This window comes from Neomonachus schauinslandi, chromosome 6 (assembly GCF_002201575.2).
Source record: "Neomonachus schauinslandi chromosome 6, ASM220157v2, whole genome shotgun sequence".
NCBI classification, from domain to species: Eukaryota; Metazoa; Chordata; class Mammalia; order Carnivora; family Phocidae; genus Neomonachus; species Neomonachus schauinslandi.
The window spans coordinates 48,698,467-48,765,973 of NC_058408.1; the positions used below are offsets into that span (position 1 = coordinate 48,698,467).

At 44.8% G+C, this 67,507-nt stretch overlaps 1 protein-coding gene across 1 annotated transcript; it reads left to right on the forward strand.

Annotated features, from left to right (window-relative positions):
* The first annotated feature begins 22,626 nt into the window (after nt 1-22,626).
* On the forward strand, nt 22,627-60,525 carry LOC110573986 (quinone oxidoreductase-like protein 2). The gene is made up of 10 exons (XM_021682605.2): nt 22,627-22,676; nt 22,756-22,864; nt 25,169-25,265; nt 26,823-26,881; nt 27,421-27,486; nt 28,200-28,309; nt 29,775-29,856; nt 33,697-33,878; nt 36,253-36,481; nt 60,338-60,525. Exons 1-10 carry the CDS (start codon nt 22,627-22,629, stop codon nt 60,410-60,412), a joined length of 1,059 nt encoding a protein of 352 aa, XP_021538280.1. The 3' UTR covers nt 60,413-60,525.
* Nucleotides 60,526-67,507: the final 6,982 nt, after the last annotated feature.

The window sequence follows — 67,507 nt, forward strand, 5'->3', positions numbered from 1 at the left end:
GACCTTAATCTCCTCATCTGAAAGGCGAGTCTATTTCATAGTTTCTGATAAATACACACCTGGTAAAATTAGCTATTATTATGAAATTGGAGTATGCTGGGTTTTTTTAAATTTATTTATTTGAGATAGAGAGAGAGAATGAGCGGGAGGGACAGAGGAAGAGGGAGGGAGAATCCCAAGCCGACTCCATGCTGAACATGGAACCCCACATGGGGATCGATCCTGAGACCACAACCTGAGCTGACCCTGAGACCCTGAGACCACAACCTGAGCCAAAACCAAGAGTTGGATGCTCAACCCACTGCACCACCCAGGCGCCCCCAAGTTAGAGTATGTTTAAGTATAATCCCAGAGAGGAAGGGAGTTTCCTGAGTACACCTGCCCGTGGATAAATCCAGGCTTCCTTCTTGGGGCTCATTGCAAGATGGGGGTCATGTACACAAGGTTAAGCAGGAACGAGTGAAGTCACAGAGCTTGGTGGCCATCACTTCTGCTGGAAAGCCCTGTGTGATGAGGGGAAGTCTGCTGTTAAAGAGAAGTCCTCAAACGATGCCAAAAGGAAGTTGAATTGGCAGAGCTGTAGATGCGGAACAAAATTCCAGGAAAGTCAGGGTGGTTTGCTCCCACTCATGTCTGGCTACTCCAGCAAACCCCTCACTGTGTCTCTGATAGCCAGGCTCCAAAATAACCCTCATTGATCCTCATCTGGTAGTCATGTTCTTGTACAGTCCCCGCCCACGTTGTACCAGGGACATAATACAGCAGAAGAATAGGGCAGAAGTGATGATATGACACAACCAAGATTAAGTAATAAAAGACCCTGTGACTTCTGTCTTGGTTTCTCTCCTCTTCTCTGTTTCAGATTCCTTACTCTGGAGGAAGCCAGCTGCCATTTCTTGAGTACCTACATGGAGAGATGCACATGCTGAGAACCAGGCTTCGTGCTAACAGCCACGTAAGTTAGCTCGGGAGTAGATTCTCCAGCTCCGTTCAAGTCTTCAGATGATGGCAGCCAAGCCAACGGCTTCACTGCAGTCTCATGAGAGATCTTAGCTAAAATCACTCAGCTAAGCCACTCTAGGTTCCTGGCACTCAGAAACTATGAAATAACTGTTTGCTTCCTTCAACTGCAAATTTTGGGGGTAAATTGTTACAGAGCATAGATCATTAGTAGAGTGTCCTCTTAGCTGAGTTAGCCCTCATTCCTATAGGCTTGGTTCTGATAAGTCTGGACTTCTCTCCAGTGACAACCTTCCCTCTTCCCCTACATCCTTCTCTCTCAGCTCCTTTTCCTTCTGTCCATGAAAGAGGGAATCTTTTCTACTTCTCAGAAAAAAATCACTTGCCCCAGAGACAACCTTTCTCTTGCTACTGGCTTCAGAAATATTGCCTGGAATAATCTTTTTTTTTTTTTAAAGATTTTATTTATTTATTTGTCAGGGAGAGAGACAGAGCACAAGCAGGGAGAGAGGCAGGCAGAGGGAAAAGCAGGCTCCCCGTCGAGCAAGGAGCCCGATGTGGGACTTGATCCCAGGACCCTGGGATCACGACCTGAGCTGAAGGCAGACGCCCAACCGACTAAGCCACCCAGGCATCCTTGCCTGGAATAATCCTATTAATGGTTTAAGGGATTTCCAAATTAGGAAAACACCCCTTTTCTCCTTTTTTTTTCTCTCTGGTCCTCCTTACCCTCCGGCCCCATCTCTATTTCATGGAATAGATCACAAGGAACAGTTCCAGGAAGGAAATTTGTTAATAACTTAAAAGTTAATATATCAATATATTATCGCACCAAATATATCATCTCCATTAACAACCTTATGAGGTAAGTTTTCTTATCATCCTCATTTTACAGACAAGAGATTGTCTTGCTTTAGGGCACATGGCTGATAGGTAGCCTAATCAGGATTGAACCCCAAGTTTGATTGACTCCCAAGTCTGTGCTCTTAACTATCAGTCAGTATCACCCCTTTATATCAGTTATTCCAATGTCATGATATTAAAATCTAATGAAAAGATGAGATTTGTGGAATCTGCATATCCACTATAAGCACAACACTTAGAATGAATCATTAATGAGTCATTAATGAATATTAATTCTAAGAAATATTTATTTGTTCCAAGACCGGTCAAGTACCTGACATGTCTATGCATGTTTCAAACGTATTTATGGAGCAGGATAAGGTACTTTCCCAGGCAAGCTCCTGAGTCTCATTCAAAGCAGGGAATTTGGCTGAAAGTGTACATCTCAGTCGGGGAGGCTCTCCGACTTTACTCTAGACCCAGTTGGGACCCTTGTAACATGTTCTCTTCCATTCTCCAAATCAGCCCTCTCACATGTCCTCTGCTCTCTGCAAATCTGCCACCATCCCTCCCATCCACACGTGTCACTTCCTCTTCACTCCTAGCAAATGACTCAACATCTGCTGATAGGGAAAGTATAAGCCACCCAATGATAACCGACTCAACTTCCCACCACCATTTCTTTTCTTTTTTTTTTTTAAGATTTTATTTATTTATTTGACAGAGAGACACAGCGAGAGAGGGAACACAAGCAGGGGGAGTGGGAGAGGGAGAAGCAGGCTTCCCGCTGAGCAGGGAGCCTGATGCGGGGCTCGATCCCAGGACTCTGGGATCACGACCTGAGCCGAAGGCAGACGCTTAACTGACTGAGCCACCCAGGTGCCACCCCCCCCCAAACATTTCTAAACCCTGGCCCCCACCAGGCATATCCCATCCTCCTGGGTAGAACCCAGGGTTTGGATTCCAAACCCTCCCACTTTCTCAGGAATCTTGCACTATTGATTGCTCCCTCCCTCTTCATTGTCTGCCTTTCCCTCACCTACTAAATACATTCATCAATATTGAAATGCTCAAATCTCTGCTTAATGAATAAAAACAAAAAAACCGGGGTGCCTGGGTGGCTCAGTCGGTTAAGCGTCTGCCTTCAGCTCAGGTCATGATCCTGGGGTCCTGGGATCCAGCCCGTATCAGGCTCCTTGCTCAGTGGAGAGCCTGCTTCTCCCTCTCCCTCTGCCTGCCTCTCTGCCTATCTGGGCTCACTCTCTATGTCTCTGTCAAACAAATAAATAAAATCTTAAAAAAAAAAAAACCTTTCCCATGGCCCCTGCCCCATTCTTCCTCTTCCCCTTCTCAGCCAGAAGTCTTAAGGAATTGTCTACATTTCGTGTCATGACTTTACCTCCCACTCTTCACCCCACCACATCTCAGTTTATACCACCAACACTTCTTTCAGTGCTGACACCAAGGATACCAAAGACCTCCTAATTGCAAAATCCTAGGGACACTGCTCACTCCATTCATTTCTTCACCTCTCAGTATTTGACACTATTGTTCGCTATCTCTTGAGTTGTTCTCTTTACTCAGCTGGATTTTCTTTTTACCTCTCTGGCTGTACCTTCTTCTTTTTAAGCTCCTCTTCCACTGGCTGTCCCTTTCTCTTGGGGTTCTGTACTGGGTCCTCTACCTTTCTCAATCTACACACTTGTCCTGGGTGGCCCCATCCTCTCCCTTGGCTTTAGTTACCATCTATTTGCCTGTGACTCCCAGATCTATAATTCTTCGACCTCCCTTCTGAGCTTCATACTTAAATCCATATCAATCTGTCTTCCAAACATTTCCACTTAGACGATTTCTAGGCACTTCATGCTCTTCAAACTCAACTGCTCCAAACTCACCTGCTTTCCCCTCCCAACCTGTTCTTCCTGGCAGGTTCCCTGTGCCAGCAAATGGTCCAACCATTCAACCAGTTGCCTAAGGCAGAAATGTGGGTGTCATTCTCAACTTCTCCCTTATTTGTACCCCATTTCCAATCAAGCCTGACAATTAAACCTTCAAATATCTCTGAAATCCATTCACTTATTTCCATTTCCTAGCCCCTGCCTCCTCTGACCAGGATGACTGCAAGTGTCTCCTGATAAGTCTGTCTGCCTCCATTTTGTCTTTCTCTAATCTCCTCTCCATCGTGCAGCCAAGAGTGATCCCTCTAAAGTGCAAATCCTTCAAGATAAAACCCTAACTTCTTGGCATGGCATGCATGGCCTCTTGTGACCTGTCACCAACTCCCTTTGTTTCCACGTCTCCCACACAGTCTTGTATCTGGCCTTGATGAACTGATACTGGATCCTCTGTTAGAACTCTGTCCTTGGTCTCAATCTAACTCCTCCTCTGGAACATCTTTCCTTCAACAACTTTTATGTCTGCATGTTTCTACCTAATGTGGATTAGGCTGAAGTACTTGCCAGGCATGGTTTTCAGACTCATACAAAGCTGGGAATTTGATTAAAAATGTATGTCATGGTCCCAAGTAGCATGGATCAATAGATAAATACTCTCTGATTTCTCACATTCCTTCAATCATAGTACATTTGTCTTTTTTCTCTCTTTAGACCCAAGGCACTTCCATGTCAATCAAGTACAATGGTTAAGAATTCAGGCTCTGGAGCAAGATCACCTGGATTCCAATTTAGACTCTGCAACATCCTAGTTCTATGACATTAGACAACTGCTCACCTGTGCCTCAGTTTTGCCATCTGCAAAGTGGAGGTCATAACAGTATCTATCTTATGAAACTGTTGTAAAGACTGAATGAGAAAAGCTACTAAAATATTTCAAATGGTGCCTGGCACATAGTAATCACTCAAAAACTGCTATTACTTTTGAAGGCAGGTACTGTATCATTTATCTCTATAGAGCTACTAAACATGTATGAAATGAATACATGAAGGAAATGTTTGTATCTAAATTTGTCACCAAAATTCTTAAGGTAAACACAAAAGTGAATATTAAATACATTACTCTAGGCATTATGCATAAAAATTACACAAGTATGGTTGCTGGTCTCTTGGAGCTTTTTGGAAATGAGGTCATTCTATTTCTACCCAAGCACTCAGGGAATTATACTCCCTTGAGAAGGGATGTTGGGATCGAACAGGACACCTCAAGGTTCCTGAAGGCGGCATGACTGACTCTGAGGTAATGTCTTCTTTACATAAATGTGACTGTTAACAGCAAGGAAACATGAAGGTAACTGTTTTAACTTGTTTTCCAGTAACTTAAGACTCCCAGGCACTCTGTTCTCCCAGTGTCACAGACACCTGTAATCTCCCTCATCCTGTTCAAGGAGAGGGCTGTGTTGTGCGGGCGCCTTTCCTTTGAGTCATAGAAGTAGGCTTTGGTTCTCAAGCTTCACAAGCTTGTGTGATTTAGAAGTCAATTTTTATTTTTATTTATTTTTTAAAGATTTTATTTATTTATTTGAGAGAGAGAGAGCACTAGCCAGGGCGGGGTGGGGGCAGAGGGAGAGGGAGAAGCAGACTCTCCACTGAGCAGGGAGCCCGATGCGGGACTCCTTCCCAGGACCCTGGGATAATGACCTGAACCGAAGGCAGATGCTTAACTGATTGAGCCACCCGGGTGCCCCTAAAAGTCCATTTTTATTTTTTATTTTTTTAAAAGATTTATTTATTTATTTATTTGACAGAGAGAGACACAGCGAGAGAGGGAACACAAGCAGGGGGAGTGGGAGAGGGAGAAGCAGGCTTCCCGAGGAGCAGGGAGCCCGATGCGGGGCTTGATCCCAGGACCCTGGGATCACGACCTGAACCAAAGGCAGACGCCCAATGACTGAGCCACCCAGGCGCCCCTAAAAGTCCATTTTTAAAAAGTAGTCCCACTAGATGCTTAGCTCGGTCAGGGGTGAGACAGAAACAGAATAAAATTCTTTAATGGGATGGATTTGTTTCCCCAAAAAATAGTTTAAGCGGGAACTGAGGTGACCTAAGAGAAGTTTCAGGGTAAGAAAAAGCTGGACCAGATATATGTGTGGCACCAAGCTGCTAAATATACATATTTATGTAAATAAATATGCATCCCACTCGTAACTGCTTGCCTTCCTCATTGGCCTCCCGCCTCTTCTAGGGATAGACAGACACTGACACAGTATTTCTGTCTTCATAAAGAAAGGCTAGCATCTAGGGAAATGACCTTGATAGACTGAACTATAAATATACTATTAATCAGAGCAATTTGCTCTTGAATTGTGCCCCCTTTCTCAATATCCCAAAGCAACTCTAGGAGAGAGGCAAAAAAGCACAATCACTAGCCACTTAATGAGTGTGCAAGTAAAGGTCAACTATTCCAACACAGTGGGGAAATCACTTGAATCCTGTCTCCAGAGAAAGTTTTTCCCAGGATCGGCTAAATCTGAATAGATCCCACAGGCAGTGCCCCTTTGCCACATGGTCTTAGCATCCTAGAGCAAGGTACGAAGGAAAACAAGGTTAGTTTAAGCCACACATAACAAGTCACCTTTGCTCTCTGCAAGAGTGACTGGCACAACGCTTACAAATAGGCTGTCCTCCAGAATGTCTGGGGCCGGGAGACTGGCTAAGCATAAGTACCAGCCTATTGGCATTAATGGGAAAACAAAGTAGCAATTCCCAATCAGAGCCTATTGGCAGTAAGAACAGCACATTACATTCATTTGTTTTATACTCCATTGGACGTGAACATTATTTTTCTGGTCAAATGAATGCTCCATGTCAACCAACCATGAGCAGTACTCTACATGTCCCCACAATAAATGTCATCAAATGGACATTCTCCCCAATGAAAAGAATATTTACAGCGTGAAGGTTGAACACAGAAAGGGGAGCCCCTTATTCCTCGTTGTCTAAGAAAGCGCCTCTATGGCCAATTTAGCTGCTGTTTTACAAGTCAAAAGGTGGCCTTTCAATTGCCAGCCCCGGTCCCTCCACGTGAGAGGAAGAATTGAGCTGCTCTCCTTCCGCCTCTAGTGACCTGCTGAGTAATAAAGGTTTGTGGAGTTGCTTTGTTCCTTTCTTTCTTTTTTCTTTTCCTTTTTTTTTTTTTTTTTTTTAAATCAGAACTAAGCTGACAGTCTTCCCGACGGCGGGGAGGGCAAGGGCAGGTTAAAATCCACCTCCAGCTCCGCGGGGAATGAAGACGCCAAGGCTCATTCCTGTCAGCAGGTGTGAGTCTGGCACACAGGGAGCAGCAAAATGGAGTAAGTAGGTGCCATTTTGTCCTCCATGTTCCCACCCCCACCACACAGAAATAAATAGTTTGAGAAAATGATCCAGGATGGCTGGGAGTCGGGCTGAATAGAAGGTCCCTGTTGAATGCTGCTTCATTATGCCACTTTTCCTTTCATTGAGGGATTCCAAGTCTTGGTGGAACCGATTATGACGAGGAACTGCTGACCGCCCTGGGAACCAGCAAACTGGCCTTTGATTTGTCGCTTTGAGGCCCAGTTTTATCACTGAATTGTTAATTGAGTGCAAGCGTGTGAACTTGGCCCGCCTGAGTCTCAGTTTTTAAATCTAGAGACTGGGATCCGTACCCTTTACCATTAACGTTTATAAACAGTGCCTGAGGTGACAGTATCAATGTACCCCTTTTTAATCATGCCCCAAACCTCCCTGGAGATACCTTTGTCTTCCGGTTTATTTTACTTTACTTTAAGATTATTCTTTTATTTATTTGACAAAGAGAGAGAGCACAAGCAGGGAGAGCGGCAGGCAGAGGGAGAAGCAGGCTTCCTGCTGAGCAGGGAGCCCGATTTGGGACTCGATCCCAGGACCCTGTGATCATGACCTAAGCCCAAGGCAGACGCTTAACCGACTGAGCCACCCAGGCGTCCCATCTTCCGGCTTATTTTACACCGAAGGCTTACCTTTCCATCTCTCCTCTCTCGTGGTCACTGCAAGAGGGATGGTGCTTGGCTTCATGTTTATATAGCCCCCACAAGGTGAGCATCAAAGGAACCTACTCAGGACACAACTGTCCTGGAACCAATTTTCTAGCAAGAGAGATTGGAACTGAACCTTGTAGCTTTATTCCCTATCACTTATCATTTCTGTGCTGAAGCTTTAACTGTTTCGTAAGCTCTATGTAGTTCATTCTGGATACATTCTAAAAGGAGGACCCGGGGTATCTAGTTCATCCCAGACAGTGAGAGAGTTGTCTATAAACCCTTTCACTTGTTTCGTTATGGAGTTCCCAATTTAAAATACAGAACGGTACCAAATAGTGTTTTACAGTTCTGTGATTCTCAAAGTGCATCAAATACATACTTTGGGGCCCTACTCCAAATCTACTAAAGCAGAATCTCTGGCGTTCTTGGGCAAGTGTAATTGGCAAAGTTGCCACCGCGTGACTGCGATGAGCACACGTGGATGAGAACCACAGAAAACGTTACTTAGATGAAATGGGCCCCATCTGACCCGGTGCAGCCTTCCCTGTCTCAGGTAATGCTTATTTCCTTCTGCCAGGTGCTCAGGCCAAAGGCCTCCGCATTGTCCTTGACTTAACTTTTATTCTCACACCCCACATCCGATCTGTCAGCAAAACTAGTTGGTTCTCTCTACTTTCAAAATATATCCAGAGAGAAAAAAATAAATGTTTATATATTTAGGGTTCATGACTTTTGCTGATACTCTAATACAGTCTTTTATTCCTACCTAGCAGCCGGGGTGATTCCGTTAAAATTTAAGTCTAATTGATGTAGGAAAGACGTTATTAGGGTTCGAAGCTGACGACCAAGAAAGAATTCTTGAGATGTCTTTGGTGCAAAAAGGTGATTTTATTAAAGCACAGAGACGAGACCCGTGGGCAGAATGAGCTGCTGCAGTGGGGTTGTGAGAGGTGGCTGATTATACACTATGGGGTTGGGGGAGGTAAGGAAAAAGGGAGGTTTCAAAAGAACTCTCATATGCTAAGGAGGACCTACAAGATACCAGAGGCCTTGCCATTGTCAAGTTAAGGTTATTTTTCCCCCCTCTAGCAAGGCATTAACATTAAGATAGTTGGGAGATTCCTGGGAGAATGGCACACATGTCCCACCCAGGAGTCTGCAGGGGGAGGTTGCCGGGTGTCAGCTTACGCTTTGTCTTCAGCCAACCTTCTGCTCCCTCATCATAATCATTTCATTCCTTGGCTCAAAAACCTCCTGTGGTTCACTCCTCCTTTCACTCAGAGTAAAAGGCAAAATCCTTAGCATGGCATTCAGGGCTCTTCAGACCTAGAACCTGACACCTGTCTGCCCTCTCCTCCCATACTCTCCTACTTCAGCCACCTTGGCCTCCTTGCTGTTCTAGGCATGGTCTCACCTCAGGTCCTTTGCACTGGTTCTCCTCTCTTCCAGAAATGCTGTCTTCCATAGACATCCACATGGCTAACTCCATCACCTCCCTTGAGTTGTCCAACGGTCACCTTCTCAATGACCACCTCCTGACTACATTGACCACCTGATCACAGCCCACTTCCTCCACCCCCACTCTCCTGAGTGCTCTTTACTCTGATCTACTTTCTCTCTTTTCCCAAAGCACTTATTGCCTGTTAATATATTACATAATCTATTTATTGTATTTTGTTTATTATCTTCCCTAGCTAGAATAGAAATAAGCCCCGCAAGGACAGGAATCTGTGTTTGTTCCCTGATATAGCCCAAGCACCCAGGACACTACCTAGCACATAGGAAATGCTTAATAAATATTTGTAACATTTAATCCATGAAGATTCTCAAATCCCGAGAGAGCAAACCAGGAACGTGATCAACCTTGCAGAATACTGCCTCAATAAAGTTGGTTCCTAACTGTATTTGCCACTGTGGGGACAAGCAGAGCTTATATGATATTTTAAGAACTTTGCAGTGCAGGATAGGATACCAACAACTCAGAGTTGTTGAACTACTTCTACGTTGACAATCAAGAGCTAAATCAAAATAGTGGCTAGGGTTAACTATACTTCAATTAAAAAAAAATTAGAAGCTGCTAGAAATTTCACTTTAGCTTCAGGCCTGCATGTTATTACGTGAGAAATGGGATGAAACAGAATATGGCATTAGTCCTGTGACCTCCAGCTCCTACCAGGTGGGTAGGGGTCAAAAGCCAAACTGTTGGTGGGTCCTTCTCTGAAATGAGTAATAAAAACTCAATGTATCACAGAGAAAATGTTAAGAAAAAAGAGAGAGAGATCTCACTTCACATATCTATTTTTATTTTATTGGGCTGTATCACAATCTCCGCGCAAAACAGTTAGCCCTGAGGGGCAGAGAGATCAAGAACATTCCAAAAGTGGTCAGAGGCAGTCTCCCTAGCCTGGTGGAAGCACCGTCTCTAGAACCTCCCCCATCCCAGGACAATGCTCTTAATTAGCCGCACCACATTTCCCAGAGAACAAAAGCTCCCCAGCCCTCACCGGAAAAGCTTTTCCAGGAGATATCTCATTGGGGAAGCGCCAGGCCCACAATAGGGAGAGGAGAACATACAGGCTGTTCTGAGCTCTGCAAAGAGACACAAACTGTGGATTCTCTAGGGAGTCGCAGAGGTTAGGGGCACATTTTATTTCCACGTGACAAGCATGTGCTTCACATACCCCGAGGTGGCCAACTTCAGAGGGCCCCTTCCCTCCTCCCTCTCCCTCAGCCACTAGCTGGGGTTGGGAACCTCTGGGGTGGCAAAATAAATGGGAATAATCTTTAGAACTGAGCATCTGCAGGAGCAGTACGGAAGGAACAGGGAGTTTATTTCAGGTGACAGACATCGAGCAGGCCCCTATTTTTTCCTGAGACTATAATAATATTTCTGGAATGGGGATGCTTGAATCATATGTCTCTTCATATCACTGTGTGGGAAGTCTCAGTTATGAGCCCGACAATTGAAGAGAGGGGGTGCTTGTGGGACTTGGGGAGGCATGCAAAGAGTCTAGAAGCTGGGGGTGGGAGAGGAACCAGGTGCCAGCAGAGAAGGCAGTTAAGTGGGAACGTGCGCCTCACCTGAGCCCGTCTGGGGAAGAAAAAGCATAGGGCTGAGAAGTCTTCTCTCCACAGCTTTGCTCCCCCCATTGAATGTGTTTTTTGAAAAACACAGAGGAAAAAAAAAAAAACTCGTTGAAGTGCCTCTTCCTGAGTAAGTCCACTGTCAGGAAAGGAAAATCCAAACGCTCAAATATTCTATTTTTGTGCCCAAGGCTCCTGGCCCTGCACACAGACCCTTCCTTACTCTGAAGGAAAGGAAACTGGGCGCGAGGCCTGCTGTCTCCATGGAGGCCGGAATTGAGGAACTGTGTTACTCGAAGGCCTGTTCTCCACAAGGCCTCCATTTTAGGAAATGAGGAGAGGGCACAGGATGCCTGGGATGGGCATGAGGGCGGAGTTGGTAGGAAAGGAAAAAAGTGCCTCTCTGGTGATTCTCTAGGCAAACAATCGTGGAGCTAGACTTTAATTGGAAAGTTCAGTCAGCTGCATTAGTATTCTGCTTCTTGGGGGTGTCCTGGGGGTTTACTGCCTTCACCTGTCTCTGGGCTACCAGGTAGATAAGGATGGGAGGCCTGGTTAAGAGGTCTACGGTTTGATGTGTGGGCCAAGTGAAAGTACTAAGTCAGTAATAAGAGCAATAAAACAGCAGTTATGCAGGTAGATAAGGCCTCTCTTTGTTTAGTTCACATCAATTTTGTGCATCGATTCGAAGGGTTGTTGTTTTCCCTCTGGATTGCCTTGAACCAGTTCGGTGGTGGTGCTTAGGGCGTCCAACCTAGGAAATGGGGTTCAACCCACTCCTCTCAGTCCAGGGAGGCCTTGCCCCCCTCCCCACTTCGCCAGAGATGGCCTTTTGTGAGGACCCTCCAATATGTGACAGTCACATCTCTTGGGCTATTTCTGCCTCCTCTGTTATCTGGCCTGCAAGGTCGACCTTAAAAAGCGACCTCCGTGTTTAAAGGGTTTTCCTGGGAAGCTGGTGATTGAGGATGGAGGAAGGAAACGAGAAAGTTCCAATTAAAGAGACGGATGCCTCTGGCTTCGCTAGCTTATTAATACACTGAGGTAGCCCTGACCCTGGCTGGCACAGGCAGAGCCCCCTAAAAGGCAGATCTGGTCACAGCACTAACCCAGCTCACAACCCTTCCATGGCTCCCCAGTGCCCTTAGGGTAACCCTGGATGTCCCCAAGTGGAGTTACAAGGCTGCTCTGCGTGAGCTGGCACCTGCTTGCCCTGTGCCCCACCCCGCCCGCATTCCCTGTCCACCCCCTTCAGTTCCACTGAATTTCTTTCAGTTCCTCAAATGTGGTCTGCTTCCCCTCTTCCCCGACCTCCAAACGTGCCTCTTCTTGCTACTCCTAACTCATCCTTAAGTTGTTGCATTGAACATTTCTACCCCAGGGGAGCCATCCTTCACCCCCCCTTAGGTTTCTCTAGGAGCTTGCACAGACCTCCCCCTTAACCTGTCACTTACACACTACTTTGTAATTACGTGTCTCTCTGTCTGTCTCTCCTACTGGCTTGTAAACACCTGAGGGCAGCAGTGAGGTGTCTGTCTTGCCCACCATTGTCTTCCCAGTGCATGTCTAGTGCCCAGCACATGCTGGTGGCCCGCGAGTATTTGTTGACTATGTGGGCATTGCGCCAGTCGGACGACAGAAGGCCCATTGGCCCTTCCCATGTTTGCATTTGCCATGTTTATTCAAGTCCCTGCTGAGACACAAGGAAGGGCCCCAAATTAGAAAGGCATGCTGCAGTTGGGCGGCCCTGACCTCCCCTCTTCCTTCCCTCTCCCGTCCCACCTTCTCCATGATGCCTTCCCAAGGATCCTGGGTCTCTCGAAGTTCTCCCAGCCAGCTTAGGGCCCCTCATGGAGCTCCTGGTTTGTGTCTAGACTGGCACTGGTCTCAGTTACTGATTGGTTCTATTTTTTATTAATTTGAAAATTAATTTAATATTAATTAGAAATATTTTTCAGCGAGTTCATATTTATGCCTTATCTTCCCCCCATTTCTCTCGAGAGTAGGAAGAATGTCTTCTTTTATCAGTCCTTTCTTTATACCTCCTGTTGGGGTAGCTTTGTAAATATTTAATGAGTAATCCTAGGATGACTTGAAGTCTCATTTTTCTTTACAAGTTGGGTTTATTACAGCCCCACGGTGGAAGTGCATGCTAGATGTATTTGGTGATGTGGCAATTGGACGAAGTTTCTTAAAGGAAGCTGTGTTTCCAGGTTGGGCTTGGAAATTGCAGCCCAGAACTATGTGTAGCCCTGGTCGGTTGGCAGGAGCAGAGAGCCCACAGCCTGGGAGAAATGTTATTCCAGGGTGCCCTCTAGTGATCCAAGGCACCACTAGGTCAGAAAGCCAGGGCCAGAGGCTCTTGAACTCAGGCAGGAGGCAGAATCATGGTGGGATCTGATAAAACTAGAGATGCCAGGATGCCAAGCCAGCGGGGAGACCAGTCCTTCTAATCAGCATCTTCAGGGATTGGATGCACGGTCTTCAGATCACACAGTGAAATACCAACTAGGTGATGCCCATCAGAGTAAATGTTCCAGATATGTAGTCTGAGGATACCCAGTGTCATTCCTCTGCTTATGGGGATGGATCACCGACTCCTTGCTCACAGCTTAAGTGTGGACCTCAGTGAGAAAGAGAGAGACACAGAGGCGCCTGGGTCTCTGGTATAAAGTACAGTCTAGGACACACAAGAGCAGGAAGCAGCATTTTTAGCTGGACCATTGAGCAAATGGTTTAGAAAGGATTGTGTTACCTTCGCTCTCTCTCTTTTAAAAAATATTTTATTTATTTATTTGACAGAGAGAGAGAGAGAGAGAAAGCACAAGCAGGGGGAGCAGCAGAGGGAGAGGGAGAAGCAGGCTCCCCGCTGGGCAGGGAGCCCAATGTGGGGCTCGATCCTAGAATCCTGGGATTATGACCTGAGCCGAAGGCAGTCGCCTAACCAACTGAGCCACCCAGGCGCCCCTGTGTTACCTTCTCTTGATGCCTATTCTCCAGTCGAATGGAGAGAAACCCTTCTTCTCTTTTTGTGCACTTCCTGGCAATGGGCACCTGGTTTCTATTGAACACACTTTCCACGGCCAACACTATGTTAGAATGTTCCCACATATCATCTGTGGAAGTCCCTGGAATCATCCCAAGTGAGGCATTCCTTATGCCATAGAAGCAGAGAGAAGGATTAAAATGTTTGTTGAACCTTGAATGGTGATAAATGACTCTGATTTGCAGCCTAATACTCAAGTCTAATTATTTTATGTGCGTTTTCATGTACCAATAGCACCTAATGAATTAAGTTAAATGGTAAAACCACATTTATTGAGTGTCCACTATGTGTCTGGACACCGTGTTGGGCTGTGGAAATATAAAGGAGGTAAGGCCGAGTGCCAACCCCACCAGGCTCAGAGCTTAGAGGGGACACTACCTCTGATGCGGTGTAATGATTACCCTACCGGAAATACGGACCCAGGGCTAGGATAGCACAGGATGATTACGTCTCTCCATGGGAACCAGTTGATAGAGAGAAATGCTATCACAGATCCACTCTAATATTCTAATAATTGATGAACATTAGTATTTTTCATGAGGGATTGGGTAAAACCATGTCATTCATTTTCAAATTATCTTGGACAAAAGAGTTATCAAATCTCTCTTCTCACAAATAACCGTATTTTCTTTCACACCCCCAGCTCCGTTATTATAATCTTTAAAACAAAACATGAGGTGCTGGCGGCCTGACGCCATCTGATTTCAGTCCTGCTCATTTGCTTGTCTGGAAAACTTTAAGCAGAGGCTCACCGAGCCCTTAATGAGAAAGCTCATTAGAAAGCCGTCTGAAATGGGGAAACAAATTACACGCACAACACAGTCCCCTCTTTCCTCCTCATTTCCTTCTCCTCGTGTCGCGGGGTTAGAAATGACAAGGCGAAGTGAGTCATCAGGTCGAAACAAAGTGCTGCCGAATGGGTCGGTCTTTACCTTGTTGCTTCATTGCAGCACTAAAACGTTGCCCAAACAGCAGGAGGGCCTCGAGCACGTAATGACGGCCTTGGTAAAGCCTTTGATAGTGTCTATTTGGGTGGAACTTGAGCTTGTAATTGGCGATGCACACATTGCCTGATTTCCGAGCCTCTCCCTAGAAAGCTGGTTTATTCCTGGTGAAGGGGGAAGTTTCCGTCCTTCCAGGTGTATCTCTGAAGGTTTCCTCAGGAGGATTTTTTCAGGGTGGTAGTGGTCGCATTCAGGGCTGGCCCAGCTGCAAAGGGTCTCATTAAGTCCCTCCCTCCCCTTCTCAGATCAGGAGTTTCTCGAATGAGGATAGACTTCCTGCCTCCTGGCTTGAAAGGAAGTGAGGGCAGTGACTGTCCACTGGGAGGAAGAAATGGGAGGTGGCTTGTTGGTTTTTTTTTTTTTTCTTCTTCTCTTATCCTGGAGTTTGCAAAAGGAAGGCGACAAACACCAAACAATTCTTCCACACCTGGTAGCAACACACTGTTTGTGGGGAAAAGGAAATCCTTCCTGCCACCTTGTCCGCTGAGTTCTAGAATTTGCTGGGGTTGAAGCGCTTATAATGAAATACTTGCAATGTGGCTCTTTTCTGTGCCAAGGTGGAGACACTGACAACTTCTTTAAAGTCAGAAGACGAGGGTCCATCCCATACTCGCTGTTTGGCTCTTTCTAATTTTTTATTCTCTTTTATTTTTTTTTAAGTAGGCTCCACGCCCAGCGTGGGGATTGAACTCTCACGACCCTGAGATCAAGAGTGGCAAGCTCTATCGACTGAGCCAGCCAGGTGCCCCCTAGAGGTTTGACTCGTGAGAATTTTTAAAACACCTTTAAACTGAAGCGTCTATCATGTGCCAGGCCCTGTGCCAGGCACTGCGAATGCAAAAATGGAGAAGTCAATGACTCCATCCTGAACTTGTTCGTAATCTCCTGGGGAACATGGACGCACAAACAGTCTCAACACAACGTGATCTATGCTTTACTGAAGCTATGGAAGAGTGGCCAAGAAGGCAAGAAGAGGGGACTGTACATGTTCCTGAGGTGGGGGAGAAGAGCAAGAAGGTGAGAGATGGGGACACTGCGGTGAGGGAGGCCCCACAGATCAGGAGCTGGAGCAGGATTTTGAAGATGAAAAGAGAGTTCATGTAGAGAGAGAGAGAGAAGGTTGGTAGAAGGAACCCTTGGTAGAAAGGGCAAGACTGAGAAGGAGTGGGCTAAGTGGGAGGGAACGGGAGAGACTGGATCCAAATGCTGTTGGAGGCTCATGATGATGGAGACTGACTTGCCTCCATTGGACTGATCGGACTCGGCAGATGGGACATCAGTGGTGACTGTAACAAGAACAACTTCAGGGCACTTAGGGGAAGATCCCAGAGGAGAATGAATGGAAGGAGAGCAACGGAGCTGTCTTCTTTGCCCGGCTGGGGGTGGGGGGAGGAGATGAATAGGGTGTTGGCTGGAGAGGGATGAGGGATGAAGGAAGGTCTTGGTTGTTTTGGTCTGTAATTGAAACTTGGGCATGATTCTCTACCCCAGGGCAGGAGGCAGTGGAGAGAGATGGGATTAAATAGGGTTAATTCCTACCTTGTAGTCCTGAGGATTAAATGAGATCCCCCTAGGCCAGCCCTTTGTGTAAAGAGATATACACATGTGAAATATGATTATCCTGCTATTGAAATAAAACCTCCACGCAGCACAAGGCTGCCGAGTTGGGCAAAATCTCCCTTATCTCCCTTATCACTTGGCGGCTCTGATAGGCCAATCTCCCTCTCCATAGCCTTTTTGTGTGCGCACTGCTTTCCTATTTCCTCTTGCCACCACTTTAGACCCAGAGCCCAAGAATGAATTGAGCCCTCCTTGACATTTCTTCCTGCCAACAACACAACTCGCCAGTTCCCTTGGATCACAACAGGAAGCTGGGGGCTGATAAGTGAGAAGCATTAAGGGAGGGGCACGAGCCTTCTTATTGTTAGGAGGTGGGGCTCCTGTCCAGACCTCTTGGAAACTTGCTTTGTCAGTCGATCAGCTTTTCATCAGATAACACTGGAGCTACCTGGGTTATCTGGGCTCTGAAGTAGATTGTCCCCTCATGGACACCAGTGACCTCCTTTTTCTTCTTCATTGATGAGCTGCAAGTCCTACTTGGGCAGAGATTTTTGTCTGTTATGCTCGATGCTGTATCCCCAGTGACTAGAACAGTGCCTGGCACATGGATGGTATCTAATAAGTATGTGTAAAGTGAATGAATTCACCCATTCATTCATGCTTTCATTGACTCCGTCAAAATGAGTATGTCCTGTGCGCCAACCCACCAAACCCATCCTAGAGGAACAGACAAGTAACACTTGCTACCATTTAAAAAAATGTATATTCCGTGCCAGGCGCTTTACATGTAATAGTTCATGTAACCACAATCCCTTTACAAATGGGGACACTGAGACTCGGAAAGAAGACCCTTGGATGAGGGTATATGGCGGGGAAGTGGTGAAGTTGGAATTCCTGGCTGCCTCACTCCCAAATCTATGCCCTTTCTACACACTGCCTGCTTCTCCAGCCTCGTCTCTCAACCCATTCTCCAGCTCAAAGCCATAATTTTTGTCCTAGCTGACCACTTAAAATTTCTTGAACATGCCACATTCTCTCTCCCGCACTCTTTGCCTGGGACTCACTTAGCTGTGCCTTCTGTCTGCCGAATTCTTCCTCCTCTTTCCTCTGGGAGTCTCTCTTGAAATGAGGCTCTCCAGCTGGGGTAGCTTGACCTTCCCCTGTGCTGTCCCAGCCCCCTTTGCAGCCCTCTGTCATAGGACTTATCACAGGCATCTTTGATGCCTAATTAAGTGTGCCTCCCTCCATTAGATGGTGAGAGGTTCAAGGGCAGGGACTGTCTTCATAATAGGAGCTGCCATTTATTGAGTGCTGCCATGTACCCTCTTACCTTGCTAAATTCTCAACCACCACCCCAGGTGGGGATTACTATGCTTGCCTTCCATATGAGGATATGGCAGCCCAGAGAGGTTAAATAGTTTCCCATGGTCCCAATAAGTAAGGAGCTAAGTCCAGACTGACACACAGGTGCTTGTGATTTCAAGGCCCCAATTCTTTTCACTTTGCTATGCTAGTATCAGAACCATCCACGATGCTCACAGCTCAGCTGCTGGGATAGAAAGACAGATAAACACTACCTGAACAATGAGATTAGCAAGCGAATACAGGTTTATAACAAAGTTCTCTGGGGAAAACATATGGAAGGGAAGAATTTGTTCTCTCTGGGGGAGGAGGGGTTGGAAAAGCTTCATAAAGTTGCCAGAATGCTTGGGAACTTGTAAACTGGTTCCATAATTATGGTTTAAGGTGGAAAATAGATCCCGGCCTCAAAGACTGGTGATTAATTTTGGGGGCCACGACAGCCTGCGTCTGGGCCACCACTGGTTCCAAATTCGCCCATCGGGGTGCCAGGAATTTTGAACAAATGCCTGCTGGTACCTGCTGGAAGTAATGGCTGGTCACCAGGCAACCTGGTCAGCACATTGTTTCATTAAAATCTGTGTGTGTGCGTGTGTGTACTACTTCATGTAATCACAGTTTTGTTGTGGGTATTTTTTGAAGATTTTATTTATTCATTTGAGAGAGAGAGCACAAGCAGGGGGAACATCAGGCAGAGGGAGAGGCAAGCTCCCTGCTGAGCTGAGAGCCTGACATGGAGCTCCATCCCAGGACCCGAAGGCAGACGCTTAACCGACTGAGCCACCCAGGCGCCCCTGTAATCACACTTTTAATCTCACATATGATACTTTAAATGAAATCGATACATTTTCAAGCTTCCGGCTACATGCATTAGGGTAGTAACTCCTACTTCTGTGTTCCCCTCCTGCTCCTGTCTCTCAACCGCATGCATCCCCTGGAGGCTGCTGTCTCTGTATTCCCTCCTTCAGGGAATTCCTCTTTTCTAGGCTAGAACTACTGTAAAATTCCTATAAAATTAAGCTTAAGCCCACAAGCAAAGCATGGCTTTAAAATGTCTCGTACAAAAGCTTCTTTGTCTGCTCTGGAGGGGGGTGTGAGGGAGGCACAGCGGGCGGCTGGGTACCCGGATACCGATGTCGCCGCTCAGGCTTCCGGAGGCTTCTCAATAGCTCCTTTTCCTAACCGTGTGGCCTTGGGCAAGTTACTTACTTCACCTCCTTAAGCCTACATTCCTCATCCATAAACAAGTGAAAATAATAGTATACCAGGAGCAGGACAATCCTGAGGACTAATGAAATAATGCAAAAGCACCTAGTGACTGGTTTGTAACGTTACCAATAAGTGCTAGTTGTAATGATAATTATTATTACTCTTACCGATGGCAGGATGAACCAATTTGGGTGACAGTGATTTGCAACCTACGAAGTGCTATAAAAATGCAAAATATTATTATTATGGTGTCTAGTGTTGAGCGAATGCCAAAGAGCTCGGTAGAAAGAGAAGCCAACAGGAAATCAGGAAAGCCAGATCCTTTTTTTCTTTTTTTAAAGATCTTATTTATTTGAGAGAGAGAAAGAGAGCGCACATGAGCCGTGGGGGGGGGGGGGGGGCAGAGGGAGAAGGAGAAGCAGAATCCCTGCTGAGCCGGGAGCCTAATTCCAGGACCCTGGGATCATGACCTGAGTTGAAGGCAGATGCTTAACAGACTGAGCCACCCGGGCACCCCAGGAAAGCCAGATCCTAATGCTATTCTTGCCACTAACTCCGCGCCGTGACCTCGGGCGTCTCTCCCTGAGCCTCAGCTTTCTGGCTGGTAAATGAAGCAGTTTGATTAGATTATCTTGAAGAGCAATCCCAGCTCTGAAATTCTATGATTCCATGAATGTTGGAGCAAATAAGTGACATAGCATAGTTTACAGAGTTCTTGGAATAGAGTAGAAGGTCCATATGTACTATGTGTGTCCATAGCCAAAGTTGATCTCTGAGGCTGACAAGTTAACCCCAACTGCAACAATCAGAAAGAGCCATTTGGGGGAATTCAGTGAAAAGGCAAACTTCTCCGCCACAGCTCAGGAATCTTGGAGGACATCCCTGTGGCAGAAGGTAATAATTTATATCTACAATGGCAGTACAAACTAGTCGGAAGAAAGGTCAGATGATACCCAGCAGCTGTATATTTAGGCAGGGAAGTGAGTCCAAACTCTTAAAATATTTTGGTTCTGTGCCTTGGGATAGTAATGTGCTGGGAGCTCCTCCACTCAGCTTGCAGGGCTCCTTGCTTCCCAGGTTGGTAATGTACCACACACCTGCTACAGGCTAGACAGAGATATGGTGGTGAGCTCTGGGCCACTGAGACCCAGTCTCTATTCTCGGGGAGCTGACAAACTGTTGGATAAAGTATTCTAACTGTGGAGTATACTTTTACCTTTTCAGCATAGTCCTGTACAGTGGTAATATTGTTTGTATATTATTTGTCCATTATTCTGTGAAAACATAGCTGCTTGTGTATTCAGCTCTGACTTGCTTCTCCACCCTCAACCCTCTAGCAGCTTCTGGATGTTCAGTATTATCTCTTCATGTGAGTTGTACCAGAAGGAAGAGTCATCTGTTACTCTTTTACTTCCTAGGGAGCCCCTCAAACTGGTTTGCAGAGCAGCTCTGGGTTCTTTCCTCTTCTTCTCAGAGGACTGATCCGTTCAGATATCGCTGCTTGGTCTCAGTCTTCCCCAGGGCTCCAGTTTTATTCTTCCTGTCCACTCTTCCATCTTACCCTCAGTTAAAACAAAGTAATCAGAAATGATAACAAAAACTAGACAGTATGGTGTGGTGGCAGCTCCTCCATGGATAGGCTAAATATTTCTTATGCTACTATAGCAACTACCATTGACTGCCTTGTCACTTACCTTTGAAGCTCTTCGGAAATGTGAAAGTTATTTTGCATATAAATGCTTAAAATCACCTCATTTAGTTAAGATACTTTCATCTCCCTCCAAGATTCTTCTTAAAGGGACTTTTACTATTTTCTTCAGATACTGTTAGACATGTAGAATGCCGCATTGATAGATTTTCCCAAAACTCACTGATTTTCATATTCCCTGAGAATGACAAGGCTATTATAAAAACCACAATAGAAAAAATTTTTAATACTTAAAAATAGAAGACTTAATGCTTAAAGATACTTCCAATTATCTGGAAAATTGATGCTAGATAATTGAGTGCTCATTTAACAATTCGTTAGATAAACATGTATTAAATGCCTAAAAGTGTTGCATGTGCAAAGTACTTCAAACACAAAGGAGATTAAGAAATGGTTGTTACTTTCAAGGAGTTCCATTGAAAATTATATCTTGTATAAATACCTAATATTTTACAAAACATTTTCCATATGTTAACAACTCATTTCGTCCTCAGGACAATGAACCCTTGTTTCACACTTCATAAACTTGAGATTTCTTGTTGCTCACTGTTATTTGGCAACCAGAATGTTCATTTTGATTCCTGGCTTGATTTTATGTGCCCAATGACTAAGAGTTCACAGAGCAGTTCACTGGAAATAAACTTTTTTCATCTTCTCACTGTCTAGTCCTTGTTCCTTTTAGGCCTGAGTTCCCTCCTGATGGAGTCAAGGGCTAAAATGACTTTTTAGATTCTCTGGCAGTGACCTCTACTTAGCACCTGTGGTGGGGGCCTGGTTCTTGGATTCCTCTCTTACCCAAGCTTCTAGGCCATAATCTCAGAAGTTCATTGCTCCTTCATTTTTGCTATTTTCCCTTTGTTCCACCCCTGATCATTCCTTCCAGGTCATTTGCTATCTTGGACTTTTTTCCACCAAAAAAGCGAAAGAATTTAGCAATTCGGGAATGATCCTGTCTGATACTTTCACTTTATAGAGGAGGAGACTGGGGCCCACAGACATCAGTTGTAATGCCAAAGCCACACAGATAGGTGGTAGAGCTGGGCTTGAACCTGAGAGGCTATGTTCTTTGACCAGATGTCTTTTGAAGACACCAAGGGGTGTTTAAAAGCCATCTGTCAAATGAAATATTCTTCCTAGGATTACGTGCTTCTCTTATCTTGCTAATATATAAATATTTGGTTACTAGTGCAACAGAAATCTACCCAGTTTCATATTTCACAGATGATATTGTTATGTTTTTCCAGAGTATACCTGTTCACCAAGGAACTAAGTAGTCATCGAGTCAATTACTGCCGTCTGCTATGTGCCAGGCAGGATAGAGGCATCAGGAATATGAAAACCACCAGCTTTGGGCCTGCCTTTAATTGCAAGTATTCTTTGGATCTGTGTAAGATCATTCAGCGGTGGATCACTAGTAACTGTACAGTTTTAGTGTAAATAGTCCCGCAAATATGAGAAAATTAGTAACAAGAATTGAACTCCAGCAAGGTGTTGATGCAGACATTAAGGCCTTTCTTTACCTGTGCATTTAGGATTTCGCAGTGCAGAGGGACCCAAGAACCGCTATTTACATATCAAGTCTGGTTTTAAAAGTCTCCCAAATTTGTTAGTAAAATGTCAACAGAGCTTAATCTCCGCCGATCTATTCCTTTTATTTGTTTTCTTTCCTGTCCAGCGAGCTCCACCACCGGGGAGGCCGGGGCCCAAAGGGCTCAGACCCCCGGGGAAGCACGGCGCCCTGCGGGTGGGGTGACCCGGGCGCGGTCCCGGCCGCCGCCGCCCGCCCGGGTCGGGTCGCGGCCCGTGGGCGCCCCGCCGGACGCTCTTCCGCGGTCCCCGGGGCCGCGGCGGGGCCGGCGCTGTGTCCCGCGCTTCCTGCCACCTCGGGCCCCCCTCGCGCGCCGCCCTGCCCCGGGCCATGGCGGCGGTGGCTCGGGGCCGGGGCCTCCCTCGGGCGTGGCTCTGCAGGTGGGGCCCCGACTGTCCCCTGGGCCCCGAAAGGCAGCCGGGGGCCCCCCCGTAACCCGCCGCTTGCTCTGTGTTGCAGGAGGGCGGGGCCGGGCTGCGGCCGCCACTACCGCGCCGCGCTCTGCGCCCAGCTGAAGCAGCCCTTGGCCATCGAGGAGGTCGCCTCCCGCCCAGTCCGGCCTCACGAGGTAGGGTGGTGGCTGGCCTCTCCCCGGGACCCCCGACGCTCCCTTTCACTCTCCCCTCCGCCACCCCCGCCCCCGCCCCCGCCCCCGCCCCCGCGGGTTTCGGTCCTAAATGGAGTTCCCAAGTGCTCACCTAGGGGGCGACCGGGAGCCTGGAGCCCAGCTCCGTCCTGGGCCGGAAGGGCCCTTTCGGGGTTCACAAAAAGGCCACAAGTGCTGAAGGAAGATTGCTCCCCCAAACTCAAATGTAGGCCTCTTGCTGAAGGCCCCGGAGCTGTTGCCTTAGAGACAGACAATTCTGATTTGCACAGGGCTCTGCATAGCCCCTTGCAGGTTATTGGTTTAATACACAGAAATGGACCCCATCCTTGGCTTCCTCTTCAGTGTCAGCATTTAATGTTCTGTCCTCCCTCCTCCCCTAGACCAGTCCGGTAACGTCTGTCCTATAATTCTGAGTACTTGCCTTGTGCCCTCCTCTGGTGAGTGCCCTGATGTGGGGTGGGATTAGTTTAGGATTGTGGGCGTTTCCAGTGAAATGTGGAGGTCACTTTGGCTCTGCTGGGTGACCTCTCTGGTGCCACGATGTCATCTCGAATGGAGAATGAGAACCTCTGAAAGGTGAAGCAAAGCAGGGAGCCTCAGCGTCAGGGACCCCTGGTGAGAGGGGGCAAGGCGGCCGCAGCCCTGAAGTGTCACTTCCCTAGCAGGGACCCTGTTGTGAAATGGATTGTTTGAGTGAGCATATGATGGCGGCCGGTCTGCTTCCTGGGATTCATGTGCTGAAAGACGTTTATTCTTGAATCATCCTTGAGGCGAGGTGGAGTGGCTTGAGGACCTACATGCGCCATACATGTCAACAGCTGGTGCGTCATGCACACAGTGTGCGCAGCCTGAAGGCTGGGCTCCTTGGTTCTGTTCTTTGCCCAGACACTGCCTCGTAAGGAATTAGCTCATGGGAGTTGGGTCTCTGTGAGTTTACTCACCATCAAATCCTCATACTCTGGAATGGTGCCTGGCACATGGCAGACACTCAAAACATTGTTGAATGGATGCATTTTGTCCATAGAAATGTCTCCTCACCAACATGGCTTCCTCTGTCCTAAATGGGAAATGTAAGCAAACAAAGAAATGAATGTCAGAGATTCTCTCAGCCTTCATTTTCTCCTGTTTCTCGGCCCTGCTCTCAGCCTGTGTCAGAATCACTGGGGCTTGGTAAAACAGATTGCTGGGCTTTGTCCCCAGAGTGTCTGAATCCTTAGGTCGGGGTGAGTCCTGAGAATTTGAAAGTCTAAGTAAGCTCCCAGGTGACACTGAAGCTGGTGGTCTGGGAACCAGACTTGGAGACCACTGGCCTACAGGGTCTGGAAAAAGTGCTGGCTACAATGCTGCAGGCCTGCCTCTGCTCTAGCCTGGGCATGAAGCACAGAAGCTAGGGATCTAGAACTGGCCTCCAAGATGATTGCTGATCCCCAGAACGGCTGGTCATGTTACCCTTCTGCTTAAAATCCTTTAATGGCTTCCCACTGTTCGTACTATGAAGGCTCAGAGCCTCAGTAAAGACTACGCACCCTTGGATGGTGTGGTCCCTGCTCTGTAGCCCCATCTCTTTCTCCTCTTTGTGCTCTGAGCTCACTGGTTTTTCTTTTGTTCCCATCACAGGGCTTTTGCACATGCCGTCAGGTTTGGTTGTGTTAGCACCATATATTTCTCTCCTTAACATTCTGTGTAGGAGTTGTAATTTAACACATAAATCATCACAATTACTTGGCTGATGTCTGTCTTCTCCCATCCAAGTACTAACCAGGCCCGCCCGTGCTTAGCTTTCGAGATCAGACTAGATGGGGTGCATTCAGGTGGGATGGCCGTAGACAGATATCAGATATCTACCATACTCTTAGCTCCATGAAGGCAAGAACCTGTCCATTTTGCCTCATGATTGCACACGGGCACTTAGTTCAGTACTTGGCGTATAGTAGATATTCAGGAACTATTTTGGTGCAACTGAATGAACTTTGTCTCCATAGACATGCACCACTCTGCTTTGCTGCTCTTCCCCTCCACCCCCCTCTTTTTTTTTTTTCCCTAAAGATTTTATTTATTTGGGAGAAAGCGAGAGAGCAAGCGCGACTGAGAGAGAGCAGGAGCAGAGGGGGAGTGGGAGAGGGAGAAGCAGGCTTCCCGCGGAGCAGGGAGCCCGACACGGAGCTCCATCCAAGGACCCCGGGATCAGGACCTGAGCTGATTAACAGCAGTTGATGAACCGACTGAACCACCCAGGAGTGTCTTGCTGCTATGTTTCCTTTGCAGGTCAGAGTTGATGTCCATTTCTGTGGAGTTAATTTTGCTGATATTTTGGTCTGCCGTGGTCAGTATCAGGAAAAGCCCCAACTTCCCTTCACACCTGGTGAGTATGAAGGGGCCAAGTGACTGCTCGGGAGAGAAGCTACAGAGTTTTCGGAACTGCGTGCTTCTCAGGCACGACGCTGGTGTTGCTTGCCTGCCCACAGTGATGCTTCTGATATGTCAGCCTCACCCCTGATTAGAAGCACTAGTGAGCCCCTTGTGGGAAAGTTCTATGACTGTCTGGCCCCTAGTTTTATCCCCCATCTTAGTATTGTGCCTGGCTCATAGTAGATGCTCAATAAAGACGTTAACAATGCACAAATGAACAAATGAATTTTTACGTATCATGTCCGGCAGAGTTCTGATCGGAATCCTCATTGGTCCTCGTCACTCCCTTTCATTCCTTGTGAGTGCCTCAGTATTGTTTTTTCACTGAAGGTCATAAACATGTTTGCAGCTAAAACTCTCAGTCCTCACAAACACATATTCCCAAAGAAACCTAATATCAGAGGATCAGAAAGAAGAAAAAGAGTTTATACATTTCTAGCAGTCCACTGTCTGATTTTAATTATGCCCAATCTGATTACATTTAGCTCCTGAATATGTGGACAAATGACTGCTCTTTGTTTTTTTTGTTTTTTTTTTTTTAAGATTTTATTTATTTATTTGAGCCAGAGAGAATGAGAGAGAGAGAGAGCACATGAGAGGGGGGAGGGTCAGAGGGAGAAGCAGACTCCTTGCCGAGCAGGGAGCCCGATGCGGGACTCGATCCAGGGACTCCAGGATCATGACCTGAGCCGAAGGCAGTCGTTTAACCAACTGAGCCACCCAGGCGCCCAAATGACTGCTCTTTGTTCTTGAAATTTAGTTAAAGAGATAGAAGTACAGCTTATTGTGTATATAGTACATGTATATTTTATACAGACATACACTATTAAGGATACAGTGATTGCAAAATAGTTGCTGTGTTTTGGCCTTGGGGTGTTTTGTTGTGTCTCGATATTTGGAACCATTTCCCTCTGTTTGTATTTGCTGACATGCTGGATGGGAGGAAAATGTCATAGTTAATTGACTTATTCCTCTGGCAGCTCAAGTGGGAAATGTATGATCATTAAATTCAGAAATTTTGGAGGTGGAAGAGGAAAGAGCAGACGACATCAGTTCATCCAAATTGAGCCAAGTACTGTATGAATAAATACAGTTCATGTCCTTGAGGGCCTCACAGTCTACAAGAGGAGATACAGAAACAGATAAATACACTATGATGAACATTGTAATTGGGGTGCTGTAAAGAGCCCAAGGCCCCCGTGAGCAGGATCAAAAGTACTGGTGTACCTGTGATTCTCTGTTTTTGCCCATTCTTGAAATTTTCATTTGTAAATTGGTAAGAAGGTAAATTGTAAAAAGGGACCGCTATCACCTTTCAGGTTGTGATCATGAAATCTTAAGTTCACTTTCCTGTGCTTTGGGTACAACGCTCTTCCCTGGGGGGCCGTGGGGGGACACTTAAGCCCTCTCAGCTCTAAACAGCGGATGGGATGGCCTGTTGATCAGGCTTTTCTCGTCTCCATGGTGCTGGGCTTTATAGATAACCTAGTGTTTAAACAATTTGTTTTAGGAATGGAGTTTTCTGGGACTGTCCTGGAGACAGGCACAGATGTCAGCACAGTGAAAGAGGTAAATGAGTTGACATCTAGGGAATTGATGTGTGTGTAGCCATGAGAAATGTGCTAACCTCATTTGCAGCCAAAGCGTCTTGCTTCTCTTGGCCTTTGCCAACAGACACCAGAGGGAAACCAAGATGAAGGGGGAAGAAACTAATTCTGAATTGGAGGAAGGAAGCCGGTGGAAGTTCCTGGCTTCGGAAAACCTTGTATTACTAAAGAAGGAGCACCTCAGTCTTCAGTTACTGAGAGGATAGAACATTCTCAAGTTTTAGCCTCTTGTGAAAAAGATTCTGGGATTCTAATGTATTTCAACTTTTTCCTTACTCTGTCCTGTCCAAAATGTGCTCATAGTGTCTTGGCATCCTGGTGGGGGTATTGAGAAGATGGTTGAATTATTTACTAAACATTAACTCTGAAGAGATGATTTTGGCAAACCTGTGTCTTATGGGTCAGGAAGAAAGATTTTCTTTCTTTTTTTGATTAATTTGGTAAGAGGTAAACGGCAAGGCCATGCATTTGAAGAAGCCCTTAATGGTATTTTCTCTTCAGGGAGATCAAGTTATTGGCGTGAGTGGTTTTAATGGTATGGCTGAAGAATGCATCGTTGACCAAAAGGTATCCCTAGCTCTCAGTGTGTCTGCTTGGAGATTTTTTTTCTCCTTTCTTTTCTTTAATCTCCACCTAGCTCTCCTTCCTTGTTACCCTTCTCTCCCCCTTCTTTGTATTTGTATCTCAGCCAAGCACTTCTTTCTTTCAAATGCTAAAGACTTTTCTATGTTGGAGTGACAACCCTGCACAGAGCTTTGTTTGTGTGGAGTGGTGAGATGAAGAAGGGCATTTTGTTTTGCGAGTCCTGGGGCAACTGGCTGGCTGTCCAATTGGACCATAGGTAGTTTTGGTAGAAAACCTGGTTTGGGGCATTGAGCTGGATATAATAGGTTTCTCCCCCACATCACTTTTGTGAAAGAGCTAGTCTTGGGTAGGCGTGTATAGGCAGTGAATGGCAGCCCCTAGTGGTGAAGGGTACGCATTTTACCCCCACAGCTTTATTGAGGTAAGGACATACAACCATCCGATTCATCGATTACAGTACAGTTCCATTCTCTGAAACTTGGTTCCATCCCGAGCTAGATGCCAGCCTTGGGATTTGTGAAGACCCATACACCCAGGTTTTGAACTCTGTCACAGCTTGCTTCGTTTTGACTTCTGGTGGGTTTCGGTTCCTTGGTTCCTTTACACATCAGTCACTCAATCGGATCATAATGTTTACTGAGCAGCCTTTATGAACAGGTACATGTGCTTAATCCCTAAGTTATCTCTTTTTACAGACACTGTGGCAGATTCCAGAAGGGGTCCCCCTCCGAGAAGCTGCTACCCTGCCTGTATCTTATGGCACTGCTATTTTGGCCTTGGAGCATCGGGCATGCACTCGGCCTGGGTAAGAGGCTCTGTAGACAACCCAGGGCTAGTATCTCCTTCTGAGATCAGAAGTGCCCAGCAAGACCCTGCCCCTTCCCCTCCCCTCCCTAACCTTTAGCTCTTGTTCAGTTGGTGTCAGGAAAGGCCAAAGGAAGGTAGTGACCTGAGACAGGGGTCCAGTGTCTGAGATGGAATGATAGACTGTGAACTTGGCCAATATGAATTTGGGGAAATAGCTCTTTCAAACCTGGCCACTTTGGAGATCACCTCCTAGAAAACCTTACATTTTCTTTCTTTCTTTTTTTTTTTTTTTAAAGATTTTATTTATTTATTTGGCAGAGAGAGACACGGTGATAGAGGAAACAAAAGCAGGGGGAGTGGGAGAGGGAGAAGCAGGCTTCCCGCGGAGCAGGGAGCCCGATGCGGGGCTCGATACCAGGACCCTGGGATCATGACCTGAGCCGAAGGCAGACGCTTAACCAACTGAGCCACCCAGGCACCCCTCTTTTATTATTTTTTAAAAGATTTTATTTATTTATTTGACAGAGAGAGAGAGAGAGCACAAACAGGGGGAGAGACAAGCAGAGGGAGAGGGAGAAGCAGGCTCCCTGCTCAGCAGGGAGCCTGACATGGGGCTTGATCCCAGGACCCTTAAGGCAGATGCTTAATCAACTGAGCCACCCAGGTACCCCGAAAACCTTACATTTTTAAAAAAAGATTTTATCTATTCATTTGAGAGAGAGAGAGAGTGAAAGAGAGAAAGCAAGGGGGGGGAGGGTCAGAGGGAGAAGCAGACTCCCCGCTGAACAGAGAGCCCGATGTGCGACTTGATCCTGGGACCCCAGGATCATGACCTGAGCCAAAGGGAGACGCTTAACCCACTGAGCCACCCAGGCGCCTCAAGCCTTACATTTTAGAGAGTTGGTTTCTGTAAACTTGGTTCAGTCTGGTTTTAATGGAGTCCTGTGATATTTGTTTCTGTGAGGCATGGCTGGGTGTGCCTAACTAGGGTATTTAAAATTCAGAGGTGCAGACGTTTCCCACTTTCCCTGCAATATTTGCCCTTTGCCCTTTTCAGAGAGATCGGAATTACTCCAGAGAGGTGACTTTAACTGAATAGTGGCCATTCCTTGATCACAACCTTCTAAACTTCAGCAACGTTTAGTATGAGTGTGATCTTAGGACAGAATTTCTGAAGCAGAAATTGGAGTGGTAGCCCAAAGGAAGAGTTGCCCTTGTCATGAGGAAGAGGCTCCCTAGAGAGATTAAGGGATATTTTTCCTGGGAAGTCTTCAAGTGGACCAAATTGGCACCATTCAAGCAGTCACATACATAAGCCAGCCCCAAAGCCTGGAGAATGGGTGTCCATGAAGGGCTGAATGAGATGGCCTTTAAGTCCTCTTCTTGCTTTAAAATGTTCATGAAATCATATGATTGGATGATTTTTGAGGGTTTCTGAGGTAACGTTCGTCTTTCTCTGGCAGAGAAACTGTTTTAGTGACGGCAGCAGCTGGAGCCACAGGCCTGGCGGTGGTAGATGTGGCAACGAACGTTCTTCAGGCTCAGGTATTTGCGTGTTAGAGTCTCTGTTTACAAAAAATCATACCTCCGGTTTTCAAACATAGAGCATATTCATTCACTCGTTCATAAATATCGTGGGCAAGGCCCTGGGGATATAAAGTAACCCAGGATAGGATCTTGCCATCTGTTTGCCTGCAGACCGGTGAGGGGACATGGGAGTAGATCACTCGTCCTTCCAGTTACCGGAACCTGGCGAGAGCTGACTTGCTTCGTGGCCTCCGCAGATTCTGTTCCCTCGACCTGTAATGCTCTTCTGAACTGTCTCCCTCTGCACTTCAAATTTATTTATTTATTTATTTTCTTTAAAGATTTTTTTTTTTTAAATTATTCATTTGACAGAGAGAGAAAGACAGCACAAGCAGGGAGAGTGGGAGAGGGAGAAGCAGGCTTCCCGCTGAGCAGGGAGCCCGATGCAGGGCTCCATCCCAGGACCCTGGGATCATGACCTGAGCTGAAGGCAGACGCTTAACTGCTTAACCGACTGAGCCACCCAAGTGCCCCCCTGCACTTCAAATTTAAACTTTGTCCCTCAGGAGATGTTAATCTCTCCTCTGCCCCCTCCACCCCCAGCTGTTTATAGATGGTCTCCTCACATCCTGTACTTCTCTTTCATGGTGCATCCCAGTGTGTGGTTAATCCTTTACTTGGGTCATGACTGGATTACTGTTGCCCTCCTACTTGACTGGAATCCCCATGAAGGCAGGGACAGTGTCTGTTTGGCTCATTACTGTAGTCCCAGCAGTTGGCATGTACCTAGACCATAGTAGGCACTCAGTAACTATTGTTTTTTAAAGATTTTATTTACTTATTTGACAGAGAGAGAGCACAAGCAGGGGGAGTGGCAGGCAGGAGAGGGAGAAGCAGGCTCCCCGCCAAGTGAGGAGCCCCATGCAGGACTCGATCCCAGAACTCTGGGACCATGACCTGAGCCGAAGGCAGACGCTTAACCAACTGAGCCACTCAGATGCCCCTAAGTAACTATTTCTTGAATGAAAGAATAAACAAAGGAAAGAAAGACCCAATTCTCTGCAGGGGCATTGCTCTGAGACTGTGGGTGTCAGATAAGGAGAGGATTTCTTGGAGACAGTAGGCATTTAAGGCGACTTCTGAAGGACTGGTAGCAGTTGAATAGAGGAAGAAGAGAGGTGAAGGCCATTTTAGTGGTGGGAGGGCATGTCAGAAGACAGAGACATGAGATCTCCCAGGATGCATTCAGGGAATTGCAAGTAGCATCTGTGGAGCAAAGGATCTGGGGATGGGGCGTGGGGAGGGGAATGGTGGGAGAAGACTCTAGGGAGAAAGACAGAGACATGATCATGAGGCGCTGAAGAATTTGAACCCTTATTGGAAGCTCTCAGGAGCCACTAAGGACTTTTAACAGGGAAGTGCCATGATCATATTTGCATTTTGCCAAGTTCATTCTGGTAGCAGTGGGGATGCGAGATGGGGCAAGGTCAGGGGTAGTCCGGAGGAAGTAGAGAGCCTCTGAGAGCAATCCAGGCTGGTGGTGATACTTGAACCAAGGCACTGGAAGCAATGAATCGGGAGGTACTAAAGTAGAAGAAAATAGAGAGTTTGATCCTCATACAGTTGAAAGAACAAGGACTTTGAAATTAGTCTGACCTAGGTTCAGAATCTAATGCTGCCTCCATCTTAATTGCTTCAGTTTCCGCATTGGTAAAATAAAGCTTTCCTCATATGGAGTCGTTGTGGGAATATTGAAATTACACGTGCAGTATGCCTGCCAGAGGGCATGGCATGTTGGTAAGAATCTCTTAAAAAGGGAACCTGTTATTATTAGACATTGAGTGGGAAGGAGCAAACTAGGTTAACGTGTGGATTTGCCGTTTATTGCAGTTGAGAACACAGGAGGGAATGGTGAGCTCAGTTTTGGAAGCATTAAGTGTGAGGTTTCTGTGGCGCGTGCAGTTGGGATATCCAGAAGGCACCGAGATACCCAGGTTTGGAGATAATTGGATTGCTCTGGAATTTCTTCAGGTGGCGTCTCTCCTTTCTCACATTAAGTTCTCTTTGGGAAGGGCATGTGAGTTCTGAAAGCAATCTTAGCTACCAGGAGGCTCTCCATGGAATATTAACACATTTCATGTCAAAGCAAGGGCTTTTAGCAACTCTCAGTGGGGAGACCAAAATTAGTCTCCTTGTCTAGAACCACTGACTGTTTACCATTTCTAGGAAGATAAAATTGCACCATTTGTTTTGATTAGTGATAGTAGGTTAAGTAGAGAGAAAAATTCACTTCAACTCCGATATTAAAGTTAACCCAAGCTGTATATTCTTTTGTAGCCATAATGGTTTTCAGCAAAAGCGAACAACAAGAAAATAATAAAAATAACTTAAAAAATGTCATCATGCCACCTACTTGGAACAGGTTATTTTGAGAACAACCTCCATTCACAGCATTTCGTATTGCTTTCAAAGTGCCTCCACACCAATTATCTTACCCCCGATCCTAACAAACCCCTGGAGATGGGTCATGTGTTTATTATCCCTATTTCACAGATAAAGTAAGGCACCAGGGGAGACAGGGGTTCATGGCAGGTCTCACTGGCACCCTTTTGAGAATCTAGATTGGTGTCAACTCCCTGATCCTAGGCCGGTGTCTGCCCTCTGGTGTTGTGTGAAGGTACTTGAGGGCAGCTTTCAGGTTCAAATAGTTCTGGGTGAGTTTGAAATCTTCTAAGGGCACTGATGATCTTGTGTGTTTGAATGCAAGTTCTGAATGTCACCTTGGGGCCCAACTGCTTGGGCTGGTGGGTGCTGAGCCTGGGTTAATTACTTAACCTCTAAGTCTGTGACGCCATCTATAGAATTGGCGTAATTATACTGCCCCCATAATGTTCTTATGAGGTTTAAATAGAATACATGATTGTGTATGAGTGTAACAATAGATTCCATTTATCTAGCACTTTATTTTTCAAGTGCCTTATGTACAGTATTCGATTTGATTTTTAAAATAAATCTTGTTTTACGGATGAGGTAACTGAAGCTTAGGGAAGCTGGTGGGCAGCATAGAGGTTAAAAGCATGAACTCTGGAGATGGACAACCTGGGCTTGATCCCAGTTCTGCCTCCTATTAGCTGTGTGACCTTGAGCAAGTTACTTAACTTCTTCTGCTTCAGTTTCTTCATCTCTAATATGGGGACGCTCATAGTGTGTGTATCATTGGGTTATTAAGACTAAGTGAGTTATGAATATATGTAAAGCATTTAGAAGAGTACCTGGCACATAGTGAGCATTATGTAAGTATTACATTTGTCTTAGGTAACGCTGCTAGTTAGTAGCAGAGCCAGGATTTGAACTCAGGTCTTTCCGACTTGAAGATGTTTTTACCGAATCATGTTTTACCCTCTGAGAAGCCTTTCGAGATCTCGATCTAGATTGACTACCTCTCATTTGCACTTCTGCAACCCTCTGTTCTTCCCCACCTTCACACTGCTGTATCTTGCTATCTTGACTCTAGGCTCGGGTATCTTTATTACTTGACTCATAGTAGGTGCTCAGGAAATGACGGTTTCATCCACATTTGGAGAAGACTTTCTGAGTGTCTCCTGAATCATCTCCTAGCTAGACTCATTGGGGTTCCAGGATTCCTGGAAATGTGAATCTCATGGCCAGTGGGTGTGGAGGGACCAGTGTGATGGTGCTGAGGGTTGGCCTTGATGTGTGGGATTGAGGCTGATGCTGGGGCAGCAAGGTCACGTTGGTTTCCTCGGTTAGTACCCTTTGGTGGGAAGCTGAGTGGGTAGGGTGAGCCCCTCTTGGTACACATTCTGGATCATCAGAAGCTTTGTGTTCTCTGTGCAGGTGATAGCTGCAGCCGGAAGTGACGAGAAGTGCAAGCTGGCGATGCAGAAGGGCGCACAGTCCACTGTGAACTATGGTCAGGGCGGCCTGAAGGAGGCAGTGAGGAAGCTGGTGGGCAGTGGGGGGGTGAACGTGGCCATCGACACTGTGGGAGGAGATGTCTTCCTGGAGGCGCTCCGCAGGTGCGTGTGGTGGTCTTTCCAGAGGGGGTTGGACCTGGGCGTCTGCTGACACCTTTCCAGACCTGCCTGCCTTCTGGCCTTACTTCTCTTCCATTTTTGCTGCTCACTTTTCCTGTAGGCTTTGGTATCAACGAGAACAGCTGAGTGGGAGGGTGAAAAGGAATAGAAGCAGAGGGAAAATCAGGAAATGCTTAAATATAGAAAAACAAGATATCCAACTGGAAAATATCCAAAAAATGACTGCAGACTCTCCAGTTGGCAGTATTGAATGCGTTAGAATTTATGTATGTGTTAAATTCAGCTATGCTGGGCCCCATTAACTACTTTATATACGTTGTGTGGGTAATTCTTGGGATCATCATTCAGATGTTAGCATGACCCGGGGGCGGGGGTGGTGGCAGGTCCCTAGCTCACCATGCACCAAAGTACAGACTCTTTTGATCTCACTGGTTTCAGAAGCAGCCAGTGAGTTTTAGTGGGACTGTTGTATCCACACCAATTCTCATTCTGTTTTTAACCAGGGACTCTGGAGTGTTCCGTTAATACTGGTTTCATATCTCCTGTCATCCTGGCAAGCACAATTTTGTGGTTTATGTCAGTTTAAAGTTGAAGAAACAGAAGCAGACAGAACAGCGTACCCACAGAAGGGACCCAGTTGGTTCTCTGGCCCCTGAGCATCAATGCACCATGCTGGGTGCTGCTTTGCTCAGAGAAGCAAAGACAGGAAGGTGTTGACTCCACAGAGAGCCAGGACAGACAGCTCCTGGTTCTCACATCCCTCTTGCCTTCTGGGTAACGGCTAACAGTGTTATCAGAAGCACTTCTCATTTCCCTCTAAAGAAAAAAAAGCAAAAAGCAAAAACCAAACAAAGATACACATATTCTGTATCAAAGATGTTTACAAATTTTTAAAGAAGATTTTTATTTATTTATTTGATAGAAGGAGAGAGCACGATCAGGGGGAGCAGCAGAGGGAGAGGGAGAAGCAAACTCCCTGCTGAGCAGGGAGCCCGATGGGGGACTCGATCCCAGGAGTTGAAGGCAGTTGCTCACCCAGGTGCCCTGCTTGTGGCTTATTTTTATGTTTTCCTACTGAAGAATCCAAAGTGCTATAGGATGGTTCACCCCTGCCAGTTTGTCAGGTCAAGAGGAATTCCCAGCTGGGGGTTTAATGCATGTTGCTTTTTTTTTTTTAAAGTTGTGGTAAAATACACATAACATTATAAACATTTGTTAATGTAAAATTCAGTGGCATTAAGTACACTCACAATGTTGTGTCCCTGTCCCCAGCAAAGACTCTATACCTGTTGAATAGTAACTGCTCCTTTCCCCCCCACCTCCCTGATAACTTCTATTTTTTATCTCTGTAAATTAATGTAGATTGCTTTTTTCATTCTACCCTTTTTATTATGATTAAAAAAACATAACGTCAAATTTGCTATATTAACCATTTTTTTACATTAACCATTTTTAAGTATATAGTTCCGTAGTGTAAAGTATATTTACATTGTTGTGAAACAGATGTCCATCACCTTTTCATCTTGCAAATCTAAAATTCTTGACCCATTAAATAGCAATTCCTGTTTCTCCCTCCCCCCAGCCCCTGGTCACCGCCATTTTACTTTCTGTTTCTATGAATTTGAGTACTTTAGATATCTCATATAAGTAAATCATACAGTATTTGTCTTTTTGTGACTCGCTTATTTCATTTAGCCTAATGTCCTCAAGGTTCATCCATGTCATAGCATGTGACAGCATTTCCTTCCTGTTTAAAGCTGAACAATATCCTGTTGTATGTATATAACACATTTTGTTTATCTGTCTATTGGCTGATGGACATCTGGGTTGCTTCTCCCTCTTGGCTACGGTAGATAGTGCTGCTGTGGGCGCAGGAGTGCAACTATCTCTCCAAGACCCTGTTTTCAGTGATTTTGGATATAGACCCAGAGTGGCATTGCTGGATTATACGGTAGTTCTATTTTTAATTTTCTGAGGAACCTCCATACTGTTTTCCAGTTGCGCCATTTTACAGTCCCACCAATAGTACATGAGGGTTTCCCTGTATCCTTGCTAACACTTGTTATTTTCTGTTGTGGTTGTTATTGTTTATAGTAGCCATTCCAAGGAGTGTGAATATATATATGTTGCTTTTTAAAATAATTTCTTTTCCGGGCGCCTGGGTGGCTCAGATGGTTAAGCGTCTGCCTTCAGCTCAGGTCACGATCCCAGGGTCCTGGGATCGAGTCCTGCATCGGGCTCCCTGCTCAGCGGGGAGCCTGCTTCTCCCTCTGCCTCTCTCTCTGTCTCTTATGAACAAATAAATAAAATCTTTAAAAAATAATAATAATTTCTTTTCCTTGTCCTTTCTTCCCAGCCTGGCATGGGAGGGCAGGATCGTGGTGGTGGGTTTTGCTGGAGGATCCATTGCTTCTGTGCCAGCCAACCTTTTGCTCTTGAAGAATGTCTCTGCCATGGGGCTGTACTGGGGCCGGTACAAAGAGCAGAACTTTCCCGTCTTCTCCAGAACCCTGTCCTCGGCTCTTCAGTACTGCCAGCAAGGGCTCATCCAGCCACACGTTGGAGCGGTTTTTAAGCTGGAGGAGGTGAGATGCTCTGGAGGGAGGTGATGTGGCTAAACGCCAGGACCTAATCGGTGTCAAACGACTGGGCGGTTTCTCTCTGGGTTCCATAAATCCTTCTTTTATGGAATGAAAAGGTACAAACAGGGACACCTGGGTGGCTCAGATGGTTAAGCGTCTGCCTTTGGCTCAGGTCATGATCCCAGGGTTCTGGGATCGAGTCCCGCATCGGGCTCCCTGCTGGGCGGGAAGCCTGCTTTTCCCTCTGCCTCCCTCTCTCTGACATTCATGAATAAATAAATAAATAAAAAACATTAAAAAAAAAAAAAAGAAAAGGTACAAACGCAGTGCAGAATAATGGGGTCTCACAGGCTGCAGGGTGACAGGATTTCTCTGGGCCTTCGGGCTTGTATGGCAGTCGCCTCAGGCCCAGGGAGCCACCGGGGAGGCTGAATTTGCGCAGGCCACAGAGGAGCTGGATTTCGAGGGCTCTCCCTACGTCACTGGTTTCTTAAGCAGAGGGAAGTGATGGTACTTTAGAAAATCATTTACCCGTGTTTCTATGAACCCTGAACTCCATAACATACCGGTCTGAGAAGGAAGCATTTAACTTGACCTTTGATTTTAGAAGACAGCCACTTGATCTAAGCTGAGGTTCTGTGAACAAAACACTAGATCACTCCCCGTGTCCTAGGGCTGTAATTCATCCATTAGTCACCGTACTGAACTTTGTTGGGTCTTCATTCCCTTTTTTCATTCCCCCTCAGTCCCATTAATGTGGCTTAAACTTCCTCCAAAGTGTAATTGTGGGCATGCATATGCAGTATAGTTGTAAATGTGAATCTGTTAGGCATTCACTGTGAAGTCCTTTTTTTTTTCTTTCTTCTTCTTCTTTTTTTTTTTTTGCTTTAATTTGCTTTAATGTTCAAAAGACTGTTTTGGTGACTCCAGCCAGCCGTTGATGGCCGAGCCGTTTTGTTCATATGCAGATTAGTGAGGCCTGAGATGTCAGTGCCAGACTTCGTTGCCCGCCAGCCTTCCATTTGGATGTTTTTCCCAAGAAAGTGGTTTACTTTCTTCCTCTTCCTTTTCGTATGTTAGTCCAGAGGGTCACGTTGGGTGGGAAAAAGAGAAGCGGACTGGCCGTCAGAAAACTGGTCGGATTCTACTTCTGGCTTTGCCTTCTTCGGTGGCAACCCTGTGGAAGTCTCCTCTCCTTTCTGACCTGCGGTCTCCACACCTCTGCAGGGGGTGATGCTTCAGGGGCCACAGCCAGGATGTGGGCAGGTGGAGAGAGACCTGAGCGGCCTGGGTTCTGGGGCCCCCTCTGCTGCGGGGCTCTGAGTAGCTGCGCATCTTTACCCTTGCGTTCACCTTTTTCTTTTGTGAGAAGGTTTTGCGGCTTAAAAACTTGAAGACCACCAGTTTGAAGAATTTCTGAGTCCCGTTCCATCTTGTGGCTTTTATCATGTGTCTTGCGAGCCGAGGTTTGCTTCACCCGAGGCTCATGTATACCTGTTGACAGAGGATGAAGGCAATTAGGACAGGCCCGCAAACGCTGGCTGGTTTGAACTGCCTCTTCTTCCCACTGACCTATGTTCCAGGTGCTGCTCAGGCAGGAGAGAAAGCCAGACTGGGATTGTTGTTTTATTTATTTTTAAAATTATTTATTTATTTTTTTAAGATTTTATTTATTTATTTGTCAGAGAGAGAGAGAAAGCACAAGCAGAGGGAGAAGCAGGCTTCCCGCGGAGCAGGAAGCCCGATGCGGGGCTCAATCCCAGGACCCCGGGATCATGACCCGAGCCGAAGGCAGACGCTCAACGACTGAGCCACCCAGGCGCCCCAGAAACCTTATTTTAGAGTATGAAGTTTGTCCATCCATCGGAGAATTATCTGTGTGAAAGAGCTATCTTGCAGTTAAAACAACCAGGAATCTTGAACAGAACACTAAATCACACCCCGCGTCATAGGGCTGTAATTCATCCATTAGTCACTGTATAGGCACTACCAGAATTTATATATTTTGTTTTTTTAAAATGAAGATGATTAAGGGCGCCTGGGTGGCTCAGTTGGTTAAGCGACTGCCTTCGGCTCAGGTCATGATCCTGGAGTCCCTGGATCGAGTCCCGCATCGGGCTCCCTGCTCGGCAGGGAGTCTGCTTCTCTCTCTCCCGCTCCCCCCTCTTGTGTTCTCTCTCTCTCTCACTCTCTCTCTCAAATAAATAAATAAATAAAAAATGAAGATGATTAAGTGAATGTATATATTACCCACTTAACGTGGGTAATATTTTTCACGTAAATCTGTTAATGTCTTAGAAAAAATTATTTATCGGAACCTGCCTGGGCTCGGAAAATGACCACTGTACGAATATATACAAGTATATACATATGATAGCCAGAGACACCGTGCTTCCTAGCTTGCTTTTCTCCTGAATATGTGGGCTTATAGATTTGACCTTGATAGTTGATATTAATGACTACATACTTTGTACCCTAGCCTGTACGAAGCACGAGGTATGAGCTCCCGTAGTACTCTGTGTGTCTTCTTTGTCTACTTGTAATTGTTCAATGCTTGTCATTCCCATAGACCGTAAGCTCCATGTGGGCAGGGGGCCGTGCATCTCCTTGTCTCCAGCTCCTGGCAGGTACTCATGTATCTGTCGAATGATTGACTGAAAGTAGGAGGCTATCAGGTCAGACCACCTGAGTTCAGATCCTGGCCCTACCACTTAACTGGCTATGGGCAAGTTGCTCACGTCTATATGCTTGAGTTTCCTCATCTGTAACGGGGGCAGTAATATACTCTACGTACTAAGGTCTTTGTGAAGATTAAATAAGATAACACATGTAAAAGCACATAGCAGACACTCACTATATTCATGGGCAGGATTAGAGAGATAGTCTTTCAATTTTGAGTTTTAACTAGAATTTATTATTTTCTGAAGTGTAGCATCCACGCCCTGACAGGTGGGCCACGCACGAGCCCCGTGATCTGTCCAGGGGATGGCCTTATTCAGAGGTGCCAAGTCTGCTTTCTGTAGGGAGATACTCACAAACATCTCAGCCAGACGTAGGACTTACACCTCAGAGATCTGAACTTGTTTGTCATATAAAGGTCAGGGAGGTCACCACATGAATAGATTAGATAGATAGAAATTGTTTACTTGGAGTTTCCTGAGTATATCTATGGAATAGTCTTAAAGATTAAATTACTCTCTATGTTTGGAGACTACATTAGTTTGAGTCCACTATTCCAGACCCAGTTCAGGCCCTGGCCCCTTGTCACCCTTCTCTAGTGATGGCTCACACCACTGATCCCTGCTGTCATACACCGAGACCCTGTCCCTGCGGCCCATCTCCTAACCCTTGCGGTCACAAGCTTTCCCCGGCGGGAGAGCTGATCCTAGGCAGGGCCTCCACCGTGCTCTTCAGGGTGGGAGCTGCTGCGGCCCTGGTGCACGGTGCTGATCCGAAGGACCTGTTGAAGTGCTGGCTTCCCCGGAAATTGGATGCGGGGGTCTGGGTAACGCAACCGGGAAGTTGGGGGGCAGTTTACCGCATGGGGCAAGATTTGACAAATGAAAGACGAGACAAATTGCTGCCTTTGTTCCTCCTGATGGAGTATGTCAACAAGCAGTGGGCTCTATGTGGCCTCTCTGGAGAGGTCCCCCTGGAGCTGTGACTGGTTCAGGATCAGTAACACACACCTCCTTCCTTGATTCACTTCACCTTTTCCCTCACCCTTGCCTCCCTGGGATTACAGTGAAGCGTTAGGGCACAGATTTTTTTCTAAAGATTTATTTATTTGAGAAAGAAAGAGAGAGGGAGAGAAGGAGACTCCCCGCTGAGTGCAGAGCCTGACCCAGGGCTCAATTCTACAACCCTGAGATCATGACTTGAGCTGAAATCAAGAGTCAGATGCTTAACCTACTGAGCCACCCAAGTGCCCCTACGGCGTACATTTTGACTAGGCTCTATTTTCTAAGGAACCCAGGCTGACACTTAGTTTTGAAGATTTATTTATATTTGTGTTTCATAGTACATGGCTTGACTTTTTTTTTTTTAAGTTAGGTTTATTGACCTGTCATCTACATTTAGTAAAACTCACTCTGAGCTTTGACAAACACAGTCATGTAACCACCCCACTGCAATCAAGATATAGAACAGTTCATCACTCTGAAAAGTGCCCTTGTGCCCCTTTGTCATCAATCCCCTTCTCCTACCCCACCGCCCCTGGCAACCACTGGTCTGTTTTCTCTCCTCATAGTTTTGCCTTTTCCAGAATGTCATATAAATGGAGTCATACCCAGGAGGTAGTCTTTTCAGTCTGGCTTCTTTCAGACCTTGTGTAATACTTCTGAGCCTCACCCATGGATTTTTTTTTCTCAAGATTTTATTTATTAGAGAGCAAGCATGAGGGATGGAGAGGCAGAGGGAGGGACAAACAGACTCCCCCTGAGCAGGGAGCCCCACATGGGACTCGATCCCGGGACCCCAGGATCATGACCTGAGCTGAAGGCAGACGCCCAATGACTGGACCACCTAGGTGCTCCACCCACAGTTTTGCATATGTCAGTAATTTGTCCTTTTTTTTTTACACTGCTGAAGAGTGTTTCATTGTGCGGATGTTCCACAACTTATTTTTTCATTTATCAATTAATAGTTGTTTGATTATTTTTAGTTTTTGGTGATTATGAATAAGCCTTCTATAAACATTCACATACACGTTTTGTATAGACTTTTTTTTTTTTTAATTTAGGACTGGGATTTCTGCGTCGTGTGCTAAGCGTATGTTTAACTTTTATAAATTTGCGCAGACATTTAGTTGGTTTTATTTACAGAGCAGGTTTATTCCCCCCGGTCTCCAATGGTGCCTAGTTAACATCATTAGATAACAATGTCAGTTTAAAAGAAATCTATGCAGAATCCTACAAATGCCAGTTATCGATGCTCCTCAGGAAGAGGCACGCTTGACTGTGTCCATTGCTCTTTCTCTTTGCCTTCCTGTCTCTACCGCCCAGGTTTTGAAGACACGGCAACTATTATTGCATTCCTACCAAAGCCCATACATAGCATGTTGGGTTTTCTATTTTTTGGTGTATTCTAGGTGAGACACTGATGTTCCAGTATGCATTATCTGTACACTTCGGGATTTTGTTTTACTGATTTGCTACTATACAGTTAACTTTTTTTTTTAAAGATTTTATTTATTTATTTGAGAGAGAGAGAGAGAGAGAGAGAGAGCACATGAGAGGGGGGAGGGTCAGAGGGAGAAGCAGACTCCCTGCTGAGCAAGGAGCCTGATGTGGGACTCGATCCCGGGACTCCAGGATCATGACCTGAGCCAAAGGCAGTCGCTTAACCAACTGAGCCACCCAGGCGCCCTACAGTTAACTTTTAATAAACTACCAACTGCTTTTCAGAGTGGTGGTATTATTTCGCATTCCCACCGACAATTTATGAGAGTCTAGTTGTTGGGCACCTGCCAGAACTTCATACTGTCAGGTCATTTTCCTTCATGTTAGCCATTCTAGTAGGTATCTGGTGGTATCTAATTGTGGGTTTAATTTGCATTTCTCTATTGAATAATGATCTTGAGTATCTTTTCATATGCTTGTTTGTCATCTGTATCTCTTTTTGGGTAAAATGCGTTGACTGACTTTTAAAAGAAGATTCAGATCAACTTGTATTAGAGCAATGACATAATAAATATAATTCCACTGGGACTGTGTATCACTAACTAAACATTTTTTACCCTTTAAAAACAATCCCACTCAGTCCCAGGTATATTCATTCATTCATGAGTTCATTTTATTCATCAGCTTTCATGGGGTATTCTGTATGCCAGTCAATAAAAACTAAGACTTAAGTAATTTCTTTGTTTTGTCGGGAAGCTCTCAGGACAGGGTTATTATAGGGGGAAGGGATGGTTTCTAAGGAGGCATGAATCATCATGATATATTTAGGGAGCTATAGCTTACTCTGATTATTCCTGCTTGATAAGCTAATTAAAAATTCCAGCAGCGGAACCTAAAACAAAAGCAATATCTTCACCCTGCCCCCACGTTCCGGGTTGCGTATCTCCAGAGACAAATTGAATTATGGCTTCACCCACTGCGAGGGAGGGTTCTGGGGACAGCCTGTGGATCTGTCTGGGGAGCAGTATGGAGCACCTTCCCTTTCCACAGCTGGTAGAATGCAGAAGGAGGAAAATGTCCCCAGGCATCTGAATTAGCTATCAGAAGACTCTGGTCTAATGCCCTTCACTTTCCTTCTTAGTTTCTCACTCAGAGCCTTATCACACTTATTAAGCATCCAGTTCTTAAGGCCACTGGTTGTCTGTTTTCCTAGCCCCGATAGAAACCACAGGGTAGAAAGGGGACAGAGTTGGGTTAATTTTAGAAGCATCTACAATCACAGCAGAAGTGGCAACTGGACGTAGAAGTAACAGAACATCTGAAAAACAGAAGGGAAAATCACAGATCTTCAAAGTCATGAGGTTCCCAAATCATGGAACAAAAAGTGTATGCTTCCCACCAAGATTATCTTTCAGAGAAGTGAGGTAAATGTGTGCTCCATTTTTATAAATATTTATATGCAAAATGATTAAAAAGAAGCTCTAGCATTTAAAGGGACAGTGTTCTTTTTATGTTAAGATTTACTTGTTAGGAGATTCCTTATTTCTCCAGGATGCCAGGTAAAAGAAGTATCACTATCTCGAATTGTGCTGGCTTTCCCGAGTATTTTCTGTTGTTGGGCTGTGACAGATCTCTGGGAACACACGGCTTCTAACTGAGAGGGAGAGATGCAGCTGTGAGTCACCTGAGCTGTGCCTCCAAGTGATTGTGATCGGCAGGGCAGGGGTGCATGTTTCAAAACACGTGTCTTAGACCTCTTCCACCTCCTTTGAGTATGTCTAAATTTGCATGGATTGGAAAGGTCTCCGTAAGGCACAAAGACCCACAGGACGGATGTTTTTTTTTTTTAATATTGAAATATACTTTATTAAGACAGATGTTTTTGAAACCAGAGATTTTGTGCTGCAGAGAATTGGTTTGTTTGATTGATTGGTTGGTTTCTCTGCTTATTTTTATTTATTTATTTTTCTATGCTTTTGAGGAAGGATTTCAAGTGGGAAGGGTTGGTTATTCATATTCCTCATTTCAAAGCACATTTGCACGGTTGGACCATCTTTTGTTTTTATGTCTGTGTATTTCTGGATGTCTTTATTAGTTACTCCCTTTATCCTCACTGCCCACTACTGTCCTCCACTTGTTTTCCTCTCCTCAGACACACTCTGTAGTGTGTTTGGTACATGTCCTTGGATTTATATTTCCTTTGAAAACATACATATTTTTGTGCGCTCATTTATTTTCAAGTCACACAAATAAATAACAGCATAGGGTTGTGCTGTAGACCTTGTTCTGTTTCTTCATTTTTCACTCAGTGTCGTCTTTTTAAGATCCACCTATGTTGCTGGTGCTATTTCCAGTTCATTGCTTCCCACTGCTGCAGACGACACCGTGGTGTGCACCTGCCATATTTTACACATCTGCTTCCTAGTGATGCACTCTGGGGTTGACCTGATTCCCTGCCACCATAATCAGCACTGTCATCCACAGTCTCACAGTCGGGACTTACGCAAAGTTGCTTTGGGAGTATTTTCCTGGGAGTAGGGTTGTTGGGTCACAGGATATATGCATACTTAATTTGTCAGCAAACTGCTCTCCAGGATGACTTGACCAGTTTATGCCCCTCCCAGCAGTGCGTGCGAATTCTTTATTCGCCACCCTGTTGCTATGTAGCATTGTCCTACTTTCTGATTTTTGCCAAACCGATAGGCATGAAGCGGCATCTTATTATTTTAATTTGCATTTCCCTGATTTCTAATCAATGTAAGCATCTCTTTATAGATTCAGTAAACATTCGGGTTTAGCAATTTCAGCCCTTCATGCTGTTTTCTACAGGGCTTCCTGCCTCTTTCTTACCAATTTGCAGAAGTTCCTTGTGTGACCTGTAGTTCACAAATTTTAATGTGCATATGAACCACCTGGGGATCTTGTTAAGATGCAGATTATGATTCAGTAAAGGTGGGAGGGGGCTCAAGATTGTGCATTTCTAATAAGCTCCCAGATGATGCAGAAGCCTATGGTCCTTGGACCACCCTGTGAGTAGCAAGGTTCTAGATGTTAGTTTGAGACTTTGCAAAGGTCTGTCCTTCCAAATTTGTCATTTCTCTATCACCTTTGTCTTGATTTAATATAATCAAGCAAATTGCCTTATGGGTTAGTGCTATTTGGGACATGTTTAAAAAGTCTTTTGTCATATCTGGGCCACAATGATCTTCTCTATTTTTCTCTACTAACTTTTTTTTTTAAGATTTATTTATTTGAGAGAGAGAGAGTGTGTGTGTGAGCGGGGGCAGGGGCAGAAGGAGAGGGAGAGAGAGAATCTCAAGCAGACTCTGTCAACTGAGCATGGACCCTGAGGCAGGGCTTGATTCCAGGACCCTGATCATGACTTGAGCTGAAGTCCAAAGTCGGCTGCTTAACTGACTGAGCCACCCAGGTGCCCCTCTGGTACTAACTTTATACTTTTATTTCACACTTAAGCATTTAATCCATCTTAAGTCACCTCTGTATTGGGTATAAATCAGGTAACCAATTTTTATTTTTCCCCTTGTAGTGAGCCAGTTTTCCCGGACCAAATAGTTCATTGTTTCTCCATTGATTTGTGGTGCTCCCTTCATCTTATTTCAAGTTCCCAGATACACTCTGCTTTTTCTTCTATTCCTTTGGTTCAGATTCCTGTTCCTATAATAGTATCATACTGTTTTTATCTTTATAGCTTTGAAGTATGTTTTAATATCTGAAAGTGTCACTCTTCCATCTTAGTTTTTAAAATTTGATTTAGCTCTTTGTGAATCTTTATCCTTTTAGGTAAATTTTGTGGGTTTTTTTTTTTAAGATTTTATTTATTTGAGAGAGAGAGATAGCGAGAGAGAGAACACGAGTGGGATGCAGGGCTTGATCCCGGGACCCTGGGATCATGACCTGGGCTGAAGGCAGATGCTTAACCGACTGAGCCACCCAGGCACTTTTAGTAAATTTTGGAATAGATTTGTTTAGTCCCTAAAAAATATCTGGCTGAAATTGCACTGACTTTTTAGATTAATTTGGGGAAGTATTGCTATTGATATTTTTACAATGTTAAGTTGTCTTATTTGTGAATAGGGATATATTGCCGTTTATTCAGCTCTTTCATGTTTTTAAGTAGTTTTAAAGTTTTTCTCCGTAAAGTCTTGTGGATCATTCTTAGTTATGTTAATTATAAGTACTTTACTGTTTCTGTTGCCTTTGAAAGCACTATTTTATTTCTGTTATATTTCCTAGTTGATTATTTTGATACAGAGAGATGTCAGTAATTTTTGTTAGCTGATCTCGTTCCTCACAATCTTGCAGACCTTTCTTATTTGCTTGTCCGTTGCTTTGGTTAGTTTTTCTAGGTAGATTATTATATTATATGCAAATAATGACACTTCTGTTTTCCTCCATTCTTTGCTTTTTCAATTTTAATTTTTTGCATTTATTATTTATTTTATTAAATATCAGGAGACTTTGCTTTTTCAGCAGTCTTATGTTTACAGAAAAATTCAACAGAAAGTATAGAGCATTCTCTTATCTATATTCCTTCTCCCACCATCCAGTTTCCACTAGTTAAACATCTTTTTTTTTTTTTAAGATTTTATTTATTTATTTGAGAGAGAAAGGGAGAAGGAGAGTACAGAGGGGGAGTGAGAGGGAGAAGAGGCTCCTCGCTGAGCAGGGAGCCTGATGCGGGACTCGATCCCAGGACCCTGGGATCATGACCTGAGCTGAAGGCAGATGCTTAACCTACTGAGCCACCCGGGCGCCCCTCCACTGGTGTTAACATCTTGCTTTGGTGTGGTACATTTGCTACAATTGATAAACCAATATTGATACATTATTATTAACTGAAGTCCATAGTTTACATTAGGGCTCACTCTTTGTGCTGTACAGTTCTATAAGTTTTGCCAAGACAAATGTGTAATGTCATGTGTCCATCATTATAGTACACAGAATAGCTTTACTGCTCTAAAGTATTCCCTGGGCTCCACGTATTCACCCCTGCTCCCTACCCCAACCCCTGACAGCCACTGATCTTCTTACTATCTCTATAGTTGTGGCTTTTCCAGAATGTCATATAGTTGGAATCATATAGTATGTATCCTTTTCCGACTGGCTTTTTTACTTAACAGTCTGCACTCAAGATTGTCCCATGTCTTTTCGTGGCTTGATAGCTCATTTCTTCTTATCACGGAATAATATTCCATTGCCTGGATGTACCACAGTTTGTTTACTCATTCACCTACTCAAGGACATCTCTGTTGCTTCCGAGTTTTGACAATTGTGAATAAAGGTGCTATAAACATTTGTGTGGACCTAAGTTTTCAGTGTATTACCTAGGAATGTGATTGTTGTATCACATGGTAAGATTATGTTTAGCCTTGTGGGAAATTGCCAAATTGTCCTCCGAAGTGGTTGTACCATTTTGTATTCCCACCAGCAATGAAGAAAAAGTTCCTATTGCTCTGTATCCTTGCCAGCATCCACTGTTGTCCATGTTCTGGATTTTAGCTATTCTGAGAGGTGTGTGGTGGTATCTTGTTTTTGTGTGCATTGCTTTAATGACGTATGATGTTGAACATCTTTTCGTGTGCTTTTTTTGCTGTCTGTCTGTCTTTATGGATGAGGTATCTGTTCAGATTTTTTGCTGCTTTTTTGATTGGGTTGTTTGTTTTCAGTTTTTTTTTAAATAAAGATTTTATTTTTAAGTCATCTCCACACCCAACGTGGGGCTTGAACTTACAACCCCGAGGTCAAGAGTTGCACACTCCACTGACTGAGCTAGTCAGGCACCCGATCTTATTGTTGAGTTTTTTTTGTTTTGTTTTGTTTTTTAAGATTTTATTTATTTGAGGGCACCTGGGTGGCTCAGTTGGTTAAGCGACTGCCTTCAGCTCGGGTCATGATCCTGGAGTCCTGGGATCGAGTCCCGCGTCGGGCTCCCTGCTCAGCGGGGTGTCTGCTTTTCCCTCTGACCCTCCCCCCTCTCATGCTCTCTCTATCTCATTGTCTCTCTCAAATAAATAAACAAAATCTTTAAAAAAAAAAGATTTTATTTATTTGACAGAGAGAGAGAGAGAGCACAAGTAGCCAGAGCAACAGGCAGAGGGAGAGGGAGAAGCAGGCTCCCCACTGAGCACGGAGCCCGACATGGGGCTCGATCTCAGGACCCCGGGATCATGACCTGAGCTGAAGGCAGCTGCGTAATCGACTGAGCCACCCAGGCACCCCTTATTGTTGAATTTTAAGAATTCTTTGTATATTTTAGATACAAGTTTTTTTTTTTTAAAGATTTTATTTATTTATTTGACAGAGAGAGACACAGTGAGAGAGGGAACACAAGCAGGGGGAGTGGGAGAGGGAGAAGCAGGCTTCCCGTCGAGCCGGGAGCCCGATGCGGGGCTCGATCCCAGGACCCTGAGACCATGACCCGAGCCGAAGGCAGACGCTTAATGACTAAGCCACTCACGTGCCCCTATATACAAGTTCTTTATGAGACATGCATCTTACAAAGATTTTTTCCCAGGCTGTGGCTTGTCTTTTCATTCTCCTGAGTGTTTTTTGCAGAGCAGAGATTTATAATTTTATGATGTCCAACTTAGCAGTTTTTTCTTTTATGGATCACGCTTTGGTGCTCACTGCCAGATCCAAGGTGATGTGGATTTTTTTTTTCCTGTTTTCTTCTGAAAGTTTTATAGTTTTGCCTTTTACGTATAGGTGTAAGATTGATTTTGAGTTAACTTTTGTGAAAGATATAGGAACAGTGTGTTGATTCATTTCTTTTGCATGTGGATGTCCAGTCATTCTAGCACCATTTCTTGAAAAGACTATCCTTTCTCCATTGAATTCCCTTTGCTCCTTTGTTAAGGATCAGCTGCCTCTACTTGTGTGGGTCTATTTTTGGGCTCTAATCTGTTCCATTGATCTGTTTATCTATTCTTTTGCTGGTATCACGCTGTCTTGATTACTGTGGCTGCTTCTTAATTTATGTTTTATAACCTTATACTTCTAAAAAATAGGATTTGAGATAGATTGCAATTTCGGTTATGCTGGAAACAGGACAATTTTTTTTTAAAGATTTTATTTATTTATTTGAGAGAGAGAGAGCACATGAGAGGGGGGGAGGGTCAGAGGGAGAAGCAGACTCCCTGCTGAGCAGGGAGCCCAATGCGGGACTCGATCCAGGGACTCCAGGGTCATGACCTGAGCCGAAGGCAGTCGCTTAACCAACTGAGCCACCCAGGTGCCCTGGAAGCAGGACAATTTTAATAAAAAGATAAAAATTGTAAAATATTAAACTATTGATTCTTCTGGAAGTGGGTATATTCCTTCAAAAACTAGAACACACAGAAATATTACGATAGAGCATGGACAGGCCTGAGGACTTTTTCCCTGCTGTCATTTATCTGACAACATTGAAAACTATACCTTAGACAGAAAAATTCCAAGGTTGGGTTATTCTTAAATTTTTTTTTTCCTATGAGTTTGTGGTGATTAATTATTTAGTTAGTATGGCAGAGTTAGTTGCGTATAGTTCATTGGAGACACATCTTAATATTTTAGCTATTTTAAGACTCCAACTACCAACAACTGTTTGTTGAAATGCACAAGTGTGACCACATTTTTTCTTTTTGAAATTTTTTAGGTCAACGATGCCTTCCTTCATGTGATACAGCGCAAATCCACGGGCAAGGTGCTTATCTCCCTTAAATAAATCCTCACCTCAGCAGCCAACTCAGCTTGTCCAAATCCAAACTCATCATCTTTCCAAAAAACCTCATTTCCCTCCTGTGTTTCTAAAGGTGTTACCACTTTCCTTATTAATCCAGGTTCAAAGTCTTTTAAAAGAGTCACCTTTGATTCTGTTTTCTTATTCCTCATAATTAGTGTGACATATAGTTTATTGCCCTAACTTGGACGTCTTTGAGAGAGAAAGGATGCTATTAGTAGTTAAACCAGGAAGGCAGGTGTCCCAGGCAAAGCAGGATGTATGGTCATCCTGTTCATAATACACTAGTGGCCAGGTTCTGTCATCCCCACTCTAAGATATCTCTGACCTCCATATCCTCTTTTCCATTCTGCCTAATTATGTCTCATCTGCTAATTCCAGTAATTTCCTAATTGGCTTTCCCACCTTTAAACTACCCCCACTCCTCCATCCTTGTGATGCACTGTTCCCATGGTGACCTTCCCAAAGCACAGCTGTAACTGTGTTTGACTCAAAACCCACAACGGCTGCCCGTTGTCTACTTGGTGGAGTTCAGACTCTTTGAGCTGGCATTTCTTTATGTCCTTGATTTTGCCCCACTCTGCTTTGCAACCTTAGGTTACACGCCAGAGCCCCTCTGTACACACATATTTTCGGCCAACCCGCCTTTGCTCTGCGCAAACAATTACCTCTACTCCCTTATCTCTGTCAAACATAAGCCCTCCTGACCTCCAAGACTGACCTCTGCCATAAGCTTGTGGCCTGAGGAGGGCGGTCATTTCTTCCCTTCCACCTTCCTATAGCTTTTCCCCCAGGATTTGTCACATTCTGTCTTGCACCAAAGGGAGCAGCTGGTCCCTAGAATGAACACAAGATTCTGCATCTATGATGTGGGTTTGAATCCCAGTCTCACCTCACTTTGGAGGTGCTTACTGAAGGTCCTTGAGACTTCCTTTTCTCCCTGTAAAGTGGATATTGCAATATCTTCCTCATAATGTTGCCATTAGCAATATGTGCAGTGATTGGGGAAAGTACCTGGTGCATGGTAAGCTATTAGCAAATGCTAGTCACTTTTACTTCTTTCTTTCCTCCTTTCCCAGTATAGCGTAAGTTCCTCGAGAGCAGGTACGATGTCTGATTCACCTTTGTACCTCCCACAATACCTAGCACAGTCAGTTGCCCTTATTAAATACTCAATAAATGGAATTGATTTTAAATTATCTGCAAGTCTAAATTGTGGGAGTAAGTTAAGACTACGTTACCTTGGTAACCACCCAAATGTCCATCAACAGATGAATAGGTATACAGAACGTGGTATATCCAAACAATGGAATATTATCCGGTCTTAAAAAGGAAGGACGTTCCGACACATGCTACAACATGGATGAACCTTGAAGACACTATGCAAAGTGACATAAGCCAATCACAAAAAGACAAAGGTGATATGATTCCACTTACAGGAGCTACTGAGAGGGGTCAAATTCATAGAGATAGAAAGTAGAATGGTGGTTGCCAGGGACTGGGGGAGGACACAATGGGGAGTTATTGTTTAGTGAGAACAGAGTTTTAGTTTGGGAAGATGAAAAAGTTGTTTTTTTTTTTTAAAGATTATTTATTTATTTATTTGACAGACAGCGAGAGAGGGAATACAAGCGGGGGAAGTGGGAGAGGGAAAAGCAGGCTTCCCGCGGAGCAGGGAGCCAGATGTGGGGCCCGATCTCAGGACCCTGGGATCGTGACCTGAGCCGAAGGCAGACACTTAATGACTGAGCCACCAGGCTCCCCAGTGAAAAAGTTTTTGAGGTGGATGGTGGTGATGGTTGCATGACAATGCGAATATACTTAATGTCACTGAACTGTCCATTTAAAAATGGTTAAAATGGTCATTAAAAAAAAAGATTTTATTTATTTGAGAGAGAGAGTACAAGCTAGGGAGAGAGGCAGAGGGAGAGGGTGAAGCAGACTCTCTGCTGAGCAGGGAGCCCGATGCGGGCCTTGATCCTAGGACCCCAGGATCATGGCCTGAGCCGACGGCACGTGCTTAACCAACTGAGCCACCCAGGTGCCCCTAAAGCGTTCATTTTCTGTGTTACATATATTTTACCACAATAAAAAATGTTAAAAAAAAGCGCAACATATTACCCTCACATCTAAGGGAATCCATTAGGAGAAGAGAACAGAGAGTGTGAGTAGAGTGCCCAGTGCAGGTTGAAATAAGCTTCAGTCGCTGCCTACAGTCTCTGGTCTGTGGGGTGAAGTCCTCTATATTTCTTAGTGCTAAACTCTGTTCTCTACTCCTCCTGCTCCAGGAGTGATAAATTCCCAGAAAGGAGATTGGTGGGGTGGTGAGAAAACGGACAGCTGACACCACAGGGATGGGTGTACCTTATTCTTGATGAGGTCTTCTTCCAATAAATGTGGTAAGAGGCTTTGTTTTCTGCTAAGTACCTCAGGCCATTTGGAAACACCAATCTTCTTAGGATCTCTTCACCAAAAAAGCTTTTGGAAAAATTGAATTGTAAAATAGGAAGCGAACATTTGGGGAAAGAATTTGAAAACGAGAAAGTAGCAGAAGGAGGGGGAGGGGAAACCACCCTTGTGTCTGTTGTGGGCCCACATGGTGCTTCCGTGAGGCTCAGAGCCCACGCTGCGCCTCTTCCATGCCTTCTGGGAGCTGCCTGCCCTGAGGTTCCATTTAATGGTCTGCCTCTCCTTACCTGCTCCCCTGACCCCCGCAAATTACTTCTTCTTAAAATGAGCTGTTGTGTATTTAAATGAAAGTTGGTTTTCAAAAATATCAAGACACATGGGCGCCTGGGTGGCTCAGTTGGTTAAGCGACTGCCTTCGGCTCAGGTCATGATCCTGGAGTCCCTGGATCGAGTCCCGCATCGGGCTCCCTGCTCGGCAGGGAGTCTGCTTCTCCCTCTGACCCTCCCCCCCTCATGTGCTCTCTCTCTCATTCTCTCTCTCTCAAATAAATAAATAAATAATCTTTAAAAAAAAAATATCAAGACACAAACTCTGAGGCTAATTTAAGAATTTCCTGACACCCTGTGGGATAACTGAAGACATGCGGGGCAGATCCCAGGAGAGATTGGGAAAGGTACGAAAGCCCAGCTGGGAGCCCCCTTTCCGACTGTTCAGAGCTGATCAGTAGGTGTCACTAGCCATAAAGATCGATTGTCCTCAGCTCACTAATGTCAAAATGACTTAGATTGAAAGAGGCAATCATTAAGGAGAGTGAATTTCTTCGGGTTTAACCAGTACTGGTCAGAACCCCTAAAGACCTGCTCTCTGCTTGCCGTGTCCCTGCTTCATTGGCATGATTTGGAAGCATTTGACTCATATTTTAGTCACCGTTTGGTTGTTCCGCCATCTGAGCCATTAGTCTGAAAAAAGAATCAGTGCAGCTCCAAGTGACAGCCATTTATTCCATGTTCACAGACTTTTCCCAGCGCTTCCTTGCAGGCTGGCTGCTGGAGAAATCATGCCCACACACCTGCCTCTTCCTGTTTCCTGACTGTGGGTCTGTCCACCTGCACACACTTCTCTCAGCAGCCGAGGGAGGTTTCATGCTGGTAGCTGTGGAGTCATCTTGTCTCCACATCGCCAGTGTATCTGTCCCTGCTCCTTCTACAGTCTGTGGCTTCAGGAAGCTCTCTTGTCCCTTGGAGCTATGGTGAAGACCACAAAAGATTTGTTACTTAGCAGGCGAAGAGAAATAAAGGTGTCCTCGCGTAACTACTTGTATTCAACAACAACAAAAAAACTCAGAAAAATGTACGCTGTTCCTTCACTTATCTTCCTTCTCAGATTAAGTGAATCAAAGAGCAGTGATTTTTCAAAATATTTATTGTTTATAGAAGTCACGTGAAGGGAAGACCCAGATGAAGCAAACAAATGCTGGCCTGCCTGATTATTCTCTTCCTTTGGCATCTTTGTCACAGCCTATGCTCGACTGAAGCTCTGGGCTGCAAGTGTGCTGGCCTCTGGAACTTGCTATTGTTGAGGAATCCCATACGAAGTGATAGTTATTATTTTTATTTTTTGCTGTATTTAGAAACCGTTTCCTAAACTTCAGTGAATCACCTCATTATTTTTTAAAAATGGATTTTGTTAAAATCATTAAAACAATACCACGTGGCCATTGAAAAAAGTCAAAGCAGCAAGCAGTTTATTAGATATTGTTATCCTATTTTTCTCTAACCTGTCTTATTCCCCTTCTCCAGGGAAAGCACTGTAAGCAGTTTGGTGCTAGTCTTGCAGACCCTTCAAACACATACACATGTATGCATACACAGAGGGTTTTTTGTTTGTTTTAAGATTTATTTATATATTTGAGAGAGAGAGTGCGTGCACTGGGTGGGGCAAGGCAGAGGGAGAGGGAGAGAGAATCCCAAGCAGTCTCTGTGCTGAGCATGGAGCCTGACATGGGGCTCAGTCTCATGACCCTGAGATCATGACCCGAGCCGAAAACAAGAGTTGGATGCTTAATCAATCGCACCACTCAGGCACCTCTAGAGTTTTGTTTTGTTTTTTTTAAAACACATACATAGGTTTTAAAAATAACTGATCATAGTATGCATACTATTGTGTAATGTACAGCTTTTAATCAATAATATGTTATGAACACCATTCCATATTAGTAAATATAGATGTCTCATTTTTTAACAGCTGCTTATTACTGTTCCGTAATGAGGATGTGTATCATATGCAACCACTTCCTTGTTAGTGGGCTTATTCATTTATTCACCTTGACGTAATAAACATAGCTGTGCCTCTGGGTGCCGAGCTCAGCACAGCGCAGGGAGTATATGACGGTGAGCAGAAGCTTATAAATCTAGTAGGGGAGACGGACATTAATTAAAATCACAAAACCATGTCAGATTAGTGCCCTGCAAGATGTAATGGGGGAACGTAACTCAGGGAGATCAAGAGAGGTTTCCCTGAGGAAAGACCCTTCAAACTCTGTCTGAAGATGGAGGCTTCTGGAACATTGAATTCTAGGAATTTAAGGACGGAGGGAAGAAAGGGAGGAATGTTCTAGGGCCCTGTGGCAAATGAAAGCATGTGAGGGAGACGGGCTAAAAGAAGGGCAGTGGGGCTGGAGTGGGAGCAATGGAAACAGGTGTCATGAGATGAGGCTGCAGGCAGGCTGATGAGGCTGATGATGGGGAAAGAAATGGACGGGATAGAGAGCTCTGCAGGAGGCAAAAGTGGAAGGACTTGGTGTTAGATTGGATACGAGCAGGGTTGGTGGAGGGGAGAGGGAGGGAAATGTCAAGATGATTCCTAGCTTCCTGGAGAGGTATTTGGGAGGAGGAACATCAGAAGAGAATTGGGTCTTGGCAGTGGCAGGGGATATGATGGGGTCAGAAGATGAGTTTTTGAACATATTGCAACATCCAGATGTCAACTGTGTAGTTTTATGTACTTGTCCGGTGCTCGAAAGAGAGGTGTGGCCTAGAGATACAAATTTGGGTGTCATGTGCATGGAGGGTACTATTGGTACCTGTGATAAGATTGTAGAGACAGCATGGAGAGAGAGGGGACGAGGGTCTAGACCAACCGTAAACGTCCTTCCTCTCAATAGGGCTATAGAGTATTTTGTGACTGCACTGAGGACCACCGAAATGGACTTGGAGAGGGCTAGTTTGGTGCTTTAACAGAAATCACATGAGGTTATCAGGAAGGCTGTATTGTATTGCACAGTGGATAAAGCACGATGCTCTCAATGGACGACCAGCAACTCAAGCTCTACTTCCAGCTGTTTGACCTTGGGCTAGACTCATCTTTTCAATTTTCTCATGTAAAAAATGAAGATCATAATACGTTTTTTCTACCTTGCATGGTTCATGTGATGGTCAACTGAGATCATGTATGTGAAAGCGCTTTGTAAATTGTCGTTTTCATGATAGATTATGAGGTTGTCTAGTACCAGCCTGTTGAAATTCAATTCAGAGTTGAAGCAAAATGTTATCTTTTTTCAGCATATGTTGGGCTGACATGGAGCAAAGGAATGGTTTGATTTTTAAAAGTGTCTCTCAAATATTTCTACACTTTATTTTAGCTGAAGTCATTGTGCTCTTTTATACAGAGTAATGGACAGAGTGATGGGCGCCAATGATCTGATGTACCTCAAAGACATACAGAACCTGACAAGGTCTAGGGAAGGATGCCTAAATTGATCCAGAGGGTAGAGACGGTTCTTTTGTGAGGGATGATAAAAGAATTACGGCTCTTCATTCTGGAAAGACAGCCTGAGAGGAGAATATGATTAAAATTTATAAAATAATGAAAATCATAGAATAAAAATATGAACTTATTAAATCCCAGAGCTAGGGACAGCTTTATCATTTTAAAGAAATAGTTTTAGGGCAAAGTAAAAATAGCAGGTTTTTACACAGGAATAGCACACATATGGAACTTACTACTCTCAAAGATTGCTAGGACCAAAATCAAATATTATAAGAGAAAGATGTGTATTTCTGGAGGAGAGTTTCATAGGAGATTATAAAATGAAATTAAAACAATTTGGGGGGGCGCCGGGGTAGCTCAGTTGGTTAAGCGTCTGCCTTCAGCTCAGGTCATGATCCCAGGGTCCTGGGATCGAGCCCTGCCTAGGTCTCCCTGCTCAGCGGGGAGTCTGCTTCTCCCTCTCCCTCTGCCCCTCTCCCAGCCCCCTCTCGTGCGTTCTCTCTCTTGCTCTCTCAAATAAATAAATAAATTTTTTTTTTTTTAAAAACCGATTTGGGTAAATCTCCCTGATCTTGGAGGATGGCACCATAGAGAGTGGTCACGAAGCTTCCCTCTTCCCAACTGGTGTCCTTGTTCAGTTCAAGATTCCTGAGTGGATATGCTGGAGAGGGCAGAGCACAGAATTAGAGCTCAGTGGGCCTGGCTGCAAGTATTACCTCTCTGACCCTAGAGAGTCACTTCTTCTTTTTTTTTTTTTTGTACCTCAGTTTCCTAATCTTCAAAAAGGAAAAAAAAAAAAAAAAGGTAATAACATTAAAACCTGCCTAATTATTGTGAGAAATTCAACTGAAGGGATGTCTGTGGAAGTGTTTTGTAGTTGATAAACATGTCCGTATAAGCGTGAGAATTTCCACTTTTATTGTTGCATTTCTAATTCTATTTCCTTCAGGTGGGTTGACCTTCACCCTGTCCTTTCTGATCCTGGCCTCATTAGGGAGCAGTGTTTCCCAACTGAGAAATGAAGGAGAGCACTGAGGGCAGGGACAATCCCCTGTCCTCAAGGGAGGTGGAGAGAATGCAGATCTTTCTTCTTTCACCCCCTTTTCCTCCCTGTGAAGGTGGAGAAATAAAGGTAAGGAGAACTTTAAGCATCTCTCTTTCCACTTTGGCTGTTTTGGGTGGTAAGATGCCACCTAAAGACTAGGGTGTTCCTGGCTGGCTCAGTCAGTAGAGCATGTTGATCTTGGGGTTATAAGGTTGAGCCCCACACTGGGTGTAGAGATTGCTTAAAAAAATGAAAAAAAAGGTTTTTTAAAGATTTCACCTATTTATTTGACAGAAAGAGAGATGGAGAGAGAGAGACAGAGCACAAGCAGGGGGAACAGCAGAGGGAGAAGGAGAAGCGGGCTCTCTGTTGAGCAGGGAGCCCAATGTGGAGTTCGATCCCAGGACCTTGATATCATGACCTGAGCCGAAGGCAGACACTTAACCAACTGAGCTACAGATCTTGCAGATCTTAGGAAAACTAAAAACGGCGAGTACAGGGCTGGATGAGAAGACCATGGGGATTGCTTTCTTAATGGCATCTGTAGGTTTAGAATTTATGGGAGAGAGAAAAATAATGACTGAAATTTGCTTTCAAGACGGCCACTGCAGTTCACTATGCCGGAAAGCCGATGGAGATCTGGAGGGAGAGACTGTGTCTTGTGTGGAGGGTCCTCTGAATCTCCTGTGTACCCTAAGGAATCCGGCTTTGGCAGAGGAGATCCAGGAACAGCAGGAAGAGAGAGCTGATAACAAACAACTTCTTACTTCCGCCATAGCAAAGAAGAACTGCTTTGCCTGGCTTCCAAGCACTCCACCCACTGTACCACCTCCCCTGACCTCATTTCCCATGGGGTAGAATGGAAGGAGAATGGCCCAGAAGCCAAGACAGCCCTCGATTTGAATTTTGGCCTCAGCACTCATTAGTTGTGTGAGTTCAGCTTCGAGTCCATGAAACGGTGGTAATAGTAACCCCCTTATCCTTGAGTTGCAGTGAGGTCCGATGAGGTTATATTTGTGAAGCACTTAGCATAGTGCCTGGCACATCATAGGCCCTAAATAAATGTTGGCCTTTGTCATGACTCATCAGTACTCTCTATTCTAAGGAGATGGACTGCTAGATAATGAGCTCCGTGAGTGCGGGGACCAAGATGTGCTTTGCTCACTATGTGTCTGTGGTGTAAGTACACAGAGCCTAAAGAAATGAATTTCTCTGCACCAAGCCCCTCTCATTCCTCTTCTGTGCAAGTTACATCCATTCAGGGCCCCGCTGAAGGCTCATTTCCTCTGGGAAACCAGCTCATATTGATCTTGCTCGCTTAGGAACTCCCGTAGCACACAATTCAGCCCCTAGAGAGACATGGATTTGCATAGTTGTCTTTTTGCATTGTATATGTTAGTCTTAGCCTTCAATGACGTTCAGCATCTAGTGAACATTTGCTATGATCAGGGCCTTGGTTTACAGATGCAACCAGGGAGAAGTTCCTTCGTCTCAGGATCTTTATCTGAAGACACTTACCCCTGCATGGGACCCAGCGTAGCAAAGTGCCCATCTCGCTGTTCTCATGTGCTGCTTTGGACACATGACACAGTGGGATGCTTTGCAGGAACTTCTCCCTTTGAGGTCCTGGGAGACATATGTTCTGGCACTTACTGCGTCTTCATTCCTGGTATCTTTCCTGATGGGAAAGCTGTGCAGGGGGTTTGTATTATGGCTCATTTGTCTCAAAGGACATAAAGCAATACTCAGAATACTTTTTTCTCATAAGAGCATCATTCCCATATCAAATGGTGTCATTCTCACTTTACCCAGGGCAATTGCTTAAAATTTCTCTTCCTTTCCTTTTGTTCTGAAATATGCAAAACACCAGTGTAGAAGCTGGATGAGGCCCACCTGACTCTCTTTCTCCATTACTTTTCTGAGGAAAGAATCAAGGGCAATGTCTTTTTTGAAGGCAGGTCTGGGGAAGTGATACCAGCACCTGCATGTCTCCTGCCATTGGTTTCTGCTCCTGTCTCAGGCTTACTTTCTGATGTGGTTTCCAGGCCACCTTTCTCGGTTCTGATGGAGCCAGGAACCACTGTGACCCACCAGGGACCCCTCCCTGCAGCTTGCAAGTCAGGGTCAATCACCTAGCTGTTCCCATTGAACAGTTCCCTTTTGACTTCAGCTTGTAAAATTTCTGAGATATATATATATTTTCATTTTTATCCTCTCCTTTTCTTTAAAGGTTATTTTAAAGTTAAAAATAACCATAAGGAGACCTTGTGATCCTCTTCTCACTGACCCAGATATTTTAAGAGTTTAAAACAGCAGCTCCACATCTGGGGATATAGGCTGGCTCTCGGGAGCCAATTAGCCAAATGTAATAATAAAATATTAATCCTATTTCCCACACATAAAACACTCCTTGTTTTTCCCTTGCTGATCCAAACCCTACTCACCCTTCAATGCATTGTACAAAAAGCCATGGACTTGAGGATAAAAAACTTGGGCTTGGTCCCTAACTTAGAAACCTGCAAGCTGTCTGACCTTGTGCAAGTCACTTTATGTGTGTGGACATTGGTTTCTTCCCCTGGAAAACCGAGATGCTAACTGTCTCACAGAGTTAAGGTTGAAGGCTTTGGGTCCAGCCTAGTGCCTGGGGTCCCCAAAACAGATTCTAAGGAAATACTTATCAAACTCCAGGAAGCCCAATTTGAGTAATCCTGGGATCATTAATCTCTCCTATTTAGGGATTTCTGTATTACTGAGTCTGTCTACACCATAAATTTAACAGTTGACTAGACCTTGTCCTTCATCTGTGGCTCTAGTGTTTTCACATCCTCAACTGCTGGATAGGTTCCTTTGCAGGATGGTGCCATGTGTTTTATTTTTCTCGTGTCAATGTTGCAATAATAGGCACTTAATCCTTGATAATTGATTGATAGAGTACATCACCCATCTTACTAAATTTGGGTTCTGTAGCACAAGAGAGGTTATTTTCATTGTCTTTATCTCTCTAATTTCACCGCCTGATGCTAGTGGTGAGATCGTAGGAAATCTTTTAGGCTTTCATTATCTTGTCAATTTTGGCTTCTCATCACATATGTGCTATCATTTGTTCAGGATACTGCTGACCTGCGATGAACACAAAGTTTGTTTGAATTGCTTATCCACTATAAGGATGGGTTTTCCGCTGAATCGGCTTTGTTTTCTCACTCAGGCAGGGTTGAGGTCCTGGTGAGACCTCCAGCTTTCGCTGCCCTGGAACTGAGGTCTCTAAAGCAGGCCTGTAGTTGCCCTCTTCTGTGGTGACAGGCTCTCAGGGGAATTAGAGATTTATTTATTTATTTATTTATTTGAGAGAGAGAGAGCATGAGCAAGTGGGGGTAGGGGCAGAGGGAGAGAGAATCCTGAAGCAGACTCCCTGCTGAGCACGGAGACTGCCTTGGGCTCCATCCCAGGACCCTGAGATCACGACCTGAGCCAAAATCAAGAATCGGCTGCTTAACCGACTGAGCCACCCAGGTGCCCTCTCAGTGGATTTAAGAGCAGCCCCAAGAGCCTGTATTCTTTGGGTAAGAACAGTGCCCCGGCTGTCATATCCCCTCCATGAATTGCCCCATGAATGGTTGTGGGTTCAGTTGTGTCCCCCCCAAAAAAAGGTATGTTGAAATCCTAGCCCTCAGTACCCATGACTGTGACCTTATTTGGAGAAAGGGTGTTTGTAACTGTAATCAAGAGGAGGTCACACTGGATTAGGATGGCCCTAACTCCATGATGGTTACCCTTATAGGTAGAGAGAGATTTGGACACAGAGGAGGATGGCCATGTGAAGACAGGCACAGAAAATGGAGTGATGCAGCCATGAGCCAAAGGATGCCAGGGATTGATGGGAGCCACCAGAACCTATGAAAAGGGAAGGAAGTATTCTCCCCTCGAGTCTTCAGAGGGAGCATGGCCCTGCTGACACCTTGATTTTAGACTTTAGCCTTCAGACTTATGAGAAAATAAATTCCTGTCATTTTAAGCCACCAAGTTTGTGATAATTTGTTACAGCAGCCTTAGGAAACTAATATACCACCCAAGAGTCTAAATATAATACAAAAGGGAGGTTTTAATTGAAGCCAATTACCCATCTTCCCCTAAAAGGCCTTGCTACTAATCCCATCATGCCTTGTGATTACCCTTGTGATTCCCTCATGATTCCCTCAGCCCTGCTCTCCTGGGTCTCCTTCCCCATGCAGCTCGGTACATGCCCTTATTTGACTTTATCTCCCACCCTCTGCCCCCCACCCCCTCCCACTATGTCCTCAGCCTCTTCTCTGAATGTCCCTCTCACTGTTCTGCTCTGACTGATACCCAACTCACTCCTGAGGACACGGAGCTACCCCTCAAGGGTCCCAGGGCCTGATGGTGCGGCCGGTGTCTGCTTTGCTCGTCATGGCCGCTCCCGGACCATTGCTCCTCCCTGCCCCTTCCCCACCGCTCTGAAGGACAGGCCATCCAATCTCCATAAACCTCCCATGCTGGCCAGCCACCAACCCGAGGTCACTCCTCCAGTGCAGCCCAGAGCCCTGCCGGCTCACGTCCATGCTCTTCACCACTCCTCTCCTCAGGCCTGCTGGTTGGCCTGCTTAGACCGGTCAACTCCAACCCTGGCTGCACTTCAGAATTGTTTGGGAAACTTTTAAAAAACCTCGGGCACTGCCACCCCCACCTCTGAACCAATTGAGCCGGAATTAGAGGATCGGAGGCCCGTGTATATTTTAGGAGCTCCCCAGGTCATTCTAGTATGTGGCCAGGTTTGAGACCCCTGGTATGGGTGATCAACAATGCCTTCTCAGCCAACTAGTCTTACAGTAACACTCTGTTGCTCGTTAGTAGGACTTGTACTAGTACTAGTACTTGCGGATTTCTGGCACCCCTCTCTGGCTACTACCTTCTCACTTCCAGCTTGCTCCCTCTGGAACCCCACTCCAGCCATTGTTGGGTCTCACTGTCTCCACCAGGCCATCATCCCTAGACCTTGTCACCGTCCATCACGGCCCTCAGGCCTTGCCCTCAGACACTCACCTGAATCCATGGAGCAGGCTTAACGCCCTTGCCTCTCTCCCCTCTACTGCCTTTACCTGCCAAACCCCCAGATCTGGTAACACTCTACTCACCTGCTCAGGTCTGCATCCAAGCACCAAATCTCCAAATGTGGCTAGATTAAAAATACGAAGCAGGCTTGCAGGTCTTAATTTTATGAACTCAGAGCTCGAGTGGATTCTCAGCGGTGCCTGGCAACACTGTCTTATTTCCCCAGTTAATTCACTTCCCTATTATTCAAGAGGCTCTCTTACACCTTTTCTCTCCAAACCAGCTCCCACCAGAATCCAAACTTCTCACTCCTCCGCTAGGCCAACCTTGTTCCTGTCTCAAGACATTTGCACTTAGAGTTCACTCTACCTTCCACACTTTTCCCCGGATCTTGCCATAGAACACCTCTCATTGGTTTTATCTCACCTTCTCAGGGAAGTATTCCCTGATTCTTCTACCTAAATTAAGCCTCCCACCTCGATCCTGACACTCCATCCTCTGACTTGTTCTTATTTTCTTTATAGCACTTACCATCATCTGATAGGACATGATGGGTTTATTTTTGTTTGCTTATCTGTTTCCCTAACAAGCATACAAGCTTTATGAAGGCAGTTCCCTTCTTCTTTTTTTTTTTTAAGATTTTATTTTTAAGTAATCTTTATCATGGGGCTCGAACTCATGACCCTGAGATCAAGGGTCACATGCTCTACCGACTGAGGCAGGCAGGCACCCCTGAAGGCAGTTCCCTTCTGATCTGCCTAGTTCATGTCTAGATCCCCAACACCAGGTCCAGTGCCTGGCACGCTGTAAGCTCTTAGTGAATGAAGGAGTGAATGAACAGACAAAGTGGGTCTATGTTGTATATTTTTGAACTGCTGACTTGGGAGGCTGTGAAAACAGTGATTAATACATGTGCTGGATCCAAAGTCTGGTTTGACCAGGGCTGGCTGTGGGACATGGAGTGCATTACTCAGTCTCTCTGAGCTTCCATTTTCTGATTTGTAAAGAGGGGAGGATCTTCTTGGTTGGTGAATATGTGGAGATACAGGGGGAATGGCATGCGGAGAGAGGGCATGGAATAATAATAATAATAGTAATAACTAATATTATTAGGCTGCAGTTATAAACCATAGACTGTAGCACTTTTCTTTTTTTTTTTAAAGGTTTTTTTTTTTTTTAAGATTTTATTTATTTATTTGAGAGACAGAATGAGAGAGAGAGCACATGAGAGGGGGGAGGGTCAGAGGGAGAAGCAGACTCCCTGCTGAGCAGGGAGCCCGATGTGGGACTCGATCCTGGGACTCCAGGATCATGACCTGAGCCGAAGGCAGTCGCTCAACCAACTGAGCCACCCAGGCGCCCGACCGTAGCACTTTTCTAAGTGCTTTACCTGTAATGACTCAGTTGCAGTTGACTCTTGGAACAACATGGGTTTGAACTGCATGAGTTCACTTATACATGGATTTTTTGGATAAATACGGTTCAGTGCTGTAAATGCATTTTCCTTATGATTTTTTTCCCTTATGATTCTTTTTATTTTTATGGTTTTATTTATTTATTTGACAGAGAATGATACAGTGAAAGAAGGAACACAAGCAGGGGGAGTGGGAGAGGGAGAAGCAGGCTTCCCGCGGAGCAGGGAGCCCGATGCGGGGCTCGATCCCAGGACCCCGGGATCATGACCTGAGCTGAAGTCAGACGCTTAACTGACTGAGCCACCCAGGCACCCCTTTCCCTTATGATTCTTAATAACATCTTCTTTTTCTAGCTGACTTTATTGTAAGAATACATATCGTAATATAATAACATACAAAACGTGTTAATTGACTTTTGTCACTAATGCTTCTGGTCAGTGGTAGGCTATTAGTAGTTAAGTTTTTGGGGAGTCAAAAGTTATACATGGAGGGGCGCCTGGGTGGCTCAGTCGTTAAGCATCTGCCTTCAGCTCAGGTCATGGTCCCGGGGTTCTGGGATCGAGCCCCACATCAGGCTTCCGGCTCAGCGAGAAGCCTGCTTCTCCCTCTCCCACTCCCCCTGCTTGTGTTCCCTCTCTCGCTATGTTTCTATCTGTCAAATAAACAAAATCTTAAAAAAAAAAAAAGTTATACGTGGAGTTTTGACTGCGCAGGGGGCTGGGGACTGGGCACCCCAACCCCTGTGTTCTTCAAGGATCAACTGTACTCTTCCCAACAACCCCTGAAGTAGTTACTATTAACCCCATTTTACAGATACAGAAACTGAGGTCCAGGGAAGGGAGATGCAGTGATTTACCCAACATCAGTGGATCCAAAGAGTGGCAAAGTCAGGACCCCAGCCTGGTGGTGTGGCTTCGGAGCCCGGGCACATGACCGTTGCGATATACTGCCTCTGCTCAAAATCTTCTTGCATAATCTCTCCTGGGGAGTTCAAGATGTTTTCCCATCACGTGACAGTCTTGTGGTGGGAAAACATAAGATTTTGGGGCTGCTGTGTGTCAGTAGTTTAGTTCAAGGGATGGAGCTTACAGTTCTTTCAAGTAGAAACATTTGTACTTGTTTCCTGCCATGAATTTTGGTTTTAGTAAAGTCAGAGCCAATGCCTTCAATCGGTTGCTGATATATGAAAGAACGTCCCTATGAGACCCGAAAGGTATGTATTTGGGACCTAACAGTCATTGCATTTTTCCACATTGTATTCCGTTGTTTAGTTACATACAGGTCTATAACTTCTCCAATTTACCCAAGATATCTGAGCCAAGGAAAACACAGGTTTATGAATATATGGATGTATGCTTTTTGCACATTTTCCAAATGTGTCTTTTTTAAGTCAGGGAAAACAAGACTGCAAGATTGTCGTCAGATCAGGGTCACGAGTCCTGTGTCACTTAAGGCCCAATATCATCAATACTAGCCCGAACAGTAGAAGTATTCTTAAGTAAGAAAGCTCATAATTTGAGGGGCGCCTGGGTGGCTCAGTCGTTAAGCGTCTGCCTTCAACTCAGATCATGATCCCAGGGTCCTGGGATTGAGCCCTGCTTTGGGCTCCCTGCTCAGCCAGGAGCCTGCTTCTCCCTCTCCTGCTCCCCCAGCTTGTGTTCCCTCTCTAGCTGTCTCTCTCTCTGTGTCAAATAAATAAATAAAATCTTAAAAAAAAAAGAAACCTCATAATTTGAATATTCTTTCATATTTCTTTTAGTATTGATTTCTTTTCTCACCCCCCTCGAAATTACCTTATGCTTCTCTCCCTCTCCTTTTCTCTTCTCACATTTACTACTGACATTCCACATTGGGCACTTATTTACATTCTCCTTTTTATGGATCTCTCTATGTATCCTTCGTTTCTTAGAGTTGAATGATTATTATCAAGATAAAAGACAGTACACTAATCGTAAGACAAGGTGGCAAATGCAGTTCATATTTAACTATTCTTTGCGTAAATCTAAGGAGGTGTTCTTTGCATACAAAGCAAGAATATGGTAATTAGGAGTGTCTTCTCTAGTTATGACAAGTCACGTTAGGCAGGATCTACCCTTAATATTTACAGCACAATGTTGTGGGATAATGTCTGAGAACCAGAGCCCTAAGTTCTACTTGTGTGACCTTGGACAAGTTATTTCATAAGCTCTCTGAATCTCCATTTCTATCCAAAATGATGGGTGGAAATAAAAATCCTTTTAGGATTAAAAAAATTTGACTCTACTGTGGGTTATTTTTGTAGTTGAAAGTGAAAGAACATTTCTTTTTAAAAAGTTGTTTTTAAGACAGTTCTATAATTCAGAGATTTTATCTAAATCAGTCATTTTTCTCATTTAAGTTTAAAATCAGGAGCTTCCCCAATTCCAGGATAATGAATAAACACCAACAAGATATGCCTTTTGATTCATACACATATCTACTTGCTACACAGCCCTTATGGAGAGGGGACATCCTGAATTTTCTATGATTGCCCCAGTTAAGAAAAACTCTGTGTTGTTGTTTATACAATAAAGATAATTTAATGTCTAAGTATATTCATGTGTCTCGCTTCATTTTAATCCAGAAAATGGGGCCAGTGACTACCTAGTGACCTTTTCCATGTTTTAATTATGTAAAATATATTGGTTACTTGGTCACTGATCGGTAAGTGCTCATTTCCCAATCTCTGGCTTTGTTACTGAAATGTAGGGATTGGTTGGTCAATTCCAGCTTCTTTCTTTTTCTCAATAATTGGCATGTTCATAAATGATTTCTGGCCACCACTACAGGCATCATCTGGGACAGTATGGATTACAGCATTCGGTAACATCGCTGTGCATGTGTGCACTGTGGAAACTTCCCTCTGCACCCACATCATGGAAGGGGGAAGAAGGGACCCACCTCTGACATCACCCTCAGGGAGAGGAGAGCTGTGTGAGGTCTGGGCTAAAAAGTATTTTACATTTCTCTTTGGCATGGCTTCTCTTCTCCAGAGAAGCACGAGAACATCTTTAGAATTCTTGAGTGTTTTGGGGACACACAGAGAAAAAAAAAAAAAACCCAAATCTATTTAAGATTCAGCAGAGGGGCTGAATAGTTCAGCCCCATAATAGTTCAGGCAAGATACCACTTGTCATAATTTTTACACAATAAAAATAGCTTTATTGTTTCTTCTGATGATATAAATAAAAGTTTTTCCTTGAAAAAAAATCAAAGTATTGGGTGCCTAGGTGGCTCAGTCGAAGCATCTGCCTTTAGCTCAAGTCATGATCCCCGGGTCCTGGGATCGAGTCCCGCATCAGGTTCCTTGCTGGGGCGGGGGGGGTGGCCTGCTTCTCCCTCTGCCTGCTGCTCCCCCTGCTTGTTCTCTCTCTCTCTCTCTCTCTCAAATAAATAAAATCTTAAAAAAATTGAAGCATATATAAAATGATAGAGAATAAAATCAAAGTCAGATGGCATTCCAACACCTGAAGACATCTAATTAACACTTTTGTGAACTTAACATGTACTTCTCTTTAAGCACACACGTCATTCACATACATACAGTTTTACAGGAGTGATGTAATAAATGCTGCTTATTGTGAAGCCTTTTAAAAAGTTACTTATGCCCTTACCCACTGCCCTTGCACGTTCTCTCCCTCAAACAAAGGAAGTATTTTAACTGCCCAGGATGTACATTTTATATTCTTTTGTCTATGTAGATACAGAAATACTCATATAATTATGTATATGCATATATAATAACATACAGGATAATATATTCCTTTTCGCTCAAAAGATTTCATAACAACCCCAAATGGGATAATATTACATACTTTTTTTTGCTTGGTTAATATGCCATAGAAACCCCTCCAAGTGAACTGCTACAACTCTAATTTACTATTTACTAGATATCCTAATATTCCATGACATAAATGTCACATAATCTATTCAACCATTTCCCTATTCATGAGCATTCACTTTCTTATTTTTTTTAAATGAAATTCACTTTTTTGAAAGGAAATTCATTTCACTCCAACCTCATGATTTTTAATTAATTATTTATTTTTAAAAAAGATTTTATTTATTTATTTGAGAGAGAGAGGGAGAGGGACACGCAGACTCCCCCCTGAGCAGGGAGCCCGACACGGGGCTCAATCCCAGGACCGTGAGATCATAACCTGAGCTGAAGGCAGATGCTCAACTGACTGAGCCACCCAGGCGCCCTCCAAGCTTGTGATTTTTTAATGAACTAAAATCTATAATACTGAATCAACGTCTCTAAATTTTACTCTTTCATTTTCGAATCCTGCCTGTTTTGCTCAGTTGTTAACTTGCTGTCATGACTGTTTAGAAAGTCGACCCGATATTTAGACCAGGAAGGGGTATGTGTGGTTTCTTTCTCTCATCTCGGGTAGTGGCCTCTTTTACTAAGACCTTCTCAATATGGCGGTCAGATCATGTTTCCA

Bases quoted from the DNA above. Each gene is read 5' to 3' on its own strand.
- LOC110573986 (XM_021682605.2), top strand. From the start codon at position 22,627: ATGGCGGCGGTGGCTCGGGGCCGGGGCCTCCCTCGGGCGTGGCTCTGC. The intron at 22,677-22,755 runs GTGGGGCCCCGA...TCTGTGTTGCAG, and splicing joins CCTCGGGCGTGGCTCTGCAG to GAGGGCGGGGCCGGGCTGCG. The intron at 25,266-26,822 runs GTGAGTATGAAG...AATTTGTTTTAG, and splicing joins CCAACTTCCCTTCACACCTG to GAATGGAGTTTTCTGGGACT.